Source organism: Lactuca virosa, chromosome 2 (assembly GCF_052849685.1).
Source record: "Lactuca virosa cultivar CGN04683 chromosome 2, Lactuca_virosa_CGN04683_v6, whole genome shotgun sequence".
NCBI lineage: Eukaryota > Viridiplantae > Streptophyta > Magnoliopsida > Asterales > Asteraceae > Lactuca > Lactuca virosa.
Window position 1 is genome coordinate 260,495,255 of NC_136427.1, and position 63,227 is coordinate 260,558,481.

A 63,227-nucleotide genomic window follows, 5' to 3' on the forward strand; every position below is an offset into this window, starting at 1 on the left:
GCTTGGCATTCCAGCGAACCTTCACTATCGGGATGCGACTTTGTTTCGTTCGTTTGATCTCTCTGTCCATGACTTCGACCGGTTCTTCCACGAAGTTGAGGTTCTCGTTGATTTCAATCTCATCTAGAGGAATCACAAGTGTCTCATCAGACAGACACTTCTTTAGGTTCGATACGTGGAAGACAGGATGGATGTTGCTGAGCTCTCGCGGTAACTGAAGTTTGTATGCTACGGGACCGATCCTAGCAAGGATCTCAAACGGTCCAATGTACCTTGGGTTTAGCTTTCCACGCTTCCCGAAATGTATCATGCCTTTCCAGGGTGAGACCTTCAGAAGGACGCAGTCACCAACCTGGAACTCCAAGGGTTTTCGTCTCTTATCGGCGTAGCTCTTTTGTCTATCTCGTGAGACTTTCAGTCGTTCCCGGATTTGTACAATCTTCTCTGTTGTCTCTCGGATGATCTCAGGACCGGTGAGAGTACTGTCGGGGACTTGACCCCTGGCTAGGTGCGTGTCGCCCACCTCAGCCCAGCACAGAGGGGATTTGCACTTACGGCCATAGAGGGCTTCAAACGGCGCGGCCTTGATGCTGGTATGGTAGCTGTTGTTGTATGAAAATTCAACCAAAGGAAGATGAGTATCCCATGATGCACCGAAATCGATGACGCAGGCTCTCAACATGTCTTCCAATGTCTGAATTGTTCTCTCACTCTGTCCATCAGTCTGCGGATGATAAGCCGTGCTCATATCCAACTTAGTTCCAAGAGCTTTCTGTAGTGACTGCCAGAAATACCTAAAACACTTCGTGTTACATATACACACTAAATTAGGGTAGTGTTGTCTAAACGTAGTTGGTATTGGGAACCTAGTAGTTTTTCCTGTTAATAATATAAGACTTATTATAGATACATAGTTCAGTTAAGTTTGATATCAGGTAGTTTCATTCGGGATACATGTGTGTGAGTTAGGAAAGGAGAGTAGAGTTATGTTCCTTGACACTTTTAGGTGTTAATGGTACGAAAATAGGTACCAGAGTACAAATCGTATTCCTTTTTGGATAACCAAAAATGGTGGGTCCAGATCGGGCAATTGTAATAGTATGTATGGTCATCTCCCATAATAAGGTGACAAAACTTAATCATTCTAGACGGTCTTGTGAAGTACATTGATAGTGTGGGTAAATAACCCACATACGTTGATGAAATGGGATATCATATTCATCAAATACTATGCTGGACTGAGTGTCTTTATGACTTTCACCAGCCAAGGAAGCCCCTAGCGGCGTAGTCAAGTCATTTTCTAAACGATTTATCTTCATGATAATCGTGGACTAGGGTATATGAGGATCGATTGAGCTGGGTATGTATGGGTATGAGGCTTATAGATATCCAAATCAGAATTATATCTATATGTTGTTTGGTAATAGTTGGTTTTGCATTGTTAAGATATATATATATATATATATATATATATATATATATATATATATATATATATATAAATATATATATATATATATATATATATATATATATATATATATATAAACATTGTGGGATTGAAATCTATGTGTATCTCACCATGTTTCCCAACCTGGCCTACTCAGTTTATATGCATCATAGGTATCAAGACTTAAGCTGCTGGAACTTGATTAGGATGCTGAATGATAAAAAGAAAGCTTGTAATGGTGTTCAGGACCATTAGGTCTTTATGTTGTAACTCATGTATCTGTATTGATTATGACATCCTTAGGGTTTTATTTGAGATAATCTTATACTCAAAAGATTTTTATATAATGGGATTTTCCGCAAATAAAGTATCATGATTTTTAAAGCGTAAAAAAAAATCTTTTTTGGTTATGAAAACTAGAGGATGTCACAATATATCTCTTCACTACAACCGTAAACGTCGTTTCCCTGGCATGACAATAAAAACCACATGTATCTCCATCTATAAGAATCAACATCACAACCCTACACCTCCATCACACCGTTGGCCGCACCCACCATGACAACATCGAGCATCTCCAACTCTGACGACATTAGGGTTTTGGAAACCAGGTGTTCAAATGGTGGTGGTGGAGGATTTTGCATATCTATGCTGGGGAAGCCCTAAATTCAAAATCCTAACATTGTAGAAGCTTATAAAAGAAGACGAGAACACTGTAGATCTTGTAGAAGCCATGAAACACCCTCATCCCTAGGAAGACCATATATCCGTTAGAAGACATTCAAAAGTCTGATGCTAGATCCATTTGGGGTTTCTTTGTTCCTAAAATAGTTTTCTCTAAGTTTTATAGTAGAAGCCTTATATTGAAAGGTGTTTGATCTTAAAAAATTAGTGGACTCCAATAAAAGATTTCACCTGATTCTTCTACACCAATAAAAGACGAGTTCCAAACTTATTAGACCCACTTCAAAATCGAAGATGATTACAATATTAATGGTGCATAACGTGCTTATACAATACAAAATTTTGATATGTCTTTGAGTTTCTATATTGACGAACCAACAATACAATTTTATTATTATTATTATTATTTGTCACACCCCGAACCAGACGGCGGAAACATCTGGGGGCTTGTGCGTGACTTCATCTTGAAATATCATCACAATGAATATAAATGAAACATAACATCATCATCACCATGCATAATATAATACAACTGCCATCCTTTACATCAAGTACAATATTTTAATTTACATATCCAAAACATTCAATGTATGATGTTTAAATGTACACAAAACAAAATCCCATATTCTTGTTGGTTCTTCCGCTTAACGAGTTCCTGAGAATACAAGTTATTTTAAAAACGGTCAACATAACAATGTTGGTGAGTTCATACGTGTATTTGTAATGAAAAAGTTTGTATCGTTAGTAAAACACCAGAAAATCCAATATTTTTTGCAAAAGAGTTTGAAAATGATGTATCAAATCAAGTATTAATGCATGCGTGATTTCCATTGTAGAAAAGATGTATGAAGAAGTAACCCGGAAAATCCTGTCTTTTCTGTTGTAAGTAGTTGGTAGTGTATCATTGTGTTTTTCCCCAGAAAATCCAATATTTTATGATTATAAAAGTGTTGTGGTCCTAAAACCCTAAGACCATGTATGAGTGTATGTATGTTTGGTGTCGTCACAAGAGTATTAGTATGTTGTAATGTTCTGATAGTATTGATCTCTATGTGAGTCGTTACAACCATGTTTGATAATGACTAATTCGCATGTCTTGGCATCTATCGGACGCCGGTTTGTCGAAGGTAAGGTTTGTCGCCCTAGACTGGCCTAGTCTAGCTGTAGCGAACAACTGAGGCGTGGGGTGTCACCCCGTATAGATCTATACACAAACTCCCGCTCTCCCTCCAGGAGGCTCTGCTTATAACTACATGCTACGATCATACACTCTAAGGTGTCAACCGACATGTCTCACCAGATCATTAATTGTTTTCACGCGATTATTGAATTACGCTATATATAATGTTTTCATATATGTAGTTAATATTGGCAAAGCCCAAAAGAATATGTATATGAATGTATAAGGCCCAACAGACATGAAAAAGGGTCACTAAGGCCCACTAAACATGTAAGTTATTCTCCAAGCCCAATAAGCATGTGAATGGACCACTAAGGCCCAATAAACATGTAATGAATTTACTAGGCCCAATAAACATGTATATGGACCACTAAGGCCAAATAATCATGAAATGAATATATTAGGCCCAATAAACATGTAATCGATGTATTTCTGTTTGTTCGTATTAACGCTGTTATTTTTGTTTGATTTCTTACCAACAAGATGTAAGGAGGCCCACTTTTTTATAATGGCATTTTTGGCCCAAAAATATATAATTTTGTTTTCCATCCATTTTTATAGAAAATTTCCATCATTGGCCCAATTATATATACAAAATATTATTTTTGGCCCATTTTATAGAAATTGACATTTTTGGCCCATATATTTATATATATTAGTATTTTCGGCCCATTTTCATAAGGATTGACATTTTTGGCCCACTAAAAAAAAGAATGACATTTTCGGCCCAGTTTTACAAAAGTGACATTTTAGGCCTAATTTCGAGTAAAGTGTCAATTTCGGCCCATAAAAACCGTAAATTACATTTTTGGCTCAAATTTAGTTAATTAACAAATTAATCCACAAAAGTTGAGATTTTTGGCAATTTAGGCCCAAGAAAACGTAAAGGCCCATATTAAAGCCTATTTTACAAAAAATTACATTTTAGCCCTTTTTCCACCAAGAACATCATAAAGACCCATTTTTATATAAGTTTGACTCTTTTAGTCCTTATGAAAACCGTGAATGTCATAAGAGTCTCAACTTTTTGTTTATTTGACAAAAATGGCCCCTTTTTAAGATTTTGTTTAGTTTCTTATGAATCTTCACATGTTTAACACCTTTAGTTTCATATCAAGTTGTATAACATGTTTTTGTTTACAAATATCACCACTTTTGTTTAGGGTTTTCGAGATCTATGGTGTTTCATCACGCAATCACAACTTAAACCAAGAAAACACACATAAACATGCACAAATACATAGATCTAACACAAAGCAACTTGTATCCTCCCCCAAAACATAGTAAAACCAAAAACTAAGGGGTATGAACTCTTATTGAAGTTTGGATTCGGTTTTGATGAAGAATGAAGATAAGATCTCGGCCCTAGCAACTCCTTGAGGAAGTTTTCGAACTCTATGAAGTTTAAGAGTATAGATCATGAAATGTTATGGGTTAAAAAGAAATTTTTGAAGAAATCAAGAAGCTAAAACATAGATCCAAGTAAGAACTTACCAAAGATGATGATTTTGATGAAAAACCTTTTGAAGCCACACCCAAAATCTCGAAAATTTTTGAGGAAGGAGGATGAGTTATTGAGAGATTTTTGGAGGTGTTTGAAATGAAAAATGGAGGTGTGTGGTGGGGGTTTCGGCCGAGGGTAGTAGAAGAGGGGGAAAGAGAAGAGATTGAGGTGATGTTTGCATGGATACCCACCATGCAAACATGAGGTGTCAATGCCACATTAATCCTTCATTTCTCTTTTTTTACACATATATGCATATATCTCTATTGGGCCGAGATTTGGGCCAAAGGAATAAGAATGAGATGATTTGGCCCCAACCTTGGCCTTGTTCAAATTCTTAAGAAGTCTAACCATATTTTTTGGCCCATTAGGCCTTTATGAAGGTTCACAACCCAATATGGTAAAAAGGAATGGGTTTATGACCCATTAGGGTTAATTAAATCATTTATGACCCATCATGGCCCATTGGAGGGCAGAATAAATCATTCTAGGCCCAAATGGCCCAAAGTGTTATAAATTGATGAATTGGGTCCAATTAGAACCCAATTAGGGTTTCTTCGGCCCAATATAGTCGAATTGATGATTTATTGGTCCCTTAGGCCCAATAAGAGAATCCTAGTCCATAATGAACTCGAACCGGGATTTCTAGGGCTTCCAACCCTTATTTGAACATATGAGGTGTATTTGAATGAGCATAGAACATAATATTCACTTAGAGTACAAGTTTTTACAATGGAAGATGTTTACATGAGAATAGGACTTCCTAGCAAAATGCCAGTTGTGACATCATCCCCCTGTTAGAGGGAATTTCGTCCCGAAATTCTTTCGAAAGATAGGACTTAAGAATGAGAGAATAGATGAGGATACTTCTGTTTCATCTGGTCTTCGCGTTCCCATGTGAACTCCGGTCCATGCTTAGCGTTCCATCGAACCTTCACAATCGGAATGCGGCTCTGCTTCGTATGCTTCACTTCCCTATCCAATATCTCGACTGGTTCTTCGACGAACAGGGGATTCTCGTTTATCTTGATCTCTTCCAAAGGAATGACAAGCGTTTCATCTGACAAACACTTTTTCAAGTTCGAGACGTGGAACATGGGATGTACATTGCTGAGCTCCGAAGGTAGCTGCAGCTTATAGGCCATCGGACCAACTCGGGTAAGAATCTCGAACGGTCCGATGTATCGCGGGTTTAGTTTTCCCCGTTTCCCAAAGCGGATCATTCCTTTCCAGGGAGAGACTTTCAATAGTACCCGGTCTCCGACTTGGAATTCCAGAGGCTTTCGCCGTTTGTCAGCATAACTCTTCTTTCGATTTCACGATGCTTGAAGTCGAGCTTTGATTTGGACTATCTTTTCGGTCGTTTCCTGAATGATCTCTGGCCCTGTGGGAGTGTTGTCTGATGATTGTCCTTTCGCTAGTTGAGTGTCACCCACCTCAGCCCAGCATAGAGGTGATCTGTATTTACGACCATAAAGAGCCTCGAAATGAGCAACATTGATGCTCGTGTGATAACTGTTGTTGTATGAGAATTCAGCCAAACGCAAGTGGGTATCCCATGACTTGCCGAAGTCAATCACACAGACTCGTAGCATGTCCTCAAGTGTTTGTATGGTTCGTTCACTTTGGCCATCAGTTTGAGGGTGATAAGCGGTACTCATGTCCAATTACGTTCCCATTGCCTTCTGAAGTGACTGCCAAAACCTTGAGGTAAACCTACTATCTCGATCCGAGATAATAGACATCGGTATTCCATGAAGTCTTACGATTTCCTTTATGTAGATTCGCGTCAGCTTTTCCATCTTGTAAGATTCTTTTATTGGCAGGAAATGAGTGGATTTTGTTAACCTATCGATAATTACCCAGATAGCATCCAACCCTCTGCTGTCTTTGGTAATTTGGTTACGAAGTCCATAGTAATCCTTTCCCATTTCCACTCGGGTATCGCTGGCTGTTGCAATAGTCCCGATGGCTTTTGGTATTCCACTTTCACCTTGGCGCAAGTGAGACACTTGCCCACGTAAGTGGCGATCCCTGCCTTCATATTTGGCCACCAATAACGCTGCTTTATGTCCAGGTACATCTTATATGAACCCGGATGGATGGAATACCGTGTCTTATGGGATTCATTCATGATCATTCCTCTGAATCCCCCAAATTTAGGGACCCAGATGTTGTTCATGAAATAGTAAGCCCCGTCCTCCTTGACTTCAAAGTTCCTGTCCACCCCACACAACATTTCATTTGCGATGTTTTCCGGGTTTAATGCATATGTTTGAGCTTCCTTGATTTGAGAGGTTAGGTGGGATTGGATTGTTATTGTTAAGGTTTTCACCCGGCGACCTGAGCATTCTTTTCTGCTCAGGGCGTCGGCTACCACGTTAGCTTTTCCCGGGTGGTACTTCATTTCGCACTCATAATCATTTAGCAGCTCAACCCATCTTCGCTGCCTCATGTTTAATTTCTTCTGATTCAGAATGTAGTAGAGGCTTTTGTGATCGGTGAAAATCGTGCACTTTGTACCGTAGAGGTAGTGTTGGGTTTTGAGCATTCTAACACTCCTATGGTGTACATGCAACCCTAAATACCTTGGATCTATGTTTTCTCTATTATACATGCAAATATCAATTTTCCAAGGTATTGTTCTAACTAGCATAATATAAAGTACACATAATATAAATTCTAGTAGAATTACATACCTCTTGTTTGGTGCTTGATTCCATGGAGCTCAAGAGCCTAGTGCCCCAAGTGTGACACCTCAAATGGTTCACACAACATCATAAACACTTGGAATAACTTGAGAGAAAGTACACACTTCATGAAATCAGTTTGCCCTCCACACATAGACTTAGCGGTCGATTTTGACAAGAATGATATGTTTATATAGTGTGACACAATTAGGGTAATCCCTAATTGTCATGGCTTTCCATTTCCTTGGATCCATGGGTTCAAATACACCATGGAGCATCCATGGAGCATCCTATGGGTTTTAGCCCAACTTGATAATCCATGGAGCATTAGCCCACTATATAAGTATGGATGATTTACACAATCAACCCATATATTTAATTAGTCTTCTTTTGATCACTTAATTAATTCTAGATTAATTCTTGATCAATACTAATTAAATAATCTTATTAATATATTAGAACTTATAATATATTAATAAACCTTAAGTGTTATTTCTCTCATTTTAGTCTATCAAATGCATGATGCCATGCAACCCAAATGGACCATGCCGGGTCGGGTCAAGTATGTACCAATTATAGTTATGGACTTAGACACTAATCCAACAGTCTCCCACTTGGATAAGTCTAATAACTATTATTGCAAGTACGCCTTCATAACCTGACCAACAATCGTAGCTCTTAAAAGCTGCTGCCGAACTCTGAACAAATCAATGACGCGTCCATTAGATAAGTGATCATATATTCCTCCATTCTAGATATCATATGGACTGAGACATGGATTATAATCATTCTCTCTGTCCATTTGTTGTTTCCCGATTTCCGATTTATGACGACTGACTAATTGAACAAATCAAATCAGTCTAGGCCCGTCCGAACACTTACATTTTGTCATCACTAAATCATCGAGGGGCCCACAGATATCGCTTTTATCCCTTTGAGGGTAAAAGGAATAGATAAACTTCGACTCATATGCTTGTACTGACTACTTGTTGAATCATACAAAAAGGCACGTTTTATAACATCGAGTTACCAATGCGTTTTCGTGCAATCAATGTATAACCAACTCATAGTCAACAACTCATATCTCTAGGTTTGAAGAATATAAGATATTATCGTCTCATGATCACTCGTGATAAAATCCATGAAGTGAATCCAAATGAGCGTGGGTTGAATCCAATACTCAGAACTTATGAGTACTCATGAATGTTGCAGCAACCATTGCTATGTCTAATGCACATTAGACAAATCATACAAGACAAATTCATGACAGTCTTAAATCAATACCTACTTCCAAAGTATGACTGACTGTGGAGAGTTTGAATAACTTAGTCAGTCGGGAAGAATGACCTAGTTATTCTGGAAGTCAAAACATGCAAAGTGAAACACAAAAATAATACTAATCTTGTATGGCCTCAACACTTTGAGTGTAAATAAAAACCCTTTTATTGATTACTCATTATTCATTGTTTCGATTAATCAACTTAATACTTGAATTGAAACAATAGTCATGTCATGCTCCAAGCATGCACACTATGTTCGTCCAAACAATAGCTATGCCATACTCCAAGTATGCACACTATGTTTACATTTGGTCCTCTCTTTGTGAAACAGATCGATTGAAAACATTTCAATGATGCTCATTTCACAATCTCAATCCTCTTGTCATTTACTGTAATATGTTAGATTTTAAACTTATATGCACTGATCCTCTTGTAATGACTACACCCAAAAGTCACAAAGACTTGGCAACAAACATTACAAAGAATTCCAATGGAGATCAATTCCATGGAAATGATCTCAAATTCAAAGTACATTCCTTTGAACATCCTTCTTGCATTAAGTTCTCTAATCTTACACAGATTCAAAGAATAACTTCCACCTATGGAAACAATTCCATATTACCATTTTGACCATCACTTCTGAACAAGAGTTGCCTCTTTTTAAAATATGTCAATATGGTCCTTACTCTATACTTCTAATTGTCCATGAGCAACCAATCTTTGGTAAACCTCAGATTGTCCTCGACAATTTGCTTAATCATTTTAGTCATTTCCAATTCTATTCCTTTTCCATTTTTAATGCCCTAGTCATTTGGAAAATTTAGAATGGATTATAGCACATGTAATCGAACCTATACCCGAAGCATATAGGACACGATTCATGCTATAAATTTTTATTTTCCATATTCTCACAATTCGAACTATGAAGAGGTATGCCGTAATCATAATCGAATTTTGAGAACGCAACATATATAGAATTTCCTTATGTTGAACCATTCCAACATAACATTCTTATATATCCTGGACTAAAGTAGATTAAAATCTCAGTCTAAGCTTGTAGAATTGGAACGAAGTATAAAATCCTCTCCCTTAATTATACGGAAACAACTTTTTCAAAGCGAATTGAAACTTTTGTTTTCTATAATTAACATTGCTAACTTGCAACATAATCATCATGCTCCCACTAGCATAATGATTATCTTACTAGCATAACACTTATGCTCCCACTAGCTTTGACATGTACTCAGAAATCAGGTCGACTTCTAGAAAAATAATACTTTATTGACTTTCTTACCAAAGTTCAGATTTCTGATACGAGATGCTTTGATAAGACTTTATCAAAATCATACACATTTCCTTAGATAGCTCACTTGTGTGTCTAAACAATTATGAAGAGGGATGTCGTAATCATAATGTTTAGACCCTTTGTCATTCTCACAATTGCTATCTACTTAAAATCTACTTAGTGAAAGAGTTTCCTCACCATCATTTTCATGAATCGGAGAGAAACCTTATGACAGTTAGATTTTATGGTGTAAGTGTTCCTATCCATGTGAATCTGTCATAACCATAATCACAAGACAAAGTTAGTGGCAAATCCAAACACATATGGACTGAACTTGTTCAATCTTAATTTCTTGCCACCCGGCAGCACAAGGGCCTACCATTGCTTCCAGGTTGTTATGCAAACAATTGAGAACTTATAGAACTCACAAGTATAGTCAACTTTTAACTGGAATAGACATAGAAATAAGAATATGTCAACACGATAGGTTATAAACCTCAAGTCGTGGGCTAGTGATTAACAAAACTCTTGATTAGTTCTTGAAACTATTTCAGGATCTTTTAAACTCCCACTGTCCTCTTGACATATAAGACTCACTTGCCCAATATTCAAGAGATAGTGCGGATTCTTTTACAAACACTTCACACAATTGGCCTTAGTTGGTCTTTGTTTTATCCAAAACATCACAACTTACCAATTTCAAATGTACAAGAGTAAGAAAACATTTTACTCTACATTTGACAAGTGTTTTAAACCTTTCTTAAGATTATGTCACTCAAGCCTCAATCTTGGAGTATGACTCTAAGATTTTATTTTGGAATGAAGTATGATTTATCTTTTGATTTAACCATCTCCACAATTCACGATTCCTCTCCTTAGTCAAACAGATACACTAAGGTGTCCTTAGAGGATCAATTGTGATATGGTTTCATAATCACTAAGATAATCATAAAACAAGATACTCAAGTACTCTCCCATCTCTTCAGATTGGAGAAACTTTTATCTTTCTGCCTTATTTGATTCTTCTTATTCATTCTGCCATATATTGAAACTTTTCCAATGTTTCAGCATTACACTTAAACTTGTAAGCATAATCATATTTACTAAACTTTAGTAAATCATAACGAATAATCTTATCAACCTTTGTGGTGGACTTGACTAGTGCACAACCTAATGTACCTGATCCTTTAGTCCTTCGCTTGACTCACATGCGAATGTGAACAAGGAATTAGTCTTAATTTACCAAAGATGAAAAATCTCATTCATCACACAATACAACTTGCATGATTCCAAGTTTCTATCCAACTGAAACTTGGGTGATGAGAATCTTTCCTTATTTGATAAATTATGACACTACCACAAATGAAAGAATCAAACCCATTTACCAATATTGCTTATCAATGGAAACATATAAACAACAATTTTTTTTTCACAAATGCCATTGTAAGGATACTTAAAATAAATAAAATCAAAACTTTTCTTTTATTTTAAAACTTGCGGAAAAACTTATCCTTACAATGCAAATTCATATGAAGACTTTGTTGTTATCTATTCCTAAGCAATATCTCATAACTCTTATGCAGTGGCTCAAAATTCTGGTCATCGAACCATGCGATCAGGATCAGCACACCTTTTCTTTAAGCTTCCTTTGATTCTTCAAAAACATCAAAATGTAATTACATTACATCATGTATTAAGAATCTACAAAAGAGACTTAATAGAGTTAGATAATGGACTTTACCTGAAGTAGAGTCAAACTTTTGACTTTACCATCCTTATGAGGTTTCAGGTAAATTCGGCAGCTTCGCAACCAATGCCCCTTTCCTTTGGCAATAGGCACATAAGGACTCTTTGGGAATGGTACATGGGACTATCTCAGACTTAGCCTTTCCCTTTACCATTTGGTCAACCGAGTTGACTATGGCCGATCCCTTTCTATTGGGAAGAGAAAGTTTTTCTGGATTTCCAGTGTCACCATTGTCAATGTCCATGAAGTTTTGGGAAGTCGATCTTCTAATCAAATTTGCTTTACCGGTGTTCCAAATCAGTGTTGATTCAGCAGCACCAAGCAAATAGATAAGATCATTAAAGGGTCATGTCGTGATCTGTCATCAGTGACTGAAGAACCAAGTCAACAGCCAGCTACCTCGAGACTTCGACACCCGACTCTCCCGGCTTGTCAATATGTGACTTAATCTCCAAGACCTAAGCACATATAGACTTTGTTTGCCAATAGGGATTGAGTGACATAGAACTTATCAAGTCTTGAAACTTGTGGGATAGGGAGATTTATTGGAGGAGGTAGAGGAAGTGAAGTATGATTTCCAGTCCCACTAATGCACAACAAAGGGATTGATCTTTCACCTTGATTGCCATTTGGGATATCATCTTCATTAGGATAACTTGTTCCTAAAGATTTGGGAAGACCATAGTTGTCTGAAGGAGACATCTATAAGGGAGAAATTCAAGTTAGTTGATTTAAAGTCCTTAATATAACACCCAATATGAAATATTAAGGCTAGGATCCAACAACCTATTTATAACTGGAAGAGGGATGTCGTAATCCGAGTCATAAAATAGTTGAAGGTAGGTAAATGACGATTTACCAATTTCCACCATGAAAAACAAAATATAATTAAGTTTTAATTGGATTTGAAACTCCTAGATCTTTTGAGATACATTGAACTTTTAATGGCATGTTTGAATCTCGATTGTGCCCTCTCAAGTTTGTGACTGGGATGCCGATGATCACAAACAAGGTGTGAATAACCATGCAAATTGACTTGGTACCCTTAACTTTATCACCTAATCGATGTGCCGGTTAGCCACACAGCTCCACCGATCTATAATAAGGTCAAGTTACCCTTTGTCACTCTTACTAGTCCTTATTAGCGTGCCGGTTAACCACACACGCTCCACTAATCGACTTGGTAAGGTACAAAGTGTAATTTCATGGGTTAGCACCTGTTTCACATTTTCCTAAGTAACTAAGATTAGGAATTTATAAGTGTTTAGTTACTTAGTATTTTTCATTATACTTTTAATGAACGGAGAATTATAGTCCTTTCATACTCGTTCAGCTAACGACCCTCCACCAGTCAAAGAAGCGATGGGTGAGAGTGGACACCCATTAAACTGCCATTTTATAGGCAGTAACCTTATACCCCCCTTATAGACCGGCTTCGTGAATGAGGCCTACTAATGGTAAGATTGACTTTATCTTATACATATCTATATAATTAAAATTATAATAATAGTATAAGGGTGTATTTTAAACATTTAAAATACTTGGTGGTTTAATCTATTAGCTAAACTATACTCTTAATTTAATTAAACTTAAACCATGTCTTTATGGAATTATTAACTCTTTTAATTAAACACTTTAATTAATTTAATGAAGTCCATAAAGTTTGAATTTTAACTTTTAAAATTGTAGAGTTTGGAATTAAAGCATTAATGTGTGTGAGACTTTACAAATTCCAAAACTTGAGGGCAAGTTTTGAAACTATTCAAAACCTTTCATTTCATAACTTATGAGTTTAATGGTTCATTAAAATGAAGACTCTTCATTTTTATCTAACCTCTTATTCTTTAATAACACTTTTAAAGAAGTGACTCTTAAACATCCATAACTTGAGGACAAATTATGGAGTCATAAAACAATTAAATGAAAAAGACTCTTCATTTTTATGTAACTTATGACACTTTTATGTTTTTTTTAAGATTCATAAATGTGACCTTTTATGTGACTTGAAGACAAGTTACAAAAACAACTTTTTATGAACTTGTCTAGATTAATTTGGATTGAAAACAACTAAAACACAATTTTTTTCATTAATCTAAACTAACTCATAAATCAAGGAAACATAAAACTCTTGGTAATCCATAATTTGAGGACAAGTTATGGACTCCATACAATTTCATTGAGATCAAGAATTATACTAACAAACAATTTGCACATAATTCCTAAGATCTACCAAAACTCATAAGCATGAACATTCATAATCAACATTTTTCAAGAATTACATAAACATATATAAACTTGAAACTTCGATTATTTCATTGAAATTGGTTTAACACAATCATTACCACATTAAAAACAGGTTTTATAAGAACAAAACAATCAAAGGTAATGATTCTAGACCAATTCCAACACCAAAACTCGAAGATATGCTGTTTGGGGGTCCAACTCGTCGAGTGCATGAACCAACTTGGCGAGTTGGATGCATTTTGTCTTGGACTCGTCGAGTCCCTTGATGGACTCGTCGAGTCCCCTGTCCAGACAGCACAAAACTTCGATTTTTAAGCAGTTTGCATCAAGTATAAGTGAAAACAAGCCTAGGCTCTGATATCACTGTTGGGTTTTGAGCATTCTAACACTCCTATGGTGTACATGCAACCCTAAATACATTGGATCTATGTTTTCTCTATTATACATGCAAATATCAATTTTCCAAGGTATTGTTCTAACTAGCATAATATAAAGTACACATAATATAAATTATAATAGAATTACATACCTCTTGTTTGGTGCTTGATTCCATGGAGCTCAAGAGCCTAGTGCCCCAAGTGTGACACCTCAAATGGTTCACACAACATCATAAACACTTGGAATAACTTGAGAGAAAGTACACACTTCATGAAATCAGTTTGCCCTCCACACATAGTCTTAGTGGTCGATTTTGACAAGAATGATATGTTTATATAGTGTGACACAATTAGGGTAAACCCTAATTGTCATGGCTTTCCATTTCCTTGGATCCATGGGTTCAAATACACCATGGAGCATCCATGGAGCATCCTATGGGTTTTAGCCCAACTTGATAATCCATGGAGCATTAGCCCACTATATAAGTATGGATGATTTACACAATCAACCCATATATTTAATTAGTCTTCTTTTGATCACTTAATTAATTCTAGATTAATTCTTGATCAATACTAATTAAATAATCTTATTAATATATTATAACTTATAATATATTAATAAACCTTAAGTGTTATTTCTCTCATTTTAGTCTATCCAAATGCATGATGTCATGCAACCCAAATTGACCACGTCGGGTCGGGTCAAGTATACACCAATTATAGTTATGGACTTAGACACTAATCCAACAGGTAGTGCCTCAAAATATTTAGGGCGATGACCACCACTCCCAGCTCGAGATCATGAGTGGTGTAATTTACTTCGTGTGTCTTTAGCTCCCTGGATGCGTAGGCTATCACTTTCCCACGCTGCATGAGGACACAGCCTAACCCTTGATTCGAAGCGCCGCAGTAGACTACGAAATCTTCGGTTCCCTCTGGTAAGGATAGTACTAGTGCACTACAAAGGGCTCACTTCAGGGTTTGGAAGGCGGCTTCTTGATTTTCTGTCCAGTCGAAAGACTCACCCTTTTGTGTCAACGTGGTAAGGGGTTTGGCGATCTTGGAAAAATTCTAGATAAACCTCCGGTAGTAGCCTGCGAGACCCAATAATTGACGGATTTCTGTTGGGGTTCTCGGGATAACCCAACCTTCAATGGCCTTTATCTTGGAAGGATCTACGTGAATCCCTTCCTTGCTGACTACATGACCCAAAAAGTTTACACTGCGGATCCAGAATTCGCATTTGGATAGTTTCACATAAAGTTTCTCAGCTCTTAGGGTTTCTAAGATTTGACGGAGATGTTGACCATGCTCCTCTTTGCTTCGAGAGTAAATGAGAATATCGTCGATGAAGACAATCACAAATTTATCAAGGAATGGGCGACAGATTCGATTCATGAGGTCCATAAATGCAGCGGGGGCATTTGTTAGACCGAATGACATCACGACAAATTCGTAATGTCCGTACCGTGTTCGAAAGGCAGTTTTGGGAATATCCTCTTCCCGAACTCGAAGTTGATGATAACCGGATCTCAGATCTATTTTTGAGAAATAACTAGCTCCTTGGAGCTGGTCAAATAGATCATCGATTCGAAGGAGTGGGTACCAATTTTTTGATGGTGAGCTTATTTAGTTCCCTATAGTCGATGCACATCCTGAAGGATCTGTCTTTCTTTTTGACGAAAAGAATCAGAGCTCCCCATGGTGAGAAGCTTGGCCTGATGAATCCTTTATCCAGGAGTTCGCTTAGCTGGCTTGATAATTCTTGCATTCCTGCGGGAGCCAACCTATAAGGTGATTTGGCAATTGGACTGGCTCCTGGTACGAGGTCGATCCGAAATTCGACTTGCCCTTTTCGGTGTATTCCTGGAAGATCTTCAGGAAACACATCCGGGTAGTCACATGCCACTGGAATATCTTGAATGTTTACTTATTCCTTGGTTTTATCCACCACATGAGCGAGGAATGCGTAGTTCTTCTTGGGTAGGCACTTTTGTGCCTTGATGCACGAGATAAGGCGAAGATTTACGTCAGGTTTATCACCATAGATTATTAGGGTTTCGTGATTGGGGAGATGAAGGCGAACGGCCTTCTCGCAACACATAATATCAACATGGTGGGGGCTTAACCAATCCATGCCGATTATCACATCAAAACTCCTAATATTTATTGGCATCAAGTTTATTGGAAAGGAGTGGTTGTTTAGTGTTAATGTGCACCCTACATAGATATATTTGGTTGTTTCAGTTTTCCCATTAGCCATTTCCACCGTGAAGGCTTTGTTGAGCTTCCGGGGTTGTTGATTTAGTAAGTGTTTGAATTTATTACTAACGAAACTTCGCTCCGCCCCACTATCAAATAAGATGCATGTGTACAAGTCGTTAAGTAGGAACGTACCAGCAACAACTGCTGGGTCCTGCACTGCTTCGCCTTGACCCATTGTTAACACTCTTCCTGCTGTTCCTGCCCCTTGATTGTTTGCTTTGGGGCAGTTGCGTCGGAAATGACCGGTTTCTCCACACCCATAGCAGGTGTAGCTGGCCCCATCATTGTTGTTGTTGTTGTTGTTGTTGTTGTTGTTGTTTTTTCGTTTGACTGTTGGTTTTGTTGCATATATGTTCTGCAGTACCTTGCAGTGTGACCCTTTCGATTGCATCTTGTGCAGTGCATCTCTCTACAGACGTGATCAATCCCTTGGATTGGTGCGGTCAATCCCCAGACAAACCTCTCGATCTTCTTCCCTTCAGACGTGATCATTCTGGGACACAAAAGAGACAACTCGCTAAACTTGGATATGTATGCATCGATGTCAGAGTTTTGAACCGTGAGGTTCCACAGCTCTTGTTCCATGACATTTCCTTGAGCTCTTCCACAGGAGCTCTTCCCATGGCCAATTGGAGGTAGAATAAATCATTTTAGGCCCAAATGGCCCAAAGTGTTATAAATTGATGAATTGGGCCCAATTAGAACCCAATTAGGGTTTCTTGGGCCCAATATAGTCGAATTGATGATTTATTGGTCCCTTAGGCCCAATAAGAGAATCCTAGTCCATAATGAACTTGAATTGGGATTTCTAGGGCTTCCAACCCTTATTTAAACATATGAGGTGTATTTGAACGAGCATAGAACATAATATTCACTTAGAGTACAAGTTTTTACAATGGAAAATGTTTACATGAGAATAGGACTTCCTAGCAAAATGTCAGTTGTGACATTATTATTATTATTATTGTAACTATCATTTAGGTTTGGTAACACGTTCAGCCATTTATTTACGTTCGGTAATATATTCTTCAAGATTTTTTACTAAAGTATGTGTAACATCCGGATTCCCAGGTATCTTATTTTAGTTATTTATTTTGGGTTTTATGGAGGGACTCGACGAGTAGATGCTCAGACTCGCCGAGTAGGATCGCGAGTTCTTGACTGGATTAATCACCGGACTCGACGAGTAGATACGTGGACTCGGCGAGTCCGCGCTGTAAAGTGAAATCCTAAATCCCCGGGCCTGTGCCCTGTTTAAAGGCCTTTATGGCCTCCATGTGCGGCCAATGCACCCCAGAGAAACCCTAGAGAGAGCAGTGAGAGAGTTGAGAGCAAGAAGAGGCTAATACATCACTTTTGGTGTAGTTTTGCTAGAAGGAAGAAGGAAACACCCATCTAGAGCGTGAAGGGAGCTTGGATCTGGGCTAATCATCTTGAGAGTTCATCTCTGGAGGTATAATCCCTTCTATTTCGTGTTGATATGATAGATTTCATGATTTTAGGGTTTTTACCTCCATTTTATGTAAGATCTAGTGAGTATGAGGCCCCCTTTGTGTTAATAGCATCAGATCTGGACCATGAGAGGTCCATAGAGTCACTATCCCTCAGCTTTATGCAAGAAAATGAAAGATTGGGGACTAGGTTGCCATTTTTAGAGTTATTTCTCCATTTATGACTTGTTGTGGGTTGCATGCACGTCAAGGTTGCACCTTTACGTGACATTTGAACATTTGAAGGGTAGATCTGATAGTTAGGGAAGCAGATCTGACCTTAGGAGGTCATTTGAGGATGAACATGGAGGCAACTCGCCGAGTCCATAAGTGGACTCGACGAGTCGAGTCGGGGTTGCCCTGCGATTCGTGACAGGTGTAACCCGTCGAGTAGAAGGATGACTCGACGAGCCAAGAGAGGCTGAAAGGATTCAGAGGACCCGCATGGAATCACCGAGTCGCCCTTGTGCACTCGACGAGTCGGGTCAAAGTTGACCGTTGACTTTCGTTGACTTTAGGGTTCTGGTCAAGACTGATTCAGGAGAGTTCAGGGAAGGGTAGAATGGCCTTCTACCCAATCTGTAGAGATGAGATCATGAGTGAATATTGATCGGGGATGTTATCTGAATAATAGGAGGAGGCTAAGTCGGGACGTTGAGCACGAGAGTTTATCCGATTTCATTGAGGTGAGTCTTCTCACTATACATTACCTAGAGTGGTATTTATGTGTAGACCAGAGGGTCTTGTATGCTATGTGTGTGTGTATATATATATATATATATATATATATATATATATATGAGTTATGTGCATTGTGTTGTATGTATGCTATGTGTTGAACAGACCGGGCCGGAGGGCCCAACGATATAGATCGGACCGAAGGGTCCAACGAAACAGACTGGACCGAAGGGTCCGACGAGCTATGACCGGACCAGAGGGTCCAACGAGCTACGGGACTGGAGGGTCCCGCTGAGACACATCGACCGGAGGGTCGTATTGTAGCCTCGAGTGGCGTATGTGTTGCATGTGGTATTTTGGGGAACTCACTAAGCATTTATGCTTACAGTTGTTGTGTTATGTGTTTCAGGTAGTAGCGAGGATCGAGGGAAGGCACCGGCATGATCCGTACACACTGAGAGGATTTATGTATTTGAGGATCTTGGGATTTGTTTATTGAGATAACATGTGTTACATTGGATTATTATGATATTTTATGAATGAGAGTATGTTTTTAAAATGAAAAATTGTTTTGGAAATTTACGTCGTTACAAGTTGGTATCAGAGCCTTGGTTTGAGAGACTCGGATACACCTCCGGGCGTATCTGAACTCAAACTGAGGATTTAAGAGAATTTTTCATAAAAGAAACAATTTTTCCAAAAAAGTAGAGGACTTTTGAGAAAAGCGGAACGGAGCAGTGTGTACGATCAGCCAGCGCCCGAACGGTGATTTCCCAAAATACCCTTACATTATGTATTATGAGATATTATGTGATATGTTATGCATGCTAGAGTAGGCTAGGTATTCATGGTTAGGACTAGAGTGGGCCTGATTTGTGATGCCTTAGCCTAGGAGTTACTGCTACTATGAGATACTTTGAGAGTAAGTAGGTAGCAGCGAGGAACTTATGAGTGGTCTACCAGAGAGTAGCGTGAGTTTAGTGAGATATAGAGTACTTGTGATCTGGGATCCTAGGAGGAGGACTTTGGGTGAATACCGATGCGTTGTGGAAGGTAGTATAAGGGCCCGTACTACTGGAAACACCGGATCGGTGAGCAGTCCAAGTAAGAATCCTCAGGGTACTAAAGAACAAGTAGGGTTGAGTATCGAGTGCGAGTATACTCGAACGAGTCTCTGATTCTTTTGTGTTGTATTTCAGAGACATCATGGTTGGGACGCGCCACCACCCAGGAGGCAGTGGTACCAGCGATGAGGAGATTCATAGGTTGATTCACGAGGAGGTGGCTGAGGCCATTCGAGCTGAGATACCAGAGATGTTCGGGTCTATCAAGACCACGCTGATCGAGACTTTTGATGAGCGGTACCCTGCTCTTACTGAGGCTGCTGTTGCTGCGGCCACCGCAGCTGTCGCTGCTGCCAGGCCCCAGGGAGGTGACTCGTTGCTGTACCGAGAGTTCAGCAACACGAAGCCACCAGAGTTTGATAGGACGCAGGACCCGATTTCTGCGATGAGGTGGATTTCTGACATCGAGGGATGCTTCTACACCTGCTCGTGTCCGGAGCATCTGAGGGTTAGGTTTGCGCTTAACCAGCTTCGCTTGGGAGCGAAGGATTGGTGGAAGTTTGTGACGACAAACTTCACTACGGCAGAGCTTACTGCGGTGACCTGGGAGAGGTTCACCACGATGTTTCGAGATGAGTATGTTCATCCTGTGGAGAGGGAACGTCTAGCCTAGGAGTTCTTATCCCTCAAGCAGGGAACCGAGTCTGTGACGGTGATTACGAGGATGTTTCACGAGAGGGCGTTGTTTTGCCCTGAGCACGTGTCGACTGAGCAGGCACGTATGAGCCGGTACTTGAGCATACTGAGGAGGGATATCCGTGAGTTTGTGGCGAACTCGTCATACCGGACATTTGCCGAGCTTCAGGCAAATGCCCGGAAGAGAGAGATTGAGCTGGAGACTCAGGTCAGGGAGGAGGCCGAGTCTCAGAGGAGGGACAGGCGACCGGCACAGGCGCAGCCGGCAGCCAAGCGGGCAAAGCCCGCTGATTCGAGATCTGGGGGTCCGAAGGGCCGCACTTGTGGGAAGTGCGGCAAGAGTTACGAGGGGGTGTGCAGAGCTGGGATGTGTTACAAATGTGGGAAGGAGGGGCATTTCGCGAGGGATTGCCCCAAGGGATTCTCGGTTTGCTTTCATTGCAACCAGACCGGCCATCGGAAGGCCGAGTGCCCTCAACTACTACAGGGATCAGCACAAGGGTCTACACCTGCTACTAGAGCTATCGAGGTCCGGCCAGCGAAGGCCAGACACCGAAGGCTCGCGGGAGAGCCTTCCAGTTGACAGCGGAGGAGGTCCGCGCAGCGCCCGATGTCGTGGCCGGTATGTATTCTTTTACTTACCTATTTTGAGTTTGAGATTTTGTGCTTATATTATGTTATGCTTAGGTACTTTTCTTGTGAGTCTCTACCTGCGTTGGTGTTATTCGACTCGGGTGCGAGTCGATCTTTCTTGTCATTAGCATTTAGTCAGCACATCAGTCTTCAACGAGAGGCGTTGAGTCGACCTCTACGAGTTTCTATAGCCGACGATCGAGCGATGTATGCTACTGATGTGATCCGAGGATGTGTACTCGAGATCTTCGGCGTTGAGTTTCCGATTGATTTGGTCCCGATTGCGATGGGAGATGTCTGTGTCATCGTGGGCATGGACTGGTTGAGCAGGTTTGGAGTGGTTATCGATTGCGAGCGACAGTTGGTGACCATACGAGACCCTAGTGGGGGAGTTCTTATGGTGTACGGCGAGGGTACCCGTTCAGGGTCAGCATTTTGTTCGGCTGCTAGAGCGAGGCAGAGTCTACAGCAGGGCTGTAGTGGGTTTGTGGCCTACGTGATGGACACACGAGTAGCAGCGGAGAAGCCTAGTTCTTTTGATGATGTGCCGATAGTGTGTGAGTTCCCGTACGTTTTCCCCGAGGAGTTGCCGGGTGTGCCTCCCGAGAGGCAGGTGGAGTTTCGCATCGATTTGGTTCCGGGAGCGGCGCCTATCGCCAAGGCGCCCTATCGCCTTGCGCCACCAGAGATGTAGGATTTATCCTCACAGCTTCAGGAGTTGTTGGGGAAGGGATTTATCAGACCGAGTAGCTCTTTTTGTCAAGAAAAAGGATGGTTCACACCGGATGTGCATTGATTACCGGGAGTTGAACAAGTTAACGGTCAAGAACCGTTACCCACTGCCGAGGATTGATGATCTGTTTGATCAGTTGCAGGGAGCGTCTTGGTTCTCCAAGATTGATCTGAGGTATGGATATCATCAGATGAGAGTGCGTGATGAGGATGTCCAGAAGACGACATTCAGGACTCGTTACGGGCATTACGAGTTCGTGGTGATGCCTTTCGGGCTCACCAATGCACCGACAGCGTTCATGGATCTCATGAACAGGGTGTGTAGGCCGATGTTGGATCGATCGGTGATCGTGTTCATCGATGACATATTGGTGTATTCGAGATCCAGAGAGTAGCATGAGGAGCATTTGAGGGAGATCCTTAGAGTTCTGAGATCGGAGAGACTTTACGCCAAATTCTCCAAGTGTGATTTCTGGTTACGAGAGGTCCAGTTCCTGGGACATCTCGTTAATCAGAATGGGATATTGGTCGATCTGGCTAAGATTGAGGCGGTGATGAGTTGGGAGGTGCCTAGATCCCCCACCGAGATCAGGAGTTTCTTGGGGTTGGTCGGCTATTATAGGAGATTTATTAAAGATTTCTCCAAGATCGCCGTGCCTCTCACCAGGTTGACCCGGAAGGGCGTTACTTTTTCATGCGGTCCTGAGCAGCAGGCCTCGTTTGAGACTCTTCGCCAGAGGTTGTGCGAAGCCCCGGTGTTATCCCTTCTAGAGGGAATGGAGGATTTTGTGGTGTACTGCGACACATCGATATCAGGGTTGGGTGCGGTGCTTATGCAGAGAGGGCATGTGATAGCGTATGCATCGAGGCAGCTGAAGCCTCATGAGACGAGGTATCCCACCCACGATCTGGAGTTGGGGGCAGTGGTGTTCGCCCTCAAGATTTGGCGTCATTACCTGTATGGGGTTCGGTGTACCATATACACGGACCACAAGAGTTTGAAGTATCTGATGGATCAGCCCAACCTGAATATGCGCCAGAGGAGATGGTTGGATGTGGTAAAGGATTACGATTGTGAGATCCTGTACCACCCGGGCAAAGCTAATGTTGTAGCTGATGCGCTGAGTCACAGGGGCGGAGAGTGCCCCGATTCGAGAGACTTGTATGCGATTGACAGTGATGACTCCGGTGTTGGACACCATTCGGGAGGCCCAGGCAGAGGCCGTGAGACCGGAGAACCGCAAGAGAGAGCGGGTGATTGGGCAGGTACCTGAGTTTGTTACCGATAGTCGTGGGCTGATGACCTTTCAGGGTCGGATTTGGGTGTCGTATGCAGGCGGGACGCGCACCACTTTGATGGAGGAGGCGCACCAATCGAGGTTCTCGATCCATCCCGGGGCCACTAAGATGTATTTGGACCTGAAAAGGGACTATTGGTGGCCCTGTATGAAGAGGGATGTAGCATGGTTTGTTGAAAGGTGCTTGACCTGTCGCAGGGTTAAGGCCGAGCACCAACGTCCGCATGGCAAGTTGCAGCCACTTGAGGTTCCCCAATGGAAGTGGGAACAGATTTCTATGGATTTCATCACCAAATTGCCGAGGACCGCACGGGGTGTCGACGCAATTTGGGTGATCGTCGACCGGCTGACGAAGAGCGCGCATTTTCTTGCTATCAGTGAGAGCTCTTATGCTGAGAGGCTGGCAGAGTTGTATGTGAGGGAGGTGGTATCGCGGCATGGGGTGCCGATCTCGATTGTGTCAGATCGAGATGTACGTTTCACTTCCAGGTTCTGGAAGAAGTTCCACGAGGAGTTGGGTACGAGGTTGCATTTCAGTACCGCCTACCACCCCCAGATAGAAGGACAGAGTGAGCGGACGATTCAGACACTCGAGGATATGCTTCGAGCATGTGTGTTGGACTTCGGGGGAAGTTGGGACACGTACTTGCCGTTGGTTGAGTTTTCCTACAACAACAGCCATCATTCGAGTATTGGTATGCCTCCCTTCGAGTTGTTGTATGGGAGGAGGTGTCGGACTCCCATTTGCTGGGGAGAGGTAGGGCAGCATGTGATGGGTAGCACCGAGATAGTGCTTCAGACGACAGAGCAGATACAGCATGTTAGACAGAGGTTATTGACGGCTCAGAGTCGTCAGAATAGTTATGCGGGTAGGCGACGATCCGAGCTTGAGTTCCAGGTGGGAGACTTCGTACTCCTGAAGGTGTCTCCTTGGAAATGAGTGATTCGGTTCAGGAAGAGGGGCAAGCTGGGGCCCCGGTACATCGGTCCGTTCAGAGTGACCGCGAGAGTGGGCAGGGTAGCGTATCGTTTGGAGCTACATGCGGAGTTGAGCCAGATTCATGATACCTTCCTTGTGTCTCAGTTGAGGAAGTGTATAGCCGATGAGTCAGCGGTAGTGCCGCTGGAGGACATTCAGGTAGATGCGAGGTTGAATTATGTTGAGAAACCGATCGCGATTTTGGATCGGAAGATCAAGGTTCTGAGGAACAAGGAGGTGCCCCTGGTTCAGGTACAGTGGCAACATCGGAGAGGGTCCGAGCTGACTTGGGAGCCGGAGTTGGAGATGCGGGAGCAGCATCCAGAGTTGTTTGCGGGGCAAGACTTCGAGGGCGAAGTCTGACTCTAGTGGGGGAGAATTGTAACATCCGGATTCTCAGGTATCTTATTTTAGTTATTTATTTTGGGTTTTATGGAGGGACTCGGCGAGTAGACGCTCAGACTCGCCGAGTAGGATCGCGAGTTCTTGACTGGATTAATCACCGGACTCGACGAGTAGATACGTGGACTCGGCGAGTCCGCGCTGTAAAATGAAACCCTAAATCCCCGGGCCTGTGCCCTATTTAAAGGCCTTTATGGCCTCCATTTGCGGCCAATGCACCCCAGAGAAACCCTAGAGAGAGCAGTGAGAGAGTTGAGAGCAAGAAGAGGCTAATACATCACTTTTGGTGTAGTTTTGCTAGAAGGAAGAAGGAAACACCCATCTAGAGTGTGAAAGGAGCTTGGATCTGGGCTAATCATCTTGAGAGTTCATCTCTGGAGGTATAATCCCTTCTATTTCGTGTTGATATGATAGATTTCATGATTTTAGGGTTTTACCTCCATTTTATGTAAGATCTAGTGAGTATGAGGCCCCCTTTGTGTTAATAGCATCAGATCTGGACCATGAGAGGTCCATAGAGTCACTATCCCTCAACTTTATGCAAGCAAATGAAAGATTGGGGACTAGGTTGCCATTTTTAGAGTTATTTCTCCATTTATGACTTGTTGTGGGTTGCATGCACGTAAAGGTTGCACCTTTACGTGACATTTGAACATTTGAAGGGTAGATCTGATAGTTAGGGAAACAGATCTGACCTTAGGAGGTCATTTGAGGATGAACATGGAGGCAACTCGCCGAGTCCATAAGTGGACTCGACGAGTCGAGTCGGGGTTGCCCCGCGATTCGTGACAGGTGTAACCCGTCGAGTGGAAGGATGAATCGACGAGCCAAGAGAGGCTGAAAGGATTCAGAGGACCCGCATGGACTCGCCGAGTCGCCCTTGTGTACTCGACGAGTCGGGTCAAAGTTGACCGTTGACTTTCGTTGACTTTAGGGTTCTGGTCAAGACTGATTCAGGAGAGTTCAGGGAAGGGTAAAATGACCTTCTACCCAATCTGTAGAGATGAGATCATGAGTGAATATTGATCGGGGATGTTATCTGAATAATAGGAGGAGGCTAAGTCGGGACGTTGAGCACGAGAGTTTATCCGATTTCATTGAGGTGAGTCTTCTCACTATACATTATCTAGAGTGGTATTTATATGTAGACTAGAGGGTCTTGTATGCTATGTGTATATATATGAGTTATGTGCATTGTGTTGTATGTATGCTATGTGTTGAACAGATCGGGCCGGAGGGCCCAACGATATAGACCGGACCGAAGGGTCCAACGACACAGACTGAACCGAAGGGTACGACGAGCTATGACCGGACCAGAGGGTCAAACGAGCTACGGGACTGGAGGGTCCCGCTGAGACACATCGACCGGAGGGTCGTATTGTAGCCTCGAGTGGCGTATGTGTTGCATGTGGTATTTTGGGGAACTCACTAAGCATTTATGCTTACAGTTGTTGTGTTATGTGTTTCAGGTACTAGCGAGGATCGCAGGAAGGCGCCGACATGATCCGTACACACTGAGAGGATTTATGTATTTGAGGATCTTGGGATTTGTTTATTGAGATAACATGTGTTACATTGGATTACTATGATATTTTATGAATGAGAGTATGTTTTTAAAATGAAAAATTGTTTTGGAAATTTACGTCGTTACAGTATGTGTGTATGTAATTTTTTTGTGTATTTTTAGTGTTTGTATCTGTTAATGTGAGTGGTTTGAGTTGCAGAAGAATAAAATAATGAGAGAGAGAGTGTGTGTGTGTGTGTGTGTGAGAGATTTCATATTTTATTATTATTCTAATATCTAGAAAACATAAAAATAATATAAAAAAGAAATTAAAAGGACAAAACAATCTTTTTATGTTTGACAAAGACTCCTTTGATTGAAGGTCAGGAAATGAATACAAATGAGGGGTGGATTAAAGTAGTTAGTTCGCACTAGCTCGTACCACCTTGAATTGCAGTCGGCCTTGAAGGCTAGTAACTAGGATCAAGGACCAGGAAGGGAAGCTCTTCTTGTCCAACCGGTCGGGTTGCAGGACTGGTTGTTAGCGGAGAAGCCCATGGAGAAAGATAGCTTATTAGAGCATTGGAGGTCGACAAATTCGTCTATCAGGCAATCTATCATTAGCCTAAAGGCCCGTTAAAGCTCTAAGGTGCAGTGTGACCGGAGCGATTGTAAACTGATTTACTGGAGTAGGAGAAATCCCATCACTGAATCAAGATGCCACTAACTTTATTCCTTACGCTTTTTCCGATGTCCGGGTCGGCTTTCTTTGTCGGACGTTTTATAGGAACGCACAACTGCCCCATAATTTCCAGCCCTGCTTCAAAGCCCATCTACACACTCCAATTGCCTCCTTTTGAGCTAGTCAAGTAGGCGTTGAACACTGACTGAGACTCTTCCGCCCCTTCGACAACAATTCCTGCACTTGACGTCAGATCTCCTCATTCCCAAATGGGGATAAGCGAGAAGCCACTTTAGAGGATAAGCTTGAATTAGATTCATTTAATAGGGTATTTGCCCCGTCACTTGAATAAACGGCAACCCCTTAGTGGCACAAGCCTCCTTTCCCCTAACAACAAAAATATATTATTTTAAACCATCCATACAAATTCAAAAAATGAGCTCTTATCCATATTTTTTTACTAACCAACGGACCAAGTTTGCAATTTTTTTTATTTTTTTATTTTTTTTTTATTTTTTGAGCCACTACACACTTCAACCATTTATCGTGTGAATAGTTTGCTTAAAGTTAGGGATGTTAATGGTAGCTTTTATAAATTGAGGGCACTGTTTGTAATAAAAATAAGTTAGTTGGCGTAACTGCAATTCCTTATAAGCATGATGAGATGTAAGAGAGGTACACGACACGTGCGACCGAAGGCGCACTCTTTCCATCGTCAAACCCTATCATCTTCTTTGGCTCTCTCTTCGATTCATCTTTCCATCTCCATCGTCCCTCTCATGAAATCGATCAAAACCTTCCAATCTAGGGTTTCTTCTCCGATCTCGAAGAACCTGAGATCACTACCATCATCATCAATTTTTTGATGATAACTTCTTCTACAGTCAATCCTTGAATCATCATCAATCGCTCCTCTACCAACACCGTCACCGCCGCCATGGCGGGCTCAATAGACGATCTCGGAGGAGTTGGACCAGCTCCACCAGATTCATGGGAGGTCGCCGACTTAGACGCCACTATGAGCAGGTTGATGCTCTCGTCCAAGCGGGACAACAACTCCGATTCGACTACTACTACTACTTCTTCTCCTCCTCTTCCTCCTTCGGAGTTTGCTTCTGCTTCTTCAACTCCGATTAGGTCTTCTTCGGGCGGTGTGTTGGAGAATTTGGTAAATTCTGTCGATCAGTTCCTTCGCGAAGCTTTGCAAAACCCTAGGGAGCGCCTTTCAGGTCTGTCTCTTTTTTTGACGTTTACTGTTTTTATGTGGTCTTTACGAAGGCAAATTTATCATCTGTTGTATGTAATTGTTCTTAAAAGGGATAGATTGCAACTAAGAACACCATAGAATGGAAAACGTAACTCGATATTTTGGTGCTAGCCTCTCTCAGGAGGCTCAAATTGGACTCTCTTACATAGCGTGAAGATTAGGTCAACCCCTAATGTTTGTCCTATAATCGGTTCAATCTTCAATGAAATTAATGTGAACATTTGTCAGGTTTAAACCGAACTGAATAGTGGCAGAATTTTAGAAATGAAGATACAATAAAAGCAAAACAGAAGTTATGCTTTGCTCACTTGGTGTTTGTAGTCGATGTGTGATTAACAAGTTTACTCATCATCTGTGCCACATTGTAATGTCATATGACTAGATCTTACCCATTGCTCAATGAATGATGATTACAGACAAAGCTCAAAACTAGTTGACACAAATCATATCGTACTTTACCTGTTTCATTCTTGAAAGGTCAAAAAAAAAACCTTTGAATCAAACATCTTTTTAACTACCCTGTCTTCGTGATTGTGGTTGTTTTAATCAAATTATTGTAAACAGCATCAATCAAACTTACAACCAATGTTGGGCGTAGCTTCTATGTGAATATATGTTGCCCTTTAGTTCCGTTGTTTACTTGTATATATGTTGCCCCTCTTTTGTTGTAATCTTTAGAAGAAGTGCTGAAACAATTACTGTAATTTTGTTTTCAGTACTACGAATGGAGCAAGATGTGGAGAAGTTCATAAGAGATCCTTCACAACAACAGATGGAATTCCAACAATTGCCCACTTCATATCTGCGGTTAGCAGCACACCGAGTGGCCCAACACTATTCCCTCCAGTCCATGGTTCTACTAGACAACACCCTTCCGGATGGTTCTGGATCCAGAATCATCGTACGCAAAACATCCGAATGCTGCCTCCCTCCAATCCGTCTAGCAGACATCCCTGTAAGTATCCCAACAGAAGACCTTCCCACCAATGCTGTGAAAGTTGCAATCAAACAAAGGCCCAACAAACGATCACAAAACTCGGGTGGATCAAACTCAAATTCCTTAAAAAACAACAGTTTAAAAAGCGTGGAGGAAAGAAAAGAAGAGTATAACCGAGCACGTGCAAGAATCTTTAGCTCTAGCTCAAGTTCTAGTGGGAAACAGGAGAATGAGCCAAGCCCAAGGGTACAAGAAGTTTTCCAGCATATAAAAATAGAAGAAGTTTCTGTTCCAGGTGATGTGGCGATAGGGAGATCTTCAGTTGATTCGACAGCTGGCAGTAGTAGACCAGGTAGAAGTAGTAGGACAGAAAGGGAGCCGATTGTTAGGTCAAGAAGTAATAGTAGAGTGGCAATCTTTCGTGATCGTGAAGTTGAACGTAAGGATCCTGATTATGACAGAAACTATGACAGGTTCTCTCATTTCATCTCCATCTTTCTCTCTCTTTTTTTGTATAGACATTGTAAAAGTTTTTTGTATTAAAAAAAAATATAATATTTTTATTTTTAAATTTCAGATATGCTCAAAGATTTGATCCAGGGTTTGGGTTTAACGGGGGGAATTATCAGATACAGCCGATGTATACACCGGTTTTGAACTACAATACTGAGTTTCCTCAGCTTGGTTCGGCACATAGATCGCCTATTTCAGCTGAACATCAATCTCATGCGCTGAGTCAGCATCTACCTGGACCGTGGGTTCCACCATCTTCACCTGCAGGAATTGGTTATAGACCTCCAGATGCAATGATGACTCCATATAGTCCTAACCCTAACCATGCTTCCCCTCATTCTGCTTCTGCATTATATATGCAGTATCCATGTCAGCGACCTGGGGTGACTTTCATTCATCCTCGTGAACAGGTTCAACACTACACACAAGTACGAAAGATTTTTTTTTCTAAATCTTTTATTTAAATGACTATTTTCTTTGATTAAGTGAGTGACACCTGTGTGTGTTGCAGACACAACAGCAGCAATCTGATGCAAGTTTTGGAATAGCCCGGCCCCGGTGAGGGGCGTGGGCCATGCCTGCACCCTGTCAGAGAGCATGTCGATAGGATTTATCTGATGTGGCAGAGGTGCAGGCATAATATACTGAGGTTGAGTGGATGGACATGGGTCCATGTCATCAATCTCAGTTTTGAGAGCTTCATGATTGTTTGTTTATGGAAGCTCAGTCATTGGTCCCAAGTATTTCATTTGTTGTCAGTCATTGATGACAACAAAAAATGATATATCAGGAAAGAGTATACAGGAGCTGTGAATGTAGTCTTTTCTTCCAACCGAAGGTACTTCTTTCTTTCTTTCTTTCACATCTTTTATGCTGTATTATTTTGCTTTGTATTAAATCATTACTAAATTACTGTTGATGCGATTGTTACAGCAGCACTATAGAAGCAAAGAAGGCGGAGACAGCATTACAAATGAAAGGGAAGTCGGGGTGGGTTTGTTTGTTTGCTTTTGGTTGGTGGATTCTTGCAGAAAAAAGAAAAAGAAAAAATGGCTCCAGTCTTTATCTCACTCTTTTGTTAGAAAAATTGACAGCAGTATGTACAAATTTGTGTTTCGAAGTTTTAAACTTGTATTTCTTGCATGTATGTCACTTTTTATGGTTTTTCTATTTCGACTCAAACTTCTGCATTATTGCTTTCTAAACAAAAATATTGGCATTCAAAGTTTGTCCTAGTTACAAGTGCACATACGGTTAAAAGGCCCATCAATATAGGACCTACTTAAGACTTAGGTGCTGTTTGATATGTCTTTTTATAGCTTTTGATTCAGTCTTACTTTTAGCCTTTGATACGACTCTTACTGGATTTGAAAAGAGGCTGGGTCAGATCTTGACAATATTTGGTTAAGAAGTTAAGGTTATAGATACACCGGACTTGTGTGTTTGGTTAAGACGGTTTAGTAAACAAGGCTTAGTGACTGTATTTGTTGTCTTTTAGTGAAAAAAGTCGTCAAAACGGATATATAGTTGTTTGGTGGCTTCTTGCCATATAATCTTTACCATTTACCTATGTTGGATGTGTATTTGTAGGGGTGAGATCTTTTGGTTGAATTAGAAACCAAAGTATTTGAAGGTTATTGATCGAGGAAAGGGGACATTTGGGGTCAAATTGGCGAGTGATCCTGAAAAGCGCAACACAAAAGGATGTATGTGCCAAATAACTTGCAACATAAAGTGCTAAAATTGCGTTTTACCACATGTTATGCCTTTAAAATATCAAAAAGAGTAATTGCGTTTTACAACTTGAAAAATAAAGTTTTTAATATTATTTAACAATAATGCCAAATAACTTGCAACATAAAGTGCTAAAATTAAAATGTTTAGTGTGCCATACTAATGGATCTTTTCATATAAAACGTTAAAAGAAGTATGCCTTTTTATATTTGGAAAACAAAGTCTTTATTACATTAGGAGTTGTTTGGCATGTGTTCCAAGTTAGTACCAGATCAATAGTGTTAATTTTGGAATTTGAGGAGTTACCTTAAACATTATAGAAGGATTATTTATGTTTTAAATTATATTAAATGTGTTAAATACTTGGTCTCTTTTATGAAGTGTTATAGGCTACGTATCATATTTTTCACAACATACTTTATTTGTTAAAAGTTTTGAAGTTTTGATACTTTTGCAATTTAATTAAACGGGTTTCAAGACCTTTGAAAAACAATTTATAATATTATTTCAAACGAACCTACACAAAAGGTGTTTCCAATAGTGCTCAATGGGAACTATTTTTGTAGAACTACAAACATACATTTCTGACATTATTTTTAAACTATTTATTTTGTTTTCAACAAGACTTGAACCTTCAATCTTTAGCCGATGAACAACTTTCCATCAACATTTGATACCGTCTGACTATAAACCCTTTGGTAAATGGAAAACCAATTATGAAGTACATGCATGGAATATTAGGTCTAAACCTCCTTAAAATTCTTTTCCTAATATTTTCTTGAGGTCATGGCCTTGTTTTAAAGCTCTTAGTTCGGATAAACATTTTGCAAATCACACACCTTAAAAAGAAGCTTTCGCCTACTTTTGGTTTTGTGTATGGGGTTTAATTGTTAAAACCAACAAACAAGAACACAAACTTAAATAAGTCGGTTAGAGTATACTCTTTTACATGATAAAATTGCAACCATCATTATACAAAAGATTAGACGTTACAATCATTACATGAGTCGGTTACAGTATATCATTTTTCGCGATAAACTTTTTACAGTATATCCTTTTTCGAGAAATAAACTTTTTACCATCATTATACTGGGAATTAGACATTACAATCATTATATTCTGCTTTCTAACTATAAAAGAGTTCATATTAATGATACATCACATAATTTCTTCAGAGTACTAGAAAGAACTTGGACAATCCTCCCACATTTCACATGCGGTCTCGATTAATCTGCGTGATTTAATCAGTATTTCTTTTGTTTATCAGGTCATAAGTCCTTGAACTCCTCTTGACATAACCGTCTTGTTTCAACATGACATATATCACATTTTCGAGTGTTATATTTTCTAAAGCATAAAACACTTGATGGTTATTATCACAATCTTTGTATAACGGTTACAAAAATCTCACACGCTATCCAATTTCAGTTATATCCCCAAAACTAAAAGAGAGTGCGTCTAGCTTTAACAAAGTGACTGAGTTTAGAAATTCTTTGTGTAGGACGCTAACAATTTCTTCAAGAACAATAAGGCCCTTAGATAACTCCATCAACATTTCAACTTAATACAACTAAAAACTAGTTTATGCAAACTATATATATATATATATATATATATATATATATATATATATATATATATATATATATATATATATAAATGTTTTCAATTTACATCCCCTTTTTACTATTTTTAAAATTATACAAAATATAAACAGTTTGTTTTATAAAAAAAACTAATATTAATAACAAAATAAGGTTTATATAAGTCAGAGAAATCAATAAATATGATACATGAAACAAACGATCATCAGTTGTATGCACTAATAAGTTGTGAAATCATTAAAAACATGTTTTATCATTCCAATTAAATTGCTCTTTTGATCTACCCACAAAAAAGCTCCCTTAAGAATAGCCTTTTCTTCCATAATCAATCATGACAAACAAACAAACAACATACACGTCTACCTCAACTTTTATCCCTCTTTCAAATTCTGTTATTTTAGTTACAACTTGTGTTTAACAAATAACCGATCATTTAAAATAATAATATTTGCAAACATATAAAATGCATAACTTTTTTAAGACAAAAATGAATTAGCATAATTCTCACTTTGTTCAAGCCAAAATACAATATTTCCTTCGTTAGTATAATCATAAGTTGGACTTACTAATAATAATATACCCATATTGATTTTGACTCAAATCATAATTTGTTTGCTATTTAAAGAGATTTTCTAACACTTGCTTTAAGAGTATACATAAGGAGCATTAATTAAGAAGAATGTTTCCATTAGAAAATGTAAAATGCATTAATTCTAATAAATAATTTCCATAATTAATGCATTTTCACATTTTCCATTGGGAAATATTCCATATACATTTTTCAATGGAAATATTCCCATAATAATGATTTTTATATGTGCCTTAGGGTAGATGTTAAAAAATCACATATTTATCTTGTCATTCGGAATTTCAGATGTCTTTTGATAAAAGGAAGTTCCATTTTTCATGGACAGTTAGCAAAGAAGGATGTTTTTTTTTAAGAAAGAAAGTTGCTTTCCACATAAAGACTTAATGTATGTTTCATGTGACCCTTCATGCTTTTTTTCTTCGTTTTATCTCTTAACCCCCTAACTTATACTTTATGCATCTATATATATACAAACCACCCCATTAATTTTTCTTCCATAAACACCCCTCCAGCCACCACCACCTATACAAGGCTCACATACACACACAGGTAATCCACACAAAAATCATATTATTATACATGTTCTGTGATTATTATACGAGTTTTAGATCTTTTTTTCTTTTTTGCACAATCTAGACGCTTGCCAGATTTGTAATGTCATTTTAAAGAGAAAAGAGAAAAAACATTCCGCCACATCTTTTAAAGGGTACTTTAGACATTTGATACACATGATTGAGCTTGGTTTTTTAGGGGGGGAGAAGAAAGGCTACAGAGATGGAAAAGTTAAACTCGGAGTTGTATCTGAGAAACTGCAGAATCATTCAAGAGAACGAGAAGTTAAGAAAGAGAGCTCAACAGCTGGACAAGGAGAATCGAGCCCTACTGACTGAGTTGAAACAGAAACTCAGTGATCCTAACTGCACTCAAAAACCTCAACTCGACCTCCAACTCGGTTCTTCCAGTTCACAAAACGAGAAGAACAAATCCACTAAAACCAAAGGACTGGATTAGAGAATCAAAAAAATTATATGTATTTCTTCATGTTTCATGTGCCATACATACCATACCATACCATACCATACCATACATCCCATCAGGAATTTTAAATTTATCATCAAATCCAAAACTTAATGTTTACTCTCCAAATTGAAAAAAATACAGTTCAACTGACTATTAAAAGAATGTAGAAATGTCTTACTAATTATAATTAGTCCACATTCAATTTTCGGTCTACACTTGAGAATGTTTGGTAAAATGCCTTGAAATGGTTGTAGGCAATATCTATGTCTTCCTTTCCGCATATCTCTCTTACACTGCAATTTTTTTATAAAAAAAGATTAAAAAAAAAAAGAGCGAGAAATTCCAATAAAAAAATAAACCAAATTTAACACCTGTGCATGGAAAGCTGAGGAATGCCACAATCAACTGTTCGGATACCAATTCCAGAAGCAAGTATAGGACCAATAGTCGACCCACATCCCATATCATTTCTTACCACAAAATCCTGCATATTATAAAATCAAATAAAACCCTTTTATTAGCAAATAATATAAAAAAAACATTAATCACACTAAATTTACAAAACACAGTCTCACCTGAGTTGGAAGGCTATGGATTTTAGCAACTTCTTTAAAAAGAAAAGCTGTAATTCCACTTGTAGCATATCGTTGGTTTGCATTGTGCTTTATCACAAGACCTTTGTGCAATTCTGGGCGATGGTGTTCTTCATGCTTTTCCATAAAATTAGGGTGAACTCCATGAGCCATGTCAGCAGAAACTTCAACAACATAAACCAAAATCTTTTAAAGAAATGTAAAAATTATATTGACACAAAAGCTTTCACAACTTATACAAACCAAGAAACGATTGACGAATTGCACGCTCAAAGACACCCTCCCTGACACACTGATTAGCCAAACAATCAATTATCCGCCTCATAGCTTGAAACATTGTTGGTGCTCCAGCACCTTGCATTGACTCGGAACCAACCTATATACACAATATTATATAACAGAAATCATTGGTGTATAATATATTTGCATTAAACTGATATAAAATGTCACATTTCAGAATTTTAAGTACCTCTTCATTATCAAAAAGTGCAACCATTCTAATTGCGTGTTCATCTGATAGATCTTTCGGTCCAGATGAGTCAACAAGAGCTTTAAGTGCACAAAAACTTGAAGCAAGATTATCTAATCTTCCAGAAAATATGAACTCGTTGTTTGCACCTCCAAGGCAGCTAGGTTGTGTATCACAAATGTTCAGCTCAATGCTTGCTATGTCATCAATTTCACATCCCAATTCATCTGATAGAATCTAAAATTAAGAAATACGAAAAGAATGTCATGGATGATACAAAAGAAAAAAAACATGATTTTTTAAAGATTACCTGCATAAGTAGAGGATGATGAGAATCTTTATTATTTTTGTCTTTTATGTCAACAGAAGCATCGTCGTGTTTTGTTGCCAACAAGGGGTTGAGGTGAGTCTCCAAGTTTGGCTTGAAACCATCCTTGTTCACAGTACTATATATAACCAAAACAATAGATGAAAATTCAGATAATAAAAACTATAAAACAGTTGTATAATAATTAATACATACAATGATCTCAACCATTAATAGGAAACAAACCGGTCAAGATGGATAGCAAGAGTAGGGACACGTAACAGAGGCCTTTTGACTTTGACTAGTTTGTGTAGAAAGGAGCCATCACCATTTCTGACTATGACCCTTCCAGCTACACTTAAATCTCTGTCAAACCAAGTATGCCATAATCCACCACCATAAGTTTGTACATTCACCATAAGATAATTGGATTTGGACAATGCAGACTTCGGTTTTAGTTTCAGACAAGGGCTATCTGTGTGTGCAGCAATTACGTGAAAACCATTGCCAACAGAGTACCTGAAAAACTACTGATTTGGAGCATTAAATAATCAAAATGTTAACACAGCAAAGTGAAGATGTGATATTGAAACAAGATTATGGTGACTCACTTTTCTCCAATAGCAAAAGCAACCAGACAGGACATATTGCGAGTGAAGATATAACGTCCACCAGGTTTAAGCTCCCATTCATCATTCTCACTGAGAAGATGAAATCCAGCAGCAACTAATTGTCGTTTTGCTTCAGCTATAGATTCAGATGGAGATAAATAAGATAATGATATAGTAGAACCTTTTCTAAACAGTAACACATAAACCTGGAATCACTGTCAAGTTCTTAGCAATCATTTTCACATACAGTTGCAAGTAAAACTATGTATGTGACACAATGTCAAGCAACAGCATTATATTTGCATACCTGTGGCATGAAACTGAGTCCAAGACTCGTTGAGATAATCCAGAAGATCACCAACTATTGAACCACTTGGTCCGCTGGCAGAGGAATTCTGCACAGAAACACTCCTACATCAGAATGAACTACAAAATAATAAAAATTGCACTTTTGACCTCCAACTGTCAATTTGAAAAACAAAAACGTGAATGGGCGCAGACATATACATCATCATATAGAAACATCATATAGAGATGTAGATGTAAGGTTATGATTCTAGAGAGGAGACCTCAGGATTCGGGCTCGAATTGGCGCAGAGTGATGGAGTGAAATGAAGCTTGCGTATATGGCTGTTGTTTCGAAAGAAATTAGGGTTACAATAGAAGGGCGGCGAAGAAGATTGATGAGGATATTTGGATGAGATTGCAGTGGGTTTCAGAACTGAAGACGACTGTTGGAGGATATGGAATCGAGCGATGGCTGCCATTGATGAAAGATTCAACGAAGTCTCCGAGTCCCTGAAGGGAATTTACATGTCAATATCGTTTTAAGATAAGTTACCAAGAGTCAGAGAGTGACGTAGCTAATAACACTCTCTATGAACACCCACCCAAACGTTACCAAAAAACCCCTACAAAATGATTAAATTTATAAAAAATAACATTCTGAGACCAAAAATAAAAATACCAACTATACTCGACCCAAAATGTAATTTACTTTTCTTTATTGTCTCTCCATAAGCAAACTGTCACTTCTGATTTATTAGACTCGTTATGATAGCAATAAACCAATACCTTTTTTTTTTCAAGAGAGGGAAATGTAGGGATGAGTTTGTAAATATACAATAATACAGGGGTTTAACATGGAAATAACATGTAAATCTTTTGAGAATAACTGCCAATTTCAACACACAACCAAGTGCGAATGTGAGGCTGCGAGTGTGAGGTTGCATTCCCCACTTTGAAGCAGATGGCGGGAACACTTAAAACCCTAACGAATCTCATTTCTCCAGTAACCGTAACCGCTCATCTCCGATCGCGGAACTCACAGTCCAATAATCGGTCATTCGATGCTATTAATAACTCGTTGATATCTCGAAAGGTCCGTTCAGTTAGAAGAACACTCATCATCAGAAACCACGCAAATTCCGATCAGGTTCTTCCCTTTTCATCATGCTCTTTGATTTCATTGGATTAGTTGTTACAAACGCAACCTGATTTGGTGTGGAATTTTGAATTGGTTGCCTCTTCGTTTGAACTTAAGAGTGGTAGTAGTGTGGTTTCAGGTTGAGGGAAATGGAGGTCCGATTCCAAATGAATCTCCACGAAAGTCTGGTTTCTTGAGCTTTCCGGTCCTAGCAGAACCTTTACTGAGTTTCGCTTCTAGCAATATTCTTCCATTGGGTAATGTAATGTTATTTTCTTTCATGCAATCGGATCTGATCTTAAGTGACGTTAGTAAAGTATTCCATAGATAAAAAAATATGCAATTAAGTTACCTGGTTATGTTATTTATCTTTCTTTTCAGCCAGCATTAACTAATAACTACTAAGAGTAGGTTTTTTTTTATGCTGTGCAGCTCTTATTGGAGGAGTAGCATTGGGCCTTGCAAATCCTGGTCCTGGTTGTCTCGCCCATAGATATCAATTATCTATAGTTAGCACTTTTGGGATATTTTTCATATCAGGCAAGAAGTTAAGAGTATTAGCTGGTGTTAAGTGTTAACTTTACTTTTATCAGCTACTTATTCTCTGTTTTTTCATGATACAGGATTGAGATTGCGTAGTGAAGATATTGGTGCAGCTGCTGAAGCATGGCCAGTTGGACTCTTTGGGCTAGTATGAATTCATATTATTTAAGCACCATTGTAATTTTCGTAGGTTCATTCTTCACATTTTTCCTTTTTTCTCTTGCTGCTCCTTTTAACAGAATGGAGGACACTTATTAATCAGAAGCTTCTTAATAACAATAATCAATCTGTGGATTTAATTACTATTCAATCTCAATAATTGTTTTGTAATCTTTCCGCTAGATCTGATCAAGTTTCACTTAAAATCCTCTAATCATTTCGTCCTACAAATAAATGTTTTCACACTCTTCCATTATCGTCAGTGTAGGCTTCAATTTTATTGTTTACTCCTCTCCTTTCCAAAATAATCCTGCAACTTCACTTCCAACCTCAAGAATTTGTTACAGGTGTGGGCCGTGTGGCTTCAGACATAATTGTATTCTTTTTCTCACATCAATCAACTCTTTGTATATCTTTTAATCTTTTTCTTTTACTATTAGATTCAGTAATCTGATTTTTTTTCCTTTTCTTACAGGACTAGCTCTTTTTAGCTGTATGCCTACAACATTATCAAGTGGAGTTGCTCTAACCCGGGTCCGTTGATGTTATTGTAAAGTTCATCCAATTACTATTTTTTTATGCATGATTGTGAAACTGAGAAATATTGATTGTGAACCAAGATACGAATTGCTGAATTGCAGCTTGCTGGAGGAAATTGTGCATTGGCTCTTGCTATGACTGTAGCATCCAGTTTGTTGGCAATTATGATGGTAAGTTCCAAAGCCATGACCTTGTTGCATCCCATGCTGTATTATTTGGGTGCATTTAACTTTCATCAACTGGTTTGAACTTTGGTGTTTACAAATCAAGAACAAGAAAATTGACAAAGTACTTAAATATCTACACTTGATGTTACTTGCTTCTCTAAAAACATTTACCAACAAAAGTTGACTACTTTTAGAAGTGATTCTTGTCTTCATTAATCTTGAATATTAGGGAAATAATTTTGGGTGGCTGCATTTTTGCAGGTGCCTTTTTCTATATCAAAACTAATAGCTTCTGGACTTGGGGCATCTGTTCCAACTGAGCAATTGTTCAGAAGACTTATAGTCACACTTTTGATACCCTTGATTTTGGGGAAGGTAACACCTTTTATTGTCACTTTTTTAAGGCCCATAGTTTTTAGTCATTCTGTGTAAATATCATGCCTTTTCTTAGAACCAAAGCAATTTTCCCCACATATGAAACTAGGGCATCTGCTAAAAACGAGAAAATTTTGTGATGCTTCTCAAACTATATACATCATACATCTCAACAACATAAAGATTTCAGAATCAGGGATTGATGGTCACCTTACCCTATGCTTCTTATTTGTTCTTTTACTTTTTGCTTCCCATCCAAAGAATGAGGATTGCATTTGTTACATGGTGTTTCACAAATCTTGCGATTAAAAAAGTAATTGTTGGTTTCGTTTGACAGGCTTTTCGGGAATCCTTTAAAGGTGATATTTCTTTCTCTATAATCTATATAATTTACAAGTTGTCGGGATATTCTGATTTAAGAACTGGAACCATAGAACATAGTATGGTCTAAAACTGAAAACTTGTTATTCTGGAGTGGAGTTCCATAGCACATTTGACTAGTGTCAGATTTTGACCTAAACTTTATATCTCCAACTCAAACAATGTGTCAAATTGTTGTTGCATATGCTACAACTTAACTTAACTAACCAAATTGTTAATTCTCCAAGTTTTTGTGCATTGCAGGCCTGGCAGAATTTGTTGATAATAACAATCAGCTCTTATCTGTACTAAGTGTAATATTACTTAGTTTGGTAAGAATAAACTCTGTCCTTATTTCTTATAAAATTTTCATTTCTAGTGTTCTACATCATAGTTGATCTTATCAAATTTGAATATGAATTTTGTGTTTGACTGACAATGTATTATAATGTTATTATTAAGGTCCCTTGGATACAAGTGAGCAGATCAAGGCCTCTACTTGTGATGGTTAAGCCTGAAGCTTTTCTTGTAGCTGTCATGATGGGAGCGTATGTTCTTTCTTCCGAATTACATACATTGTTGAGATGATATTTTGTTATTTCATTAAACAACCAACACAAATTGAAGATGAAGGTATCAACTAATTTGAATATGTTAATATATATATATATATATATATATATATATATATATATATACTGCAGGTTGCTGCACCTGATACTATTAGGTTTCAATGCCACATCAATTCGTTGCCTATGTGCTGTATCTGGTGGTAGCAAATCAATCTTTGCAAAAAAGAAAAATGCTACTGCCCTCTTACTTATCACAAGTCAGGTAACAAATTATCCACCAACTAACTGTCCTGTTTATTGTAGAACCTATTTTTTGGCGTTGGAGATATTATCCTTATAATCTTATCTGGTGTGAGCGTGAGATCTTTGTAGAAAGCTTTGCCAGTGCTGGTTGCGGTGGTGGATCAACTTGGTGGAACATTTGGTGAACCAGGATTACTAATCATCCCCTGTGTCGCAGCACATTTAAACCAGGTTCACCCTTCACCATATACCATATGCATTTCAAAAGCTTTTAAATTGCTAATTTTCTTTTTATACCCAAGTATATTAAAACTAAACGTTTTGGTTTATAGATCATCATAGACTCTTTTCTCATAACCTTTTGGAACAAAAAAGATCAGTCGCTTGCCAATACCTAGCTGTAAACAAGACCAGTAACCAAGATCATTTTCAGTGGGTATCCTATGCTGTTCTTTCTACTAGTAAATATATATAGCTGGAAGGAAGGAAACACATGAAATACATACTTGTGCATCTGTGCATGCATATATATCTTTGAGTTTATTATTAAATCCCTTAAACAATTTTAATGCAAATGAATCCATGCAGTAATTAGCTTTGGTTTGCTGAAAAAAAAGATCAATTTATTGAGCATATCGTGGGTACATAATCCTAAATTCTTTTTAGGTACTTCTCATTCTAACATGCTCCAACTCCAGAAAAAAAAAAACAAAAAAAAAAACATAAAGAAAATGGAGAGAATACAAGGAAATAAACAGGTCAACAATGAATTCACTTGTTTGTTACTTGGGCAAGCCAGTGAGTGGGTCAAGAAGAGCATGAGTTTCATCCGACAGCACAACCGGACCACCACCAGGTCTTGTGCAGATGAAGTAACTAACATCTCCCTTGGATTTCTGGGTCGGAATTTTGTCTTTGACTTCTGGGGGAGCAGTCAAAGCTTCAACATCCTTCATATCCTTAATCCCAGCATCTTGTAGAATCGACTTGTCCCCAATTATGTAGCTAGTATCAAGTCAAAACAAATAAAAATCAGACTTACAATTATTACAGATATATATATATATATATATATATATATATATATATATATATATACCAACAGTCAAAAACATTTTTCATTTTGGGAGAAAAATCAAAAATAGTATACCTGTCCAAATCAGTATCCGATTGAGGAGGGAAGTTATAAAGCAGCCTCTGGAGTAGAAGAGCAGCAGTTTTCCTGTTGCGTGCAATCATAACCGCATTCGGCCCTGCATCAAAGGTGTATGCCACCTGCAGATGATTGGTCCATCTTAAAGTCAGTCCACACACCAAAAATAAAAAAAAGGGTAATCAAGTTTCAACATGCAGTCTAGTCAGTTACTTCTCATGAGTTCATAATTTCTTAATGGGATTGGGAATAGAATACAATACAGACCTGAGGTGTTTCTTCTGCACGATTCCATTTCTCAACACAGCTGATTATTCTGAAATAAAATCACCATACCATATAATTGTTAAGTTATGATATTCTTGTAATGTGGAGCTAATCACCAATTAATATATAGTATATATAAAACTTGCCTATGGGATGTGTCATTCATATAGAAAATAGGAGGGTATGTGTCAAGGCAAACTGCATGGAACTGATTGCTGTCTGTACAAGCTAAACGTGCAAAAGTCGCGAAATCCCGGTTTTGTATCGCACCTTCCATTTCAGTTATACGTTTTGGCACAACTTCCTGTCACCAATAAAACAAGGAAGCTTAAACATATTTATACAACTTAAGAGACACGACACCAAATGCATAAATTATTAATATAATGAATCAACCTTGGCTCTATGTTCAATAAGTGGGCTTGTTTCAACAGTGTCACGCATTCCTGAAGTGCTACTGGTTTCCTTCTGTCGTGCACTTACCTATAAACAGCAACACCAACCTCAACTTTAGAACAAACACACACACACACACACACACACATATATACATATATACATATATACATATATATATATATATATATATATATATATATATATATATATATATATTAAGAGATCCAGCAACTCAACTAAAGGGCAGTTATGTATTTTATGTGAGAACAGGGAAAGAAAAAGAACATACCACAGCAATGATAATTACAAGTTCGTCCCAATGCTTCTCATCTGCAAGTTGAACAGCAAGGCTGTCACTGCCATTTTCTTCCTACAATCCATACACAACATAACATTTGGTTTAATCACATTAATGATGATACTTGATACAAAAAGCTAAATAAAAGATTACAAATATCAAAACCTACTTTTCCCATAAACCACTTGACAAATCCACCATATAAACTGCGACAAGCACTACCTGAACCTTGCCTGCAGTGCACTCACATACATAATAATTTATAAGTTGTTATCTTCTTTCAGAATTCAGATTCATATAACAACTAGTACCTACCTAGCAATGGCAGAAAGTTGACTGTTATCTTCTTTCAGATTCATCAGCTTCGCAAGGGAAAAAACTGCACATTTAATTACTCATTTGTAATTGTAAGTTTCTTGCTTCACTAGAATAATGGTAACTCAAGTTGTTCAGAAGATAGAAATTGTACCTAGGCAAGCAAGACCAGCTGCTGAGGAAGCCAAACCTGCGGCTGTTGGGAAATTGTTGTATGAAGCAATGTGCAGATTAAGTTTTTGCCAATCCTCTTTGTTGATTTTGATACCTTTCTTCTTGTCCTCTACATCTTGAGCACGAGCACGGATTTCTCTTAAACAACTCTGGAATCTACCTCCTTGAAGAGATATCTCCTACACGAGAGAGAGAGAGAGAGAGAGAGAGAGAGAGAGAGAATATGCCATGAATCAGAACGCTGGATGATTAATTGATCAATTATAACTTACAAATAAAAAAGCAACAGTTATCTCTAACTTTATAGCCAATGGTAGGATATAGCTACTCAAACTGAATAACGAAAAACTAATAAGATGATGCAGAGTAAAGTAGAAGCAGAAGAAGGTGAATACCTTGCCGTTAAGCCACATGCGATCTTGATCAAAGCTAGGGCTGACAGAGACGGTGGTTGTGGTACAAAGGTGACTTGGATCGAGAGTGACACTGATGCTATCGTTGATCGGTAATATCAATGTTTCATCTCTCTTCCCCCAGTACTTGATCACCGCTATGTTCGTCGGCGTTCTCGCTGTCACCATCAACACCCATTTCTCCGCTTCACCTCCCATCTTCTGCGATCGTTTTCCTTTCAATTTCAATTATGAATCAGAGAAAATTATGAATCAAAGATCCGAAGGCTATAGAAATTGGGAGGGGATTAGAGGTTTGGCGAATGAATATGGCGCTTCACAGGATGCTATGCAGTGGATGTCGAGCTTATTTATATGGAGGTTTGGATGGAACCCCCCATTGTTGACTGGAGTTGATAAGCAGCAAGAGGAGTGTGGGTTTGTTGAAAATATGAATGAAATACTCCATAGACATGGACCCTTTTTGACAGATGCTGACTAGTTTTGGATTTTACATTTTGGCCACCATAGTTTTTGTTATTAGAACTCATGGTCACTGCAGTTTTATTCTTCTCGAACTGGACACTGGCCACTTTTGGTCCAAATAATAGCTCGTTAGCAAACTTCCAAATGCAACCATAATCTGTACTCACAATTACTTTTCAGACTCAATATTACTAAATACATGTTAAAATCTTATTATTTTTTTTAAACCCGGCGCACAATTATGAAATCAATCTTTCCGGACAAGTACGTTCCGACCCTCAACATTACTAAATACATTTAAAATCTTATTTTTCCAAAAATCTAGATGTTATACTCATGAAATTATGAATTACAATCACAAATCACAAATTAATGGTATTAGTCTTAAAACCTTTGATTATGTAGTTGATTCTAAAAAAAAAGTCAGACAATGTTTTCACCCGATCCTGATAAAATGACACCTTGATCCATGCAAACAAAGTGGTGAAACCATTACCTTAAAAGGAAAGGTAGAGTGGGTGGCTCCATTCAATGGGGAATACTACTTTGAAGTTCAATAAAAGAAAAAAGAAATTTAAATATCTTTTGTTTGGTCATAACACTTTTTTTTACAAAGTCATTTGATGAAGATTAGTTTCTCTCCCGAATGAAAATAGTATTGATGAGGTAAAAGAGACGTTATAGAAGTTGATATTGAATTCTAGAAAAAAACAATAGCAATGGCAATAACAATGACAAGTGGGTCCATCTTGTAAGTATATGTTAACGAATAGAAAGAGATGAGGAACCAAGTTTCGAACTTCTTTACATAAAACGCCTTCATATATCTTAATTTGTCAAATTACACACAAAAGAAAAAATGAATATCAAGCATCCCATCCCATCCCATCTCACTATTTGGACTAGAGCTAACAATAGTGGCTAAATTATTAAAAATTAAAGTTTACGGTCAAATCTGAAACATAAAATCATGGTGGCTAATAATAATCTATTTGTTCCTTCTATAAAAATAATAATTATTATAAGTGGATCTCATTAATATTAATATATTGCAATAAATTAGTGAATAATTTCTATTAAATTTTCATTTTTTAACAACCTTAAAGCTTTTTAAACAACTCAAAGAAAATGTAAAATTTTAAATGAAAACGAAATCAAATATTTTATTTCCATTAATGTTTGTCTTATTTTAATAGAATATTTATAATTACAAGGAGCCCCATTACTTGGACTTGCATGCGGACTTGCGAGCCATTCCAAATATTGGCATATTGTTGTCCATTTTTGACATTTCCTGAAACAAAAATAAAAAACTGATATTTTGGTATAGCTTTTATAGGAAACTGAGATTATGATGTTCAGGAAGGTGTTACATCAATAATGTCGCAAACTCTATAATAAAAGTGGTGGCATGTTATATGAATTTAAACTTAAATTTTCAGTATATAAGAAAAACTAATAGACACGAATTAAGACCATTATGAACATTTTCTTGTAAGAAAATGATAGCGTCTCTTAAATGAGGTTATTTATTTCACCGTTTTTATAGTTATTTTGTTACACTGATCATCCAGAATTGGTATTTAACAACTAATTTAACCATATAATCCAAATAATTATATTTAAAACTAATTATTATGATCTCAAAGTATAATACTTGGATGGTAATTAGCTACAAAAAATACACACATATAGGTTTTTCGGAAATCACGTTTTCTTGCGGAACCACATTTCCTTCGTGAAACCACGTGTGACTAGCAAAGAATAACACATGTTGGTGAAATTACAAATACTATGCTATATAATATATTCATCATGTTCCCTTGGTTAGATATTATAAAACATTTTCTGCGTTTTGCATAGCTTTTTAAACAAGTTAGTAGGAAAAATAGACTAATTGATGTTTATATTTATTTATAGTATACAATTATATCAACATAATATTTTTTTATTTTTAACAAATACAGTAACTAGTTTATAATAAAAATATGACAAATTATAAATATATACAAATATCAACTTCTCTTTTGTTAGTATAGTTTATGATGCATGTTGTACAAGCCATACAAGCCGCTCAATTACTACTAAATATGAGGTTCTTATCTTGCCTTGACTAGGATCTTTGAATTGCTTTGAATATAAATTACACAAATAGCCCTTATAGTTTTACTTTCTATTTAGAAACCATCCAACTTAGATTGAATTTGTTGAATAGTGAATATAAGTTTACAGAAATAGCCCTTGAATTCTTTTATTTTATTCAAAATCTATACAAATTATAAAAATAGTCTGTTAACTCTATTTTTTTTTAATAAAAAAACACCTACACTTATTATCTTAATATTTTTGTTGTTTTTGTAGCTCATTATCATACAACAAAATAATTTTAAAACTTGGATTTTTCGAGAAAAAAATATACTTATTGTTTTACGGACTAATTCTGCCACAAATCAAAATCCGACAAAATATTTTGTATTATTTACAATTTTTAACAATAAGATTTTCTTCTTCGTTTTTTTGTCCAAACATTGACATTTTTTTCCTAATTTTAAACGCCTTTTATTGTTTTTGTCCAACATTTAATCAAAAAAAAATTTGGTACTTAGTTTTTTTAATACTTTTTACATCTTATATGTGATATAGTATGCTGATTTAATCAATTGTCATTCCTAATGTGAAAAAAACATGTAAGAACTCGCGACAAAACGAAGACTCAAATACTAGTATATACGCATGATAGAGAGTGAAGAATGATGTGGTTATGGAGTGGCGGACATGGGGTGATGGAGTGTGATTAGGGGTGAGCCTTTGGATCGGAGCGGACCGACTTTTGAATCGGACCGGTTTTACAAAAATCATGGACTTTGGATTGGACCTATTAAGCCTTACCAGGTCCAGGTCCAAGTCCAGTTTCCGGTCTGGAGGTCAAATGTTCACCCCTAGCCCTAAGTGTGACCAAATCTTAGAGACTTTGTGTAATATCACACAACCAAGAAAGATCTTATGATACTCTCGATTTATGCTCTCTACCATCTCTTTCAAATCAATTCTATCTTGAACATCAAAGTAAATCATGGGATTAAACTCAAGGTAACCTTGACATCTCATTCTTAAGCTTAAGGTGATACCATGTTCTAAAATCTCCTAGCAAAGTCCTCTCAGCATGTTATTCAAAATATCTCTAAGATAGATAATAAAATAGAACCGTTCAGCAAAAAATGTATTATTAGTTTCAAATACAATATTAAGTTAATTATAAACTTTTCAAATATATGAATTTGTAGAGAAAAGATATACATACATATATTGTTAAAATGATGTGATATGACATTTAGTTTGATGCAATGTAATACGAGTGTACTTTCACTTTCACTTTCACAGACCAAATTGGGATTAGGCCATCCCCAATACATTGAACTCATATGAGTTCAATGAACTGCCCATGTACATTCCACTTACTATACAATTTTACCTATTAAACTCTACACTCCATTAAACTCCATACAATTTAATGGAATGTCACATCATTTATATGTGTATGTGTGGAGAGAGAGTGTAGAGTTCAATGGGTATTGAACTCCCCTTTCAATTCAATTGAGTGTCATATCATTAACCCATAATGAGGATTATGAGTTTAATGGGATTAAACTCCCCATTAAACTACCATTGGAGATGGCCTTAGAGCTCAAAAGGCTTTCTTCCATTTATTCAACTATATGCCAAATTTATTTGATTGTCACAAGTCACAACTCACAAACACTTGGGCCTTGGTTCTTAATACAGAAATCTCCAGAAAATATGTTTACTTCTGTCACATTTATTACACTTGCTACGCATTAAAAATTAAAAAGTCCGATATATCCTATTGTATTTGAATGTGTAATGTATTCTATATATGATACAGTTTCAGTAGTATTCTTTTAAGTATCTGAATAACCTCTAAAAGCACATACTGTTCTTATACCATGATATCATAAAATAAAATAAAAACCATTAGTTTTGACTTTTACCTCATTGTTATTTGCAATCAAATAAAACTTTAATCCTACTCCATAACCAAAAATAACCATCCAAAACCACATACAACTTTGACCAGATTACTCTACAAATTCATCTTCTTTTTTTTTTATGCGTTTGCAACATATCATTATATTTAAAACGTTACCTCTATCAAAATTTCCAAACCATAATTCTGTTATTCCTCATCAGAATCCGGTTCCACATCTACAATATCAGGAATCTCATCCATTGCTGCATCCTCATTGTCATTATCACCTAACGCAAACACAAACTCCCCACCTCCCTCTGAACCACCCACCGTTTCAAACCTTCTTCCCACCACATCATTGGCGGCACCACCACCAGAAACACCCTTGGCCACCGCCACCTCCACCTCAGTTTCCATGTTCTTCAATGCCGTTTCTTCAACCGACTGTGTCTCTACCAAAATTCCCTTTCCTTTATCTTCAGGAACATTTATTGTTGCCTCAATGGAAACCGCATTTTCTGTTGTGTTCTTTTCTATCTCATTTTCACCATCTTTTACCCATTTTTCATACAGATCATCCTCTTCTGACTCAGCTTCATTTCTGGAGGTGCCACCTGTAACTGTAACACCACTGGAATATATGTTGTTCTTCATGAACTTATCTTTCATTCCATTAACATTAACAGGGTATTCAACAGAAGATCCAATATCTATCAAGGGTAGGGCCCTCGGATGTATCAAAACTTCCAAACTCAATAACGCATGTGCACAAAACTCTGCAAGTTTCGTTCCCGTTTCTTGCATGCCTGCATACAGCAATTTACAATTTATATATAAAAATAAATAAAAAATTGAACTTTGATAACAAAGACTATAAATTAAATTAGGTTTAATATTTTATTGAGCACCTCCACGAAAAAGCTCGAGACCCTGGGCCAGATACGCAGGGCGAAAACGTCCAGGGGAAAGAAGAGATGCCAAAAGCGCCCTTAAAGAAGCAAGCTGAAAATCACCCCAACTAGGGGTATAAACGTCATTTGCTTCTTTTGCCCATCCGTTTTTACAAGCATCTGTAGCTACAGTGATAAGAAGCTGGTCTACATTTGACCTCCAACTCTCAGATCTCAACGCCCCTCCCTGCAAAAAATCAAATCAATTAAATTTTAAATCAAAAGTAATTCATGAAGAAAACCAAAAACATACCACAGTTAGAAGTGTTTCTAGTGCCCCAAGTGCAGCAATCTTCACAGAAACTGGAACGTGGTTTTTGGGGGAATAAATAATTTGAGATTGATTTTCAAGAAATGAAATTGCATTTTCGTGCTTCCTTTTCTTGTTCATAGGCTGTGCTTCACCACCATGAACACGGGTTGAATCCAAGTCAATGGAAGCATTGCTTATGACATCTTCAGCTAGATATATTGTCATCCCTGCTCAACACCAACCATTTAGTTTATAATTTTATATCATAAAAAGATTTTTTATATTACTAAGCAAGAAAAAAAAAAAGAGTTAAAAGCATACCAACCCCCATGGACATCAGCATCATTTTTATGAGGCCATAAAGTTTTATCCTAAGTTCAGGTAATTCACACCTTCTGAGATATTCTGTCACAAGTCGGATAATATGCGCAGTGTGTGGCAACAGTTGACTGAAAAAACAAAAACAAATAATGATTAGAAATTATATATTTATTACAATTTACAACGCATCCAAAATGATTCAAAAAATATAAATATTTACCTGCGTGCTTCCTTTATAATATCACATAAAATTTCCAGGCTATATGAATGTAGAACAGGAAGTTGAGTGCAAATATATTCTTGTTGCATTGCAGTGAGAGTTGGGTACATGGTTTGTGGCAAGGAACCATCTACATTCAGTACTCTTTCAACTACCATTAATAATGGCTTAATGGGAACCTTAACCTATGATTTTTTTTTTTTTAAAAAAAGTTAGAAACTTTTTAAATAATTTTACTTAAGGGACATCATAACAAACATATATGAAAGGTTAAAGATACCCGAACAGGGTAGGAAGTTGTAAGCATTGTGGAACAGCAAAGCATGAGTGTAGATATATTAGTGATAGAGAGTCGTTCTGTTGACTTGTTAGAAAGGTCAAATACTGTGAGGCCTCCAAGAGGGGCAGGAGGGTCTTTTCCTGGAGGGACTAACGCTCGCATGGTTTCACTTGTTTTACTTTCTGCAGTCAAACAAGTATTATATTATACCATTAATTACCATGTAAGTAATTAGAAAGTTACCAAAATAACCCTGTGTATGTGTATGTGTATGTGTATGTGTTGACTTACCTTCTTCTAAGCCTTGAAATGAATCATTCAGAAGGATGTTTATAGCTAGTAAGATCTTCTGAATCATTAAAGACCAGGTATCTTCATCGCCTTTTGATTTGGGAAGTAAAGACAAGCAAAGAGCAAGTTTCTGGTCAAGGAAAAAAGTTAGGTGTGAGTGTCACTGGTAATCAACCCATTGACTAGTCAAAGGACAGAGAGAATGGTCAAACCTTCAGCATATTAGGATTGCATTTCCCATAGATAAGCTTTGTGACAATAGCTGCTTCAGCCTGCAAAACAATTTTTTTAATATATGTGGCTCAATTTCTATAAAAATTAAGCAAGAACCAGATAACTTACAGAATCATAATTCTTTTGGAGAGAAGATGGGAAGAAATTCAAAATGGTGCATAACAGACGAACAGCACCTTCCTGCAGAAACAAACAATCAAATCGGGTATAAGTAAAAGGAAATATAAAAATTAAAAAATTAAAAATAAATCTGAACATGGTATTACTAGTACCAAAAAACACATACAGCATCTGAGCTATCCTCCTGTATCAGCTTTAGAACTGGCTGAACAAGTTTTGCAGCATGTGAAGTTCCATCTTTCTTCATATTTGGAAACCCACCCAATCTAGTAGTAAACAGGGACAATTATCAGATCTTTTATATTTATATTTGAGACAATGTAAATTGTTTATTATATTTATAAGTTATAACGGTTTGACTAAATTTTTTGTAACGGTTTGACTAAGTTCCTTGTAACGGTTTGACTAGTGATGAGATTTGGATTTACTAAATTTATCAGATGAGATTTAAATTTTTTTTTTTTTTTACTCTAGGCATCTCTCTAGTCTATGAGTTTATAAAATTGTAAGTTTTTCCATTTTTGATACCCAGCCTTAGTAACTTTTAAGAAAAAGATTTGATGTGATGTAAGTAACACAGACAAATGATGCGACACATTTGATGACCAACTAAAACATTAAAACAATTTTGGTTAGTTACAATCTTATTAATCAAAAGGAAATTTTCAGAAAAAACAGCTAATCTGAAAAGCCACTACTTTAATTTTTCTTTCAGAAAAACCACTAATATTTCTTGTAAAAGTTTTCGGAAAAGCCACTTATATTTGTAAAAGCTTTCAGAAAAACCATCCGTATTAAAAGAACTTTTCAAAACGCGTTATCTTTTAGGAAAAAATATTTTTTCAAACTATAACGTAACTTCTGACCATGTAAAATAGTTTGTTAACTAGTATGGGTGAGAATGGTCCGTTTTTTGACTAAAACCTAAACTGAACTGAAAAAATTGGTTTTTAATAAAAAAGAAAAACCAAACCATTGGTTTTTCAGAAAAGGTTTGCTTTTCTGATTTTTTTTTTTTTTCCATTTTTTGGTATGGTTTCGGTTTTTTTGAACACCCCTATTAAACACCAACTTCATATTTCCTTCAATTACAAGGCCTCCGGCATACCTTATAAAATGGAATCATCAGGGTTTGAAATTATATAGAAAATGTCCTCAAAAAGAATATTTTCTATATAGCTCAAAAAAGATACTTTCTATATAATTTTTTGTCAATCACAAGAAATCCAGCAATACCTAAAAAAATGATATTTTCTATAAAAATACAAAAAAAAAATGAAACCGAAAAACCAAAGGTTTGTCTTTTGGTTTTTATGAAAAAACAAAACAAAATTTTCAGTTGGGTTTGATTTCTTATATATAAAAACCGAGAAAAAAAAACGAACATAACAAAAAAACAAAATTATGTCAATTTTATGATATGTTTAATTGATTAAGTGTGTTAAAAGTTAAAATAATTATTATGCATTTACAGTTTCTATTGAAAATTAAAATAATAAGCATGTGTTGGCCTCACCCTGTATTATGTGCAAATATGTCAATTTGAAAAGAAATGTTCAAAAAGAATCAGAATTTATGAGGGCAATTTTGTCACCATGCACATGTTTGCAGTTTTGGTAAATGAAATTACGGATATACCTTGTAAGAAGATCCGATAGTGAGACACAACAAGAAACCTTCACAAAGTGAGATTCTGCAGGAGGCTGATTTAAATGCAAGATTCAAATATTTGTCAGATCCAATATTCCAATAACAAAGGTTTCTGTTTCTATAGACATCAACAAAATCAACTCTATTTCATATTGTTTTTAACTACATTTTCCAGAGTTGGTCAAATAATATAATTTTCTGATACAATGTTGATCCCATACACTGACATTAAAACCACCCGTAAACACAAATATTCATTAATATGTAAGAGCAAAATAAAGTCTAATTACCTGAAGATGTGAAAGCAACTTTTGAAACCAAACAGAGTAAGATGCGAGGAATCGTTCAGAACTGCATTCTTCAAAAGTCACCCCTAACAAACATATTCCAGCCCAACATTTATCTGGCTACACCACACATATTGGTTAAATCACTTTTAGTTTTGTCCCAAAATAAATGAAACAAATGGTTTACGTATCTTATAAGAACAATTTATATCGTGTTATAGGTTGCTGAATGCTGATGCCCCCGTTTACAGATCGAGATATCAATAATAACTCTACAGTATTGTTTCAAATTCAAACCAATTCTATTTAGCTTAATTTCCATGCATTTATATTGAACTTCACCCACGATATATCATTATCTTATACAAATTATAACTAATGCAGCATTGAAGATGTCCAATGATCAGAGGAAGCGATTTCCTGGGGGGAAATAAGTTTTCAGTGATTTACAAAGTAAACCCTATATATATTTTATCCATTATCCTTGTTTTGTGGAACGAAGGGAATCTCGGTTGAATTCTGATAAGGATGGCTGATTCTGGAAGGGCATATGGAAGAATTCCTATATTGAAAAAATAGTTTCTATTGCAGGTTGAAGTAAAACTTACCATGTTGCTAGAGACTAGCATTAGCAAGCGATCAACCCACAAATCAACGGCGGATTTCCATTTTTCAATCAATTTCTTGTTATCATCAGTTTGCGCAACGCGCTCGGACAGCAGGCCGTGAGTTTTGATAGCGGAGACAACTTGTGAGAGCTCTAATGGATTTCCCAACTGTTGTTTCTCGTCGGGGATAAGTTCTTTGATAAACGAACGAAGAAGTCTAGGTTTTAAAGCGACGTCATACATATTTTGAACATGGTCAAATGCCGCCATTGCTGTGAGACCTCCGGCTACCCCTCTACAGCCTCTGACTCTGAGGTTTAGGGAAGAAGAGAGACAAACTAGGGTTTAACTAAACTGCAGCAAGCCAACAACAATACAATTTACACTTAGACTCCCGCAATAGACCTCATATTACATATTGGACCCTTCCAGATCCAGGTTATAATTTTGAGCACCACCCACTCATTACAGCATTTGTTTTATGGGATAACTGTTTGATGAATTATAATAACTAATAATGATATAGTTATATAATGATATATTGTTGAAAAATATCTAATTAAAAATATATATATAAATATAATTAACATATTAAATTTTATTTTAACAAAGTCAAAAGTTGGTCATGGTTGGCAATGTGATGATGGTTTTGGTCTTTTGGACTTTGCCATGTCTTCATAATTTACTTTCGCCCTCCTCGCATTAAACCATATCATTTCCATGGTCCACTGGCCGGACCATATTCTAAAGTTACCTCTAACTTTTTCCTTCCACAATTTTTGTTACTTAAAGATTAAAAAAATGTCATATTAGGCTGCACGGTGTGGGTGCGGTTTCGAACCGCGAGGATGACACGTGGACCGCGAACACCGACCCCAGGGCACGGTTTCGTGCGGCCAAGACCGCAGTGCGGCCATACAAGATCGCGAATGGTGATTGGTTGCTCCTTTTCCCAATTTTGACCGTTGAAGATTCGTGTAATTTTTATTTTTTTTTTAACCATTACTCCATATATATATATATATATATATATATATATATATATATATATATATATATATATATATGTTACCATTTTAACTATTTCACCACCTTCACTCCAACTTTAAACAAATATTTACACAATCTTTTCATCCAATTTTTTTTGAAAAAATGTCTTCTTCCAAAAGGCCTAGCAAAGAAAAAACACCAGTCAGAAACACCAACACCCCAATACCTTCATTTGATCAACCGATTTTTTCACCTCCGTTTTACCACTACGGCGGTATGCTTCCGTATTTTCCACAACGACCAGCGCAACCACTACCACAAACACCACCACTACCACAACCCGACCCGGATTTTAATCCATTTGATTTTTTGTCTCAACCCGAGTTTGTTCAACAAACACAAACACAACCAGAAACGGTCGTTTCTGATTCTGAATCGGAATTCGTTACAGAAACTCAGCCCACTCGAGCAGCAACTAAAAGAAAAGAGAAGGCGGAGGCTAGATGTTGGGAACCTTTGGAAGCGTTAGTGTTGGCACAATCTTGGATCGATATTTCAGAAGATGCGACGGTTGGAAAAGACCAAAAGCATGACCGCTTTTGGATTCGCATTTTACACAGGTTCCATAAAGGAATGAACCGTGGAGAATACCGTTCAAAACATCAAGTGTACTCCAAATGGGGGAAGATGGACAAGGAAGTCATGTTGTTTAATGACTTGTGGAACAACATGAAACGTCAATGGAAAAGTGGAGAAAGCGATAAAGTGATTTTAAAGAAAGCGTTGAAAGTGTATCAAAAAGAAAATCTGAAGGCTTTCAAGTTTCTTGAAGTTTGGAATTTTTTGAAAGATAACAGAAATGGCTGAGTAGCAAAACATCAGACGAGCATATCGACAGTGGTTCAAAACGCAGCAGAACATCTGAGTCCAACCACACTACATCAGATGCTCGTGTTCAATTTGATCTGAACGAAGATGAACCTGTTCCAGTTTCACCACCTTCCCGACCAATGGGAAGAGACAAAGCAAAAAGCAAAGGCAAAGGCAAAGCGTCGGATTCAGATGATTTGAAAGAAATGGGAGCCGACATGAAGGGTATAAAAGACAGAATGGACAAGATTTTGCAAATTGTTTCTGAAAGAGAGCTTCGGAAACAAAGGGAGAGCGACATGCGAATACTATCGACGGACACGTCGAATATGACCGGGGCCGAGCTTGAAGTGGTTTTGGCGATGAAGGAGGAAGTGAAAAAACGTTACATCAATCGTGGCTAATTTCTAGTTTTTTTTTCAAGTTTTTAATCGTTTGGTGTGTGTGTGTGTGTGTGTGTTTTTAGGTTGTAGGTTTTATGTTTCTAATTTGTTTTTCTAAATTTTTAGGTTTTTTTTTAAGTTAAGTAATGTATGATATTTGTATTTTTAATTAATAAAATATTATCTTTTTAAAATTATGTTTTTTTTATTAAAAAAATAAGTTTTATTAAATTAAAATAGTTAACAAAAAAAACAAAAAAAAAAGAAAATAAAAGTGTGGCACCACCCCCTTGGTGTGGCAAGAAACCACACTTGTGTGGTAAAAAATGACATGGCGCTTATGTGGTGGGGGAGGGAGTGCGCTTTCGGTGGCACCACTCCCTCGAGCCTTATATTATCCAAAATTGTTTGTATAATTCGGAGTCATGAAACTGTTTCTTTCCCACTGTATGCTAATATATTAGTGTCCAACAATTTTGTCTGTACAAGGTCTTTACCATATATCATCGTAACAGTAGAATGGTAACTATTACTATTACTAAACTCTACAAAGATAGTGATATGTTTTGGAATGCGGAAAGAAAAAAGAAACAAGGGTGAAAAAAAATAAGAACTTCAAAAGAAAGATTGTATGGATAGTGGCGCTGCTTCTCGGGCTGAACTAGAATTGTGAAGCGCATATATGAAAGAATTAAAATGTTTATAATTTGTAAATTTAGCTCAAAAAGCCAAAGTTTGGTGGGGAAGTGAAATATTTTAATATAACTAATCGATCCAACACAAACATGATATTTTCAAACCGAATTTAATTCTGTTTTTCGTTCTATTTATATTTCATTATCTTCAACCCCATCTCATTTCTCGCACAATTTTAGTGTAAAGAATTAGTATAACATCAAATTTAGTATTATACTAAAACATCCATCGTATGAATTATTTGCATATTCTTCTAAAATAAAAAATTAAGTATTTTGGAAACAGTTATTTTTAGGTCAATATTTCATTAGAAAAATGTCTCAAACGATCAAGTCCTTAACATTTAAATTTATCACGGCACAAAAGGATGTAATAAAATAATCATAAACAATGGTACGTAAACACCTTATATACATTTAAATATAAATTACAATGTTGTCTAAATATCTAAAAACTAAAATTTATCTTTAGTCTTGACTAAGTCTATAAATCAGAATACATATCAAAATACATAGGTTAAGTTTGGAAAACCCCATAGTATTCCCGATGTTAACTCTTAAAAATATTATATAAGACCAACAATCCAATTCTATACTTAAACCCCGTAAAAAAGCAAAACATATCAAAGTTACCATCATGTTAATAGTTAGGGAATAAAACATTTCAAAAGTAACTAAATCCAATATCAACAACTTCCAAGAATAATTCAACAATTTTCAAAATAAGCTATACATATCCTTTTATTCCTAAATCTAAAGTCAAAACGAAAAGTGTAATGTCACGGTGATGATTATAATTAGCGCTCGTACATTGTAGCTTAATCTATATAATACAGGTTCAATTACAAGTTTGAAAGTTAAGGTGTTACACTCGAGTCCTGGTAAGTTCCCTTCTAACCCTTTAAATTTCAAATTGTGCAACTTTAGCCCTTACGCTGGGCGTACCTGGCTGGTACGCCGGGCGTACAGGGCTTATTGTTAAACGACAACGTTTTGGGGAGTACATTGGGCGTACTCCATCTGGACATAAACTCTATTCTTTAGGGTTTAGACCATATATATTGAACCTTAAGTCCCATTTCCCCATCCGATTTCCAGCCTTCATCACTAGAAACATCCCCCTTGTAAACCTTAGCCCCATTGTTGCATTTTGAAGCTTGAGAGTGTGTTTTTGTGTGTTTCAAATGAAGAAGAAGGTGGTGGTGAAGCTTGGGAGCTAGAAGCAAAGCTTGGATCTGGAAGTCTTGCATTATCCTCAACCTCCATAAGTTATAAAGTTCATACCTTGGTGGTTAACTTGATAGATATTGTTATATGATGATATTATGAGCTTTTGTCCCCAAGTTATGACTTTCTTGTTCTTGGCATGCTATAGAACGTATGGGTTGTCCTTTTGAACGCTTTTCCATGTCTTAAGTTATAAAAATGTGATCTTGGCCTCTTGGTTTCCCTCATGCAAGTTATTAAGAGCTTTAGTGATTGAGAATAGTTAGGGTTTTATTGTTGGGTTTGATTTAGACATGTAGAACCATAAAGTTAGAAACTTTATGGTTTGGAGTGTCATTTAGGACTAGATATGTAACGACGTAATTTTTAAAACAATTTTTCATTTTTCAAACATAATAAAGCTCATATAATATTCTCAAAATCTCATATGTATCAACTGTCATCACAATAAAACATATCCCAGAATCTCAAAAACATCATCCTCTGTCAATGTGTACAAATCATGTCGGCGCCTTCCCGCGATCCTCGTTGGTACCTGAAACACATATCACATAACACGGTAAGCATAAATGCTTAGTGAGTTCCCCAAAATACCACATACAGCACATAAGCCACTCGAGGCTATAACTCGGTATGACCTTCCGGTCAATGTGTCTCAGCGGGACCCTCCAGTCCCGTAGCTCGTTGGACCCTCTAGTCCGGTCTAGCTCGTTGGACCCTCCGGTCCGGTCTAAATCGTTGGACCCTCCGGTCCGGTCTAAATCGTTGGACCCTCTGGTCCGGTCTATATAACACATAGCATACATATATCACAATGCACATAAACTCAAACATACACAGAACTCATAAGACCCTCCGGTCTGCACATAGATACCACTCTAGGTAATGTATAGTGAGAAGACTCACCTCGGGTAACTCGGATAATCTCGAACTCAAAATACTGATCTAGCCTCCGCCTAATCACATAAAATAATTATCTCTAATTAATACGGCTCTCAAAGGCTAGACTAGTCCCTCCCTATATTCTCTCAGAAGGGTAAAAGACCATTTTACCCCTCCAATGGCCCAAAGGTCCAAATGTTGACTAAACCCTAAAAGTCAACGAAAGTCAACCCTCCGGAGTACGCGGCGCGTACCAGCTCTGTACGTTGGGCGTACTCGAAGGCTTCACAGAATCGGGGAGCTCGACCCCTTACGCTGCGCATACTGGGATTACGCCGAGCGTAAGTCCCCGTTTCACACTCCTCATGATTTTGGTCTTAAACGGTTAAGACATAAGCTCATATTTCAGATCTGGCCATTCTAATACCTCTTAATCCATAAAGTCGAAACCTTTAAGCCTTGGCATGTCTGTAAAGGTCACCAATCGCTCCAAACACCTTTCCTTTTTCCTCATTAAGCCCTTATCTCATGCATGACTTAATCTTAACATCCAAGATTGGATTTTTATGGACCTACAACACAAGATACACTGAAATGAGGCAGATCTAGGCTTATGGAGACCATTTACTCATAAAGTCTCCATCTTGGGACAAAACCCTAGAAATTGGTCCATAATGCACAAATCCAAAATGATGAATAAAGCTTTGAGCTTTTTACCTCCAAGTGGTGCCTCAACCTCTGTAAAGCTCAGATCCAAAGCTTGCACTCCAACTCTAGCTTCCACAATGGCCCTCTCTTCTTCTTCACAAGCACACAAAGATGCCTTCAAGCTCAAAACACATACACACAAGCTTAGAACGAAGGTTTGGATCTCTAGGGTTTCACTCTCTGGAAATGGTGGCTGGGATGGAGGCCATACCATTCCTTTTATAGTGCTCATGTCTCATTTAGGGTTGTAAGTCTGGGCCAGTACGCTCAGCGTAAACTAAGGTACGCCCCGCGTACTGGGTTGAGTTTGCGTCAAAGGCACGCCTATGGATACGCGCAGCGTACTCTTCAGTACGCCCAGCGTACCCACTTATCACCATTTCCTATTTTGGGCCAATTTCGACAACTTGGAAAAGAAGAAGGATTAAAGAAATACACCTGAATTTCGGGGGGTTACAATTCTCCCCCACTAGAATTAGACTTCGCCCTCGAAGTCAGGCTCCTCAATCACACGTAGATCGCACTCCATAACCCGAGAAGCACCACTGAAAGGTTCTCATACCACACAAATATCTTTCCCCATAGACAACTGAATCCAAACAGGGATTCCCCGTCCCAGAAGAAAACCAACCCCTCAGCCTCTAATATACCCCTTTCTGACCTTCCCAAAACCTGGAAACTCTAGTGGCCTGGCCCGCCGCCAGACCGCCCACTCAAGAGATCACCATGATATTCGCTCTTCGAATATCAAACCCTGATAACTCACTGCCCCTCTGATTCCCACCAGACACAATTCAACAATCGGCTACCACTCACTCATACCAAACATGTTGAATGACCCGGATCACTCCCCAAGAAACGGAAGGGTTCACATCCCACCAGGGCTCATCCACTGAACTGCTATACTAACCCATCTGAACAGTGAATTCTCAACACTCTGCCCTCAGACACAAGAGAATAATCATGCTCGCTCAGAAGTGTCCTCAGACATAAAAATAATCATAAGCCTCAGCTCCATTTCACATACCCCCTTTTTAACACTGTGCACCAGGTCTGAACTCGACCAAACCGTTAAACCTCCAAGGTCCATTGCATTATCCCAACCGTCTCAATGGTTTCCTTCTCACCATAACTACCTCGGCCCATTGTGACACACAATTCATGAAGTTCGCCTTACCCCAAGTGAATGTTACACTCCCAACTGAAGGTCGACTCAACCCCGACCTCTGTCGTTCACTGCTCATAGTTCCATGCATCTCGCGGTACCTCCCGTACCCGAGTACTGACCTACACAGGTCTAAGACATCAGATGATAAACAATACCCCTCAATATGGAATCCATCTCTGAATCCGGAATCTCATTCCTCCTACTCAATACACCACTAGAATCAAACTCAACTCGAGAGTCTGGTTTGGCACAGAACTGGAATCACTCGTCCCAACGAAACACTCAACTCGCGACCCATGACCCGCAACCCACGCGTACCTCACTGATCCACTTCCCTTTAGCCACGAAACCACTACTCAATTCATATTATAATTACTTCCGACAAACATGGAGACCCCAGTCTCCCCCTGGTTCGACCCCAGGCTTCCACAAACTCAAATATTAGGGCTACCCAAGCCTAAAACTCTTCTGCGTCAAGCTCTGATCAGAGAGCACTTCATCACAACATTCTCTCGCTAACTAGTGGGTACTACGGCTCCCCGCAGTATCACAACGACCTCTCACTGAATAGTGAGTACTACGGCTCCCCATAGCATCACCACAACCTCTCACTGAATAGTGAGTACTACGGCTCCCCGTAGCATCACCACAACCTCTCACTGAATCATTGAAACTGCAGCTCCCCGCAGTCTTACCGCACTTACTCTTACCACTTCACAATCTCATCCTCAGGTTGACATCACACTGCGATCATTAACTCATGCTCTGCGGCCCATCACAGATACGTACACACACACCCCTCCAGGCTAAGCATCACTACTTCGGACGACCACCGTCGTGACAAAACCTCTTTTTCTCGCTGCAATTCACATTCTCAAATAAATCCATTGATGTCAATTAGTTGAAGGGCCCCCACCAGAACCATAGACACTCGATACACCACTCGTCATCTCAAACTCAAAACTCAAAATAATCCGAGATTTAGGACATTAAACTCGGATACCCCGGAATACCATCACAACGCCTTGCAGTGTCTTGAATCTACCACTAATCTCATACTCATGGCATCATATTCAGATACCGCATTGCTTCCTCGGAATCTCACAACCGGTCTTTCTCTCGTGCCACTTGTATCCCCGGAATACTCCATCTCCCAAATTAAAACACGGAGGAATTGCCAACGACTCAGAACACGAAGATGACAATCCGAAACTTCCTCCTCTATTGCTCAAAAATCATGCAAGAATACTCATAACAACCCTGAAGTTGGTTGCCCAATCAACTTCTTCCCTTCCCATACTGCATATAATAGCCCATACTCTGAACCAGAATTCCTCAACCGCCGAACTAACCTCACAAGCCAACCACCTCGAATTCACATTTTAACCTTGAAGGATTCCTAACCACCACAAGGTCTCCGACCAATGGCCACTTGCTGTGGAGACACTCATCCTTTCTCAAACACGTACCACATGTACTATCTCACTCTGCACCTCTCCTTGACCACCAATAACCCTGGTCTCAGGAATCTGCACCGCAGGCCATCTCTATCCAGTTCTCTAACTGCTCTCGAACAAATCTCTGATCTCCTCAAAAGTACCTGGTTCTCCCCCACTCAGGGTTCGAACCATCACCAATTGGTTCGCCAACAATCTAACCCACAGACTGTTTTTACCAATAACATTGCACCTACTCTTGGAAGGTGATACGCAATGCTCGATGATCTCCCCGATGGAGGTCAAGCAATTCCAAATACCCCGAATCTCCGATGAAATCCTCAGAAACTTCTCATCATGACTACCTCTAGTCATTCAGAATCTCGTACCATCCCACTACCGGACATCTCAACTGTCCAGCCGTAACCCTGACTCTCAGTCTGAAAATAACGAACTAACATATTCCTCATCCTCGAATCTTCAACCAACGTTCCATCATGTGGGTTGTAATAAGGGTGGAGTCCTCATTACCACACTCGATACTCATCATAGACAAAAAGAGCCACCGCCCCAATATCCTCTTCTTGATCGTCTGCCGCTGCAGCTAATACATGCCCTGCTATGCTCAAATAGGGTGTATCCTTGTCCTTAACCATCTCAGTCCCCGCTGACAACCTACTTATGCTCTAACATTACCTCTCGGCAGACATACTGCCCAAATACTCTAATGAAAGATCGTAACCAAAGCTACCCCACAGGGCTCACCCCCAACCTTGGAAACCGAAAATCTCAATACTTCTCCTGTTTCCCACAGGAACAGAAATAACACCGCTCAGGTCACAGAAAATGACATCTCTACCATCGGCCGGTCGCTCAGCCCAGACCGTATTCTCCCATAACACACCATCCCTACTCATCCCTGAGTCTTGCGACTCCAAGTGGCATCTCACCAACAATCCCTCGGAGCTAACTCGATTTCCCTTTTCAGGGATGCTCCACTAAAACTCATTCATCATGGCCCTCTGGCCCCATATTCTTTCACATCTGATCTCAGTCTAGACAATCACAACGGAATAACTGGTAGAACCAGTAACACTAACCGCCACGGGTCATGGTACTCGAACCATGTGGCCACCTCTCGATCTGCTATGAATCATGGTACCCGAACCATGTTATCTCTTCTCAATCCGCTACGCATCATGGTACTCGAACCATGACATCACCTCTCGATCTGTTACAAATCATGGTACTCGAACCATGAAATCACCTCTCGATCTGCTACAAATCAT

At 38.3% G+C, this 63,227-nt stretch overlaps 5 protein-coding genes and 1 long non-coding RNA gene across 8 annotated transcripts; 3 read left to right on the forward strand and 3 right to left on the reverse strand.

The window, feature by feature from the left end:
• The first annotated feature begins 27,544 nt into the window (after positions 1–27,544).
• LOC145160907 (uncharacterized) lies at positions 27,545–30,806 on the forward strand. Of its 2 annotated transcripts, none has more exons than XM_079080280.1 (5): positions 27,545–28,093; positions 28,848–29,541; positions 29,646–30,009; positions 30,093–30,419; positions 30,515–30,806. In XM_079080280.1, the coding sequence occupies exons 1-4, from the start codon at positions 27,802–27,804 to the stop codon at positions 30,141–30,143; spliced, it is 1,401 nt and encodes a 466-aa protein (XP_078936406.1). In that variant the 5' UTR covers positions 27,545–27,801; the 3' UTR covers positions 30,144–30,419; positions 30,515–30,806. The 2 variants fall into 2 exon arrangements, with proteins under 2 accessions (XP_078936406.1, XP_078936407.1); XM_079080281.1 differs by having other exon boundaries at positions 30,518–30,806.
• A 3,140-nt stretch (positions 30,807–33,946) lies between these two features.
• LOC145160909 (uncharacterized) lies at positions 33,947–34,833 on the forward strand. Its single transcript, XR_013738268.1, has 2 exons — positions 33,947–34,057; positions 34,259–34,833. It is a non-coding gene; the product is annotated as an uncharacterized LOC145160909 (long non-coding RNA).
• On the reverse strand, positions 34,516–37,359 carry LOC145160908 (Zn-dependent exopeptidases superfamily protein). Its single transcript, XM_079080282.1, has 10 exons — positions 37,078–37,359; positions 36,816–36,903; positions 36,509–36,644; positions 36,144–36,416; positions 35,901–36,036; positions 35,591–35,827; positions 35,365–35,497; positions 35,104–35,285; positions 34,900–35,012; positions 34,516–34,821 (listed from the first exon to the last, which is right to left on the reverse strand). Exons 1-10 carry the CDS (start codon positions 37,273–37,275, stop codon positions 34,716–34,718), a joined length of 1,602 nt encoding a protein of 533 aa, XP_078936408.1. The 5' UTR covers positions 37,276–37,359; the 3' UTR covers positions 34,516–34,715.
• A 331-nt stretch (positions 37,360–37,690) lies between these two features.
• On the forward strand, positions 37,691–41,707 carry LOC145160910 (putative sodium/metabolite cotransporter BASS4, chloroplastic). Its single transcript, XM_079080283.1, has 14 exons — positions 37,691–37,943; positions 38,074–38,191; positions 38,367–38,474; positions 38,558–38,625; positions 38,905–38,983; positions 39,112–39,170; positions 39,278–39,346; positions 39,605–39,718; positions 40,056–40,077; positions 40,343–40,410; positions 40,541–40,626; positions 40,783–40,912; positions 41,023–41,124; positions 41,226–41,707. Exons 1-14 carry the CDS (start codon positions 37,758–37,760, stop codon positions 41,289–41,291), a joined length of 1,275 nt encoding a protein of 424 aa, XP_078936409.1. The 5' UTR covers positions 37,691–37,757; the 3' UTR covers positions 41,292–41,707.
• LOC145160911 (GHMP kinase family protein) lies at positions 41,477–44,343 on the reverse strand. Its single transcript, XM_079080284.1, has 10 exons — positions 43,895–44,343; positions 43,480–43,678; positions 43,326–43,389; positions 43,180–43,243; positions 43,002–43,082; positions 42,710–42,796; positions 42,460–42,617; positions 42,314–42,362; positions 42,044–42,168; positions 41,477–41,898 (listed from the first exon to the last, which is right to left on the reverse strand). The coding sequence occupies exons 1-10, from the start codon at positions 44,108–44,110 to the stop codon at positions 41,676–41,678; spliced, it is 1,266 nt and encodes a 421-aa protein (XP_078936410.1). The 5' UTR covers positions 44,111–44,343; the 3' UTR covers positions 41,477–41,675.
• A 4,008-nt stretch (positions 44,344–48,351) lies between these two features.
• LOC145160913 (proline-, glutamic acid/leucine-rich protein) lies at positions 48,352–53,924 on the reverse strand. 2 transcript variants are annotated; one of them, XM_079080285.1, is made up of 13 exons: positions 53,580–53,924; positions 52,975–53,091; positions 52,673–52,737; positions 51,201–51,300; positions 51,023–51,094; positions 50,893–50,952; positions 50,681–50,810; positions 50,390–50,571; positions 50,110–50,294; positions 49,890–50,017; positions 49,569–49,795; positions 49,274–49,502; positions 48,352–49,171 (listed from the first exon to the last, which is right to left on the reverse strand). In XM_079080285.1, exons 1-13 carry the CDS (start codon positions 53,847–53,849, stop codon positions 48,573–48,575), a joined length of 2,364 nt encoding a protein of 787 aa, XP_078936411.1. In that variant the 5' UTR covers positions 53,850–53,924; the 3' UTR covers positions 48,352–48,572. The 2 variants fall into 2 exon arrangements, with proteins under 2 accessions (XP_078936411.1, XP_078936412.1); XM_079080286.1 differs by having other exon boundaries at positions 52,975–53,087; positions 53,580–53,669.
• Positions 53,925–63,227: the final 9,303 nt, after the last annotated feature.

What these genes read in the sequence shown, in the direction of transcription:
- LOC145160907 (XM_079080280.1), top strand. Translation starts at nt 27,802, where the DNA reads ATGGCGGGCTCAATAGACGATCTCGGAGGAGTTGGACCAGCTCCACCA. An exon ending in CCCTAGGGAGCGCCTTTCAG is followed by an intron (nt 28,094 to 28,847) that starts GTCTGTCTCTTT and finishes TTTTGTTTTCAG; the next exon opens with TACTACGAATGGAGCAAGAT. An exon ending in TATGACAGAAACTATGACAG is followed by an intron (nt 29,542 to 29,645) that starts GTTCTCTCATTT and finishes TTTAAATTTCAG; the next exon opens with ATATGCTCAAAGATTTGATC.
- LOC145160908 (XM_079080282.1), bottom strand. Translation starts at nt 37,275, where the DNA reads ATGGCAGCCATCGCTCGATTCCATATCCTCCAACAGTCGTCTTCAGTT. An exon ending in ATTCGAGCCCGAATCCTGAG is followed by an intron (nt 36,904 to 37,077) that starts GTCTCCTCTCTA and finishes GTTTCTGTGCAG; the next exon opens with AATTCCTCTGCCAGCGGACC. An exon ending in ATCATCCTCTACTTATGCAG is followed by an intron (nt 35,828 to 35,900) that starts GTAATCTTTAAA and finishes TCTTAATTTTAG; the next exon opens with ATTCTATCAGATGAATTGGG.
- LOC145160910 (XM_079080283.1), top strand. Translation starts at nt 37,758, where the DNA reads ATGGCGGGAACACTTAAAACCCTAACGAATCTCATTTCTCCAGTAACC. An exon ending in TGGGATATTTTTCATATCAG is followed by an intron (nt 38,475 to 38,557) that starts GCAAGAAGTTAA and finishes TTCATGATACAG; the next exon opens with GATTGAGATTGCGTAGTGAA. An exon ending in TTTTCGGGAATCCTTTAAAG is followed by an intron (nt 40,078 to 40,342) that starts GTGATATTTCTT and finishes TGTGCATTGCAG; the next exon opens with GCCTGGCAGAATTTGTTGAT.
- LOC145160911 (XM_079080284.1), bottom strand. Translation starts at nt 44,110, where the DNA reads ATGGGAGGTGAAGCGGAGAAATGGGTGTTGATGGTGACAGCGAGAACG. An exon ending in GCATGTGGCTTAACGGCAAG is followed by an intron (nt 43,679 to 43,894) that starts GTATTCACCTTC and finishes TCTCTCGTGTAG; the next exon opens with GAGATATCTCTTCAAGGAGG. An exon ending in TTGTAATTATCATTGCTGTG is followed by an intron (nt 42,797 to 43,001) that starts GTATGTTCTTTT and finishes TGCTGTTTATAG; the next exon opens with GTAAGTGCACGACAGAAGGA.
- LOC145160913 (XM_079080285.1), bottom strand. Translation starts at nt 53,849, where the DNA reads ATGGCGGCATTTGACCATGTTCAAAATATGTATGACGTCGCTTTAAAA. An exon ending in TCCAAAAGAATTATGATTCT is followed by an intron (nt 50,953 to 51,022) that starts GTAAGTTATCTG and finishes ATTGTTTTGCAG; the next exon opens with GCTGAAGCAGCTATTGTCAC. An exon ending in GCAATCCTAATATGCTGAAG is followed by an intron (nt 50,811 to 50,892) that starts GTTTGACCATTC and finishes TTCCTTGACCAG; the next exon opens with AAACTTGCTCTTTGCTTGTC.